The sequence below is a fragment of the Phyllostomus hastatus genome, unplaced genomic scaffold (genome assembly GCF_019186645.2).
Source record: "Phyllostomus hastatus isolate PE091 unplaced genomic scaffold, TTU_PhHast_1.1 phas_scaffold_1066, whole genome shotgun sequence".
NCBI lineage: Eukaryota > Metazoa > Chordata > Mammalia > Chiroptera > Phyllostomidae > Phyllostomus > Phyllostomus hastatus.
Genome location: NW_025334004.1, coordinates 5318234 through 5390322, shown reverse-complemented (window position 1 = coordinate 5390322; position 72089 = coordinate 5318234). Strand labels below are relative to the sequence as shown.

Genomic DNA, 72089 nt, shown 5'->3' with positions numbered 1-72089 from the left:
CACTAGGAAATATCCTTTGTCTACTTGTTGCCATCAGTTTTCTATTCATTTGCTCTCTTGGTTCCCTCACGTTCCTCCTCTGCTTTCATGCTGCTCTCTGCCTCTTTTCTCCTTGCTCTCTCTCCACTTCTGCTTTTTGTGGTGCCGTGCTGTCCCTGCTCTGTCTTCAGTTTAATCCTTTTGGAATTTCTCTTCTATTTTCTCATTCATACAATGAGGCCATTCATTGCACTTGTAAGGAAAGCCTTGCCATTTTGCCCAGGAAAGACTGACAGTGAACTATGCCACAAGACTCGGTCTCCTCCCCAAATCTCCTCTATTCTGGTGCTCAGCAATAACTGAAAGAATCTTTAGTAGAAGCTACAGAGCATGAAATCAAGGAAAGAAGGTTGTGAGGCTGGTCCAATTGCCAGTGGCAAAGGAAGTGGCCAACAGGAATATCCCATAGGTGCTTTCTCTTACATGTGCCCTTTATGTGAAGGTACACTTGCGGGGATGTTACTGTACTTCACTGACTTTCTGCCCCTTTGTGTATGCAGGACCTGTCTGCTCTTGACAGAGTCCTCCCATTATTTTTGAGAACTCCTACGGCATTCTTAGATGTGGTCCTATAAACTTCCTTGTATCTACTGTTCTGGGCTCATCAGTGTTTGTTTCCCAAGAAGCCCCGTGAGGGAGAGACTTCTCTGTGACTACTGCTGCCAATACTTCTGTCCAAGTGGTAATGACAAATTCTCTGGAATACCACCAGTCATCCTTATCACAGGTACACATAGCACTCAGGGCAAAGAGGGCCAGATTTGAGACCAACATTATGCCGTGGTCCTATTTCTGTAGGCTGTTGTCTTAGGCGATTTTACAAAGAACAATTTCTTCAGTCTTCGGTAAAAATAAGCAAGCAGGCATACAAATCATTCTTGTGAAAATCAATCTGGGGAGGCCATCCACCAGAATTCTACTATTAGTTCAGGTTCTACTCCTGAATTGTTTCATAATGGAGTAAATCAAATGCCATAGGTTGACCCAAACTCTTCTGAAAATCAATAAGATTTTGGATTTGAATGATCTGGAATGCATTATCTCAATCTGATTATTTTGAAATGTTATAAGCACTGGTAAACAATTGACAAAAAAACAAAATTATGTGCAATGAAGGTGCTGGTTTTATTTTAGTTGCCTTTCCTCTTGTCATTCTAAACATTTTTTATGCATGAGTATAAACTGGTGGGAAATTCTTAGTTTTTGTTTGCCTAGAAATCTTTTGGTTTCACCCTCATTATTGAAAAAACATATTTTTAGATATGGCATTCTAGTTTACAGTTACATCTTTCAGCACTTTGAAGACATTCTTCTATAGTGATGGGAGCTCTATCGTGGCTGTTGGGAGATAATGTAACTATTGGTCACTTACAGTCAATATTGCTTTTTCTCCTGATGGTTTTGAGACTTTCCTGTTGTCTTTAGAATTCCTGTACTTTGTTCATGTTTTATTGGGGTGTGTCTATCCTGTTATGTGCCATGCTTCTTGAATCTGAGGATGGGTGTATTTTATCTGTTCTGAAAAATTCTTAAACACTGTATTTTTAAAAGATTGTTTCTCTCTTCTTGACTCATATTCATGAATTCCACTTTTCATGTGTTCATTTCTTTGTGCTGCACCATGGCTAATTGTTTCACATGTAACTACTAGTCACATCCCCTCTTCCTGTCATCTGATTTGTTGTTCAACTTGAATTCAGTTATTTTAGGAGTCCTTTTTTTGTATTCAAAACTTCCCTTTTTAAAAAAGATGCTGTTGAGAGAGTTTAAAAAAAAACAGGCCACATTCTGGGAGAAAACACATGCAAAACACATATCTGATAAAGGCCCCTATATCCAAATACACAAATAACTCTTAAAACTCAACAATAAAAAAGACAACCCAATTTAAAAAATGGAAAAATATCTAAACAAGCACCTCACCAAAGAACATGCACGGATGCCAAATAAGCATATGAAAAGATGCTCCACAATATGCGTTATCAGGGAGATGCAAATTAAAATTAATTAATCTTTTCCTTGGTAGTTACTGTTTTGTGTATCTGGTTTAAGAAGACTTTCCTCATCCTTAAGCCATGAAGATATTTTCCTACATTATCTTCCAGAAGCTTTATTTTTGGCCTTTGCATTTAGCTCTACATTTTGCCTCAAAATCATTTTTTCTTTATGGTGTGAAATAGGGGGTCATGTGTCATTTATTGTATTGAACATATGGACATCTAATTGTTCTGTGGACCACGTATTACAAACAATATCCTTCCTCAGCACTCTGAACTGTTGTCTTTGTCATGTTATCAAATTTCTCTAAATGTATGAGTCTGTTTCTGAGCTCTCTATTCTTCTACTGTCCTATATTTTTATTTTTCATCAATATCATAACCTATGTTTTAAGAATAGACTTCACTTTTTAGGGCCATTTTTGGTCCATAGCAAAATCGAGTGGGAGGAACAGAGGTTTCCCATGTTTTGTTCCCATATACCCACTGGGAAAGTTATACATAACCTCCCCTGTCACAACATCTCCCACTTGAATGGTACATTTGTTATGATTGCTGAACCAAAATTCACACATTGGTTTTACTAAAGTCCATAGTTTACATCATGATTCAATCTGTGCGTTGAAGAGTTCTATGAGTTTTGACAAATGCATAACATCTTTCAAAGTGGTGGTACCATTTGTGTTCCCACCAGCAATGAGTAAGAGTCCCTGTTGCTCCACATCCTCACCAGCATTTGGTATTGTCAGTGTTCTTCTTTTTTGGCTATTTTTTAATAGGTGTGCAGTGGCATCTCACTGTTGTTTTAATTTGCATTTCCCTAATGTCATATGATGTGGAGTATTCTTTCATATGCTTGCTGATTTTCCATCTGCATATCTTCTTTGACAAGGTGTTTGTTAAGGTCTTCGGACTATTTTTCAATTGGCTTGTTTTCTTATTGTGCACAATCTAATTTTATCTAGCTTTCTAGCTTCATATATAAAATTCTCCTGCCTTGTTTCTTGTATAAGCCACCCCCTCTTTTAAAATAAATTACTAGGTTTGTTTTGCAGATACTTTGTTTAGGATGTCTTGCATCTATATTCATAAGTGAGGTTTGGTCTGTAACTTTCTTTTCTTGCAATGTCTTTGTCAAGTTTTAATAATAGTTATTATGGCCTCATAAAATGAGTTTGATAGTGTTCACCCTTTGTGTATTCTTTGGTAATATTTTCCTGGGAAGTCAAGTTCCTATGAATGAATATAATTATGTATATGCATATACATATATATATATATTTTGCCTAGGTTTTTAATTATAGACTTAGATTTTCAAATTGTTATAGACTCTTCAGATGTTCTGTTTCTTCTGTACAGTTTTTATAAGTTTTATTTTTCTAGGAAGTTATCTAATTCATCTCTTCTTTCTTTCCTTCACTAATATCTCCAAGAGTTGATAAGTTTTCTCTTTTTTCACAAAACCTTTGGTTGATATTCTATATTGTATGTATCATTTTTAGTTCATTAATTTCTCTTCATTATCTTCCATCTGCTTTGTTTTTAATTTGTGAGGTTTTTAATACTTTCTTGAGATGAATATTTATCTCATTGATTTTCTGTCTGTCTTCTTCTCTAATATGTTTTAAAGTTATAAGTTTGTCTCTAGTGTGTTCTATGAGTTGATATGTTGTTTTAAATATAATTTAAATGACTTCCAATTACCACTTGATTTCTTCTTTGTTGAAAGATTAATTGAATGTGGTATTTCTGAAACTGCAAACACATGGCAATTGTCTTTCATCTTTTTGCTATTGATTTGCTATGTGGAAATAAACATTTGTGGAAATAATATTAGGTGATATTATCTTCCTCCAGTGAAGACCTAAATTTGCTTCTGCTAATACCTAGTGACATAGGAATTCAGGATAATCTTTAAAGATTGATATGATTCAAAGTTGAGCTGCAGTCTCTGTGAGAGTCTGTTGATTTCTGGGAAACTCGTATTCCTTGGGTGTAGCTCCTTAGAATCCTAGAACAAAGCCGGAGGCATTCACTAGTCTTCTCATTTGACATGCCAGAGCTTTCTGTTGAGCTCCGTAAGACCATTTAGCTTCCACCAATCAGTTATCTCCTGCAACTGGCAAATGTGTACATCAGAACAGAAGCCTTAAACACTCCGAGACCTCCAATTATCCCAGGATCTTTGCATCATAATCCTCACTATCCTGTGAGCTCTAGAATGTCCTTAAGCAGATATATGTCACATTTCACCTTGCTCTTCTAACTGCCCCCCGTGGACAGATCTGTCTGGGTCTCTTAGTCTGTAATTATTAAAAGTAGAAGTTTTATTTTGTTCTGTTTCATATCTGCCTAGTCAATTTTGTTAGTAACTTGGCCTTATCTTATTCTTAAGAACCGTCTTTTATTTTTTTAAACATATTCAACATATGTTCTGTAGCTGATAATTTCAATACTTGAAGTTTTATGGATTTAAGTTTTTTTTTTCAGCTGTTGGCATTTTTTCTATGGTGTCTTTTACCTCATGAGTATAGGGGTGTTTCATTGTGTTCTCCTATTCCTAGAAATTTTATCTTGAATTCTTTGAGTCCTGGGCTTAAAATATGTTAATACGGAAAGGATTTTCTTTTGCAGCTGATGGGCTCCTGGGAGCATAACAAGCTTGCAAACACTTTAAACTAAAATTTTAGGTAGATTTTCCTGGTCTACAGAGACCATCTGAGCTTTGGTCCCAAATCTGCATGATCATGAGCTTGTGATTAGGAATTCCAAGGCGTGACTTTTCCCCAACTCCTTCTGCGGCCAAGGCCCAGCGGTCAGGTGCTCCTGCTGTCTCCCTGGGGGAGGAGGGTACTTTCATGGTACTCAGCAGGCATTTGTGGTGGGGTAGGAGTTCCAGGCTTAATTGGGGACTCTGACTCCTCACCTTATTCTCATGGGGTGGTTTCCATTTTTCTTAAACCTGTTAAATCCCAGGCTCTAGACCTCCTGGGACTAGTAGTAGATTTTTGCCTGCTTTTTAAATTTTTATTGAGATATATAACACTTTACATTTAAGGTGTAAAAAGTATTCATTTGATACATTTATATATTGCAATGATTACTATAGTAGGGTTAGCTAACACCTTTGTCATGTTATGTTTATCATTTTTTGTGTGTTGAGAACCGTTAAGATTTAGTCTCTCAGTAACGTTAAAGTTGATAGTGCAGTACTGTTGACTGTAATCACTATGCTGTGCATTGGATTCCAGAACTCAGTCACCTGCTAGTTATAAGTTCGGACCCTTAACATCTCCCCAATCCCCCCGCCCTCCACCCCCAGCCCCTGGTAACTACCATTCTACTCTGTTTTTACAAGTTCAGGTTTTTTATTCCACATATAAGTGATATCATAGAGTATTTGTCCTTCTTGGTCTGACTTAACTTACTTAGCACAATGCCTTCAAGATTCGCTCATGTTGTCACAAATTTGTTCCTTCTTTTGACTCTTTAAAAAAAATTTTTATTGTTGTTCAAGTACAGTTGTCTGCACCGCCCCCCCCCCCCCAACTACTCCCCCTCAACTCTGGCCATCCCCACCTCCCACCCTCCATCCTACCTCCCTTGGCTTTGTCTATGTGTCCTTTATACATACTTTTGACTCTTAAATATTTCTTAATTCCCCACAAACCCAGCTATGAATTAAGAAGGGTTTAACAACTACTTCATCCAGAATTTTAAGTTTAAGGGCTGCTCCAGCAGTTTCTATAAAACCCTAGTCAGCTGTATCACTGCTATAGAAGTATCCTCCTTGTCATTCTATACTTTGTGATGCTAAAGTGACTATTAATGATGGTTATGTTACATTTGTTATACACCACTCCTTCCCTATTTGCATTTTCCTGGGTCTATATGAGTCAAATACATTTTGACTGATAGGAGGGAATCAGTCACTAATCTGAATGTTTTGTATTTTGCAACATGTCAAACAAGAGGTAATTGATCATATTCTTCATCAGTAAAATGTGCAGTGTTGTTTACATGTGTCAAACAACATATCCTGATTTGCTGCTGTTGTTTCAGGTATATGAATAATTCATCTATTTTGGTTTTACTTATCTTGTCATCTCACTGGTGCTCTAGCTTTTGTTTAAAAATGCCAACCATATTTAAAAGATAAGAGGCATTATTTTAGAACTAGGGGTTAGTATAAGAGTACAGTTAAGCTATGGAGGCATGCAATTGTGATTATAGTCAAGTCCTTTCTTGGCATATTCTCATGAGGATGGGATTACACAGAGGATGACGAAAATATCACCAGTTACCCTGATGCATTACATTAAAGAAAACTCAGAAACTAAAGAGTAATTTAGGATTGTTAGGGAGTTTACTAACTGAGTGATTTGTGTCATAATTTATTAATTCCATTTTAGCTACAAGGCATCTCATTCTAGTAATCAGATGACTTACTGACATATTGAGAAGTACCATAAACTAGGAGAAACAGAAGCAAACACATTAGTTCATGTGGCTAAACCAAGCTTCTTCCGAGAATTTTGTTCAGACAGTTTCTAAATAATGAGAGGGCCAAGTTTATAGTAGTGGAGCCCATTGCATTTATTGTTCCACTTGTACAAATTGATATAAAATTGAAACATACCCCGTAATATCCATCCGAGGTCAACAAAGCAAAATGAGCACTAGAACACGAAGTTGTTATTGTTTTAAGCTCTCACTGGTTTCCACATATCTCTGTCATCCTTCTCATATGAAAATGACAGACGATAGTAGTTCACCTTAAGAGGGAGGTGGGGGTTTGGGGACTGATCTGGAATGAAGATAGACTTGATCTAAACTACCTACACTCTGCCAGTTGAGCTAACCCAACACCTCATCTGATGACAATAGAGACATAATAAACAAGCATATGTTACTGTAGTGTTTTATAATGTACAAAGAGGTTTTTATTTACCTTGTTTTGTTGTGATCCTCTCAAGAGCCCCTTCAGGTTGATAAGACAAGAATTATGAATTTTTCCTTTTCTGAATGAGGAAACCAAGGCTGAGATAGATCACATGACACAGCCGGACACTCCGGATACCCGATTCAAAGCTAAGTGAATTGTCTCTACACCAGTGCACTTATTTGGCAGGACTCTTACCGTTGCTGGAAGAGAGTCCAAATAAATGGAGGGAGGATCTTGGCCACATGCCTTTGACCAGACCTGGGACACAATTTTCTGACACTCACATGTTATGACTTGGCAGGAATTCTTATGCTATTGTGGCCTCTATGTGCTTAGCCAATACCATAAGCATCAATTATTTTGGAACAAAACACATCAAACACTTTTACCAGAAAGTATTTGGTGAGTTCAATGAATGGATTGGAAAAGTGAGAGAGGGTTGATGCTTTGGGGATTTACTATTTTGTCCTTCGTTTGGTTCTGTTATTATTACTCCAGTTAATCTCATTTCCTTGCTTCTCAATGGTATCAAGTTCTCTGGAATATTCCTCCCATGTCTTGTCTTCCTTTCTTATCCTGCTATTGGTTGAGAATGGATGGAGGTGGTTAATATACTGGAGGGAGTCATTTCCATCTTTCTTGGTGGCTGTCTGGGCCTAGAGCACAGTGAAATGACAAACGGCATTCCTCGAAGAAACCTGAGCAAGGTGAGTGTTCAGCAGCTCTTCTTTCCCTGGTGCGAAGACCTGGGCAGTCCCGGGAGCCGCTCTCCCATGTCCTCTCCAGGTGCGCCATGCAGATCCACATCCCAGTGGAGATTAGCTTCCTGCGACGTAGATTTAGGAAATGCCCGTTAGAAAGGTGCGGAGTGGCAATAGAAGGTAGTCCCAAGGGATTCGTCAAATTGTTGATTTCGCATGTTTGGACCAAAAGTTTCCTGTTCTCTGTAAATTTTATGGACTTTTTGCCTTTCTAAAAAAATTTTGGGTGCTTCTCTTTTTCAACCACTATATCCAACCTGTCACAAGCCCTGCATGGCCCATGTTTTCAGTAATGTATCTTCATTCCTTCCTCTGTGGTCCTACTGCCACAGCCCTGGTTCCAGCTTCTGTAGTTCTCGTACATCAGTCTATCACATTGCTGACCGGTCTCTGCCCCCATTGTGGCCCCCTCCCACTTACCCTTTGTAGTGCTGTCCCAGGGGGATTGTTACCAAATGCCCCTCTAATTGTGGCACTCCCTGCTTAGACACTTTCATTGTCTCTTCTTGCTTTTCAGAAGTTTAGTGTAGACTTTCCAGATATGGCCTCTTATGTCCTCTACAGCCTCATTTTTCATGTAGGCACTGTTCGTCCAGTGAAAGGAAATCACTGGCAGTTGTCTGAAGGTGCCATGCTGTTTGCTGCTGCCTTTGGCCTTCATGTATTTGCAGTTCCATGTACCTGATGTTCTTACCCACAGTATTCACCTAGATGGCTATTCTCCATCCTCACAACTCAGAGGAAGCATGCCTCCTCTGCCTCTTCTGTCCTCTGTGCTGGCTTCGGTGCCACCATTTCCATTTGCTCGCAGCACATGTCACATAGCACTTTAATTACCTGTGAACTTGTCTTTCCCACCAAACTGTAGGTTCCTGAAGCCTTCCTTCAGGAACTGATGATGTTATTTGACTTGATGTCTCCAGTAACTCTTATGTTTTTTTTCCATACAATGTGCATTTAAATCATACAAGAATGAGAATAAAAAAAAAGATGCAAAAGATATTCCAGACTAGTTCTTTTCATTGCCTCTTGTCAGGGATAACTCTACTGCACACCCAGGTGCTAGACTGATTCTAGAACTTTTGGGCAGTCAAGGATGATTGTCAGGGTGGTCCTGACAGCTGGCTCAGCTCCTGCCTGGCAATGCAGAGTGGCTGCCCATATGGTATGGTTTGTGGCCAAGCGGGTTCCTGTGCCCTCCTGTTACCTCTAAGTGCCCAGAACTGTACTGTGACTCCACTATTGCCCCAAGAGAGTGTGGCATGGGCGAGTCTTAGCTTGCCTCTGGATTTCCTGGTATTTTCTCCACAAGTGCATCACAGCGGGCATGATATCTCGTCACTGACCACAGGATTACCAACTGTACTTCACACTTTCCCGATACTCTCAAAAAATTCTTCCTCTTTCCTCAAACTAGAAGATTTATTTTTTGAAGGAGACTGGACTTCTTTCTTTTAAACACGTAAAACTTTCAAATTAAGTAGAAAAATCTTTCAAAAGTGTTTGTAGCATTGGCTGGTATAGCTCAGTGGATTGAGCACCGGCCTGTAAACCAAGAGTGGCTGGTTCGATTCCTAGTCAGGGTGCATGCCCGGGTTATGGGCTGGGTCCCCAGTGAGGGGTGCATGAGAGGCAACCACACACTGATGTTTCTCTCCCTCTCTTTCTCCCTCCCTTTCCCTCTCTCTAAACATAAATAAATAAAATCTAAAAAAAAAAGTGTTGTTTATAGACGGAGCTCCCCTCCCTAACAACGCAGAGCACAGTTGTAAGTATTTGTGGATTGTTGTTTTTCTTCCAGGGTGACCATTTGGTTCATAACACCAAAGAATGAGTGAATTTTTCTCTCCAAGCTGAAGGCAGCCTTATGAAAAGCTGATCCAACACTTTACAGTGAGGAAATGAAGGCCAAGCATCAGATGGGTGGAGGGGGCTCTGCATTGGAAGAAAGGAGGAAGGGTGAAGTTTCTAAAGGTATCTGCAGTTCGCTGATTAACCAGCCTCACAGGCTTGCCTTCCTTGGGTCTGCAGGCCCATAAGATAAAACACATCACTGGACAGCTTGTTTCTGTGATTCTCCAGGATTTTAAACGCAGGCACTCTCTTGACGGCTGTCTGAGCACTTTCATCTGACTTCCTACCTATTGCATAAGATTGTGATGTAGGGAGGGGCGTGTGCCTGATTTAGAAGGGCAGCTATTCCGGCACAACTATAACTGACTTCTCTTTTTGAAGGGAGGAGGTTGGCATTTTTGATGGTAGTGGAATCATTTCTCCTTGACAGAGGAAAGAACCTTGTTTCAGTTTATCCTGGGTCTCAGTGTTAGTGTTCACACACACACACACACACACACACACACACACACACACATACAATATACGTATATGAAAAACAAAACAGGCCCAAAATGGAGTTCCTTATGCTAAGCCCATGTCTCCAACCAAGACTTATTGAAAGTTTCAGTCCTTCCAGAAATGGAATCCTACATCAGTCAATCAGGAGTCGCCTGGTCAGCACGAGGTAGGTCATCTGTCTGCCAGACCCCTGCCGTCCCCTGAAGGAAAGTAACCTCATAATAACCAACCCACCTTTCTGCCCAGTGTAGCTTCCTTGTTCCTGCTTCCTTCTGCTTAAAAGTTCTTCATTTTGTACAGCTCCTCGGAGCTCCTTTCTCTCTGCTAGACAGGATGCTGCCTGATTCATGAGTTGTTGAATGAAGCAGGTAAGACCTTTAATATTTACCCCATTGAATTCTGTTTTTCCCCCAAAAATAATGTATATACTATACACATATTGCATGTAGATACTAACAGTGTCTGTCCCTGAACTTGTGGATGTTGCCTGATATTTTGACATTAGTGTCTCTTGTCATTTCAGCTGAGGATGCCCGACTCCAGATTTCAATCTAGTGTAAACCAGACTCTCACCCCTCAGTGACTGTGTGGGCAAGGATGGTGGTGGGGGAAGGTGCATCAGACACCAGTGGAGACTTAGATGGGGAGCTCTTAGTAAGTATACTAAAAAGATAATTTTGATATCTCACCCCTAGTTATAAAATATTCTCTATTAAAAGAACAGGAATTTCAATAACATTTCATAAACCATGCTTTTAAAGGGGATAGTAAAAAACTAAATCTAGAATTTAGTTTTTTAATGTAAACTAAATCTAGAATTTAGTTTTTTAATGTAAACTAAATCTAGAATTTTCTATAATACCTTCCTCCATCATTTTCCTCCTTATGTAACACTAATACTTGTCTTAGAGTCCAGGACTCCTCCCAGGGACCAGACCCCAGAGCCGTGTCCCAGCATCCCTGCGCTGCTGTCTCTGTTCCCAAACAGCACTCCCTCAGCTTAACTTTGGTTTGCTCCCTCCTCCCCTTCTGGCCTGTGTTCCAACCTCTTTTTAAAAAGCAAGGTCTTTCTCAGGCTATTATTTTTTTTTAATGAAATAATAATCCCCTTTCTCAGGGAAAGGCACAAGGAGTGCCTTTCTCAGCACTCCTTGTTTTACCCTGCTGACTATTTCTTATCACCACTCTATTCGTTAGCTTGATTATTGTCTAGCTGGCTCCACTAGAAATTAAACTCCTTTAAGCATAGGAATTTTTATGTGTGTCATTTACTGCTGTGTTCTTAGTACCTAGAAGACTATGGTTGTGCGTAGTAGTTGCACAGTAAATGCTGAGTTAATGAAATGTATGCATAAAATGAAATAATTAGAGAAAGAACTGTCAGAAGAAAGAAAAATAAAGCATAAACATAATCTTAACATCTTCTCTCCTCCTGGTTCTAGTAATCTCAGACCCCATCTTCTAAAAGAGGAGAAAAAAAAAGTAAGGCACTCACCAGTGTGGGACCAGAGTCTGTGTTATACAAAGAAGTTAAGGACAAAAAGGCAGGGGGCACTATGCTGTCTCTTGTAACTAAGGGGGATGGGTCTGGGGATACAACACAACTTAAGGACATGACATCTGGGAGTTCTATAATGGTATCATTATAGCTCCCAATCAAGGTAGAAAGAGGTATTTTTCTCAGTCTGGTATAAAATCCTACAAGATAATTCCTATTGGTCTAACTTGGCCAACTTTTCCAACTAGGATCTAAACTCCAAGAGAGCAGGGTGTTTTCACTTTTGCTCACTGCTGAATTCCAAAATTCTAGAAAAATGCATGGCACAAAATAGATGCTCAATAAATAATAACTGAAGGGATGAAGGTAACTGCTCTGAAATCAGACGGAATGGAGCAATGTTCTTATACCTGCCTCCCACCAAAAATCAAAAACAACCAAGAGAGGAAGGGATCCTGGCCAGCTAAAGTATTGGGTGTCAACCTTACGTTCTAAAAGTATATGATTTTTTTGCCATCAAAAGGAATGATTTTTCATTTTAATCTTTTTTTATTTTAATTCTTGTTGCAGTACAATTTTCTATCTTTTACTCCCATCCCAATCCACCCACCTAGCCCTCCCTTTATCCCTCCCATTTCCACCCGCCCCTAGTTTTTATCCATATGTCCTTTATACTTTTTCCTGTAAACCCTTCCCCCTTCCGCCTTGAAATTCCCCTGAAATTCCCTCCCCTCTCCCCTCTGAACAAAAAGCTTCTTCCTAGGAGAGTACAGCCTTTGATTGAAGGGAATACACATCGAGATGGAAATAAACTGTGGTTCTCTTCCAGTATAATCATGACAGTGCAAAATGCCATTTTTCGAATTATGTAGTTTTTACAGAAACAAAAGGATTAAATGTACAAAGGAACTGGAGGAGGGATGCACTACCACACTTAGATTATTTTAGAGGTTGGTTAACAATATCACACCTGACTTTCATAAATGTAAATGTGGGAAGGAATATACACAACACATTTTTGTAGATTAAAAGACTGAAATATCCTTCATGGACAACTCCACATGCGCTAAAAATCTTTCAAATTGTTCATATTTTGTGACTAGCAAAATGTGAATTTTTCCCCAAAAATGTATGGGAAGTCAGAAATACACTTACTTATAATAGAAAAACCCCCCACAAATGTTAAAAACCAGGAATTAAAAAATCTGTGGTTCATTCATATATGATATGACAAAAATCATGTTTTAGGACACAAATAACACAGAAAATTATAGTGTACTATGGATTGAACAAAGCATCGTTGTAGATTATGATATAGAACAATATTCCATTTTATTAAAAAAACTGTCACATTAACAATGTGGTTCTTTGGACATAAAACTCACCAGGAATACATTCATCCTTTATTTCCTTCATTGTACTTTTCTGTGAATTTTGAATTTTTACAGTGAACAAGTGTTATGACGTAACAACATTAAACATAAAAAGACTTTTAACATATTTTGTTTGTAATTTCTCCAACCCTCTTTGCTTATAGAGCTTAAATAGCTAAGTAACCTTATGAAATGTTCAGGGTTCTTATATTCGACATCCCGAGGTGGACACAGAAGCAGTTTTCAAATGCATGTGTCTGTGGACCTCTTATTTTCTGGCTGAAAGAATTTGGTCCTGTAGCTTGTGTTTCTGCAATCCTTGCAAGTTTCTCCACTTTCACCTGCACTACAAGTCCTTGCAAGAAAAGAGTGTCTAGGAGCCACTGCAGGGAGCCCACAGGGAACATCTCTGGGTGTAAAACTTCGAAGATAACAGAAGCGTTGAGTTGCTTTCTCTTATAAAATCTGGGGATGCTAGCAAGCACTGCACAGCTCACCAATGGGATCTGTGGATAGAATTAGAACATTGCGGAAGGAATATAAAAGGTGATTTCAAGAGGATCGATTAATTACAGGAGCAGTAGAATGGTGTTATGCAGGTGGGAAATCAGGAGCATCTTGTTTCCAGGCTTAAGGGGGAAAAAAGAGAAAATAAATAGAAGCAGAAGCAAATCCACTGTATTAGCCAGGAAAATGTGTTCCTACATCTGTCTCAACACATAGAAATGATTCCATAGGACCAAAATATTTCCTTATTTACTTTAACCCAGAGAAAACACTTGGTATTCTACTGATTCATTTTTTATGTTTAGATCTTAAAGACACCACAACTTTTGTTTTAATTAGTTTATCTTATTAATAGTATGGTTCCATGGATATATAACAAAAAGTTGACAGAAAAATATGTTGCTTACCTTGCAGATGAGCCAAGTAGACAGAAAAAATCATTTGTGGAGAAGAACTAGTCACTCAAGGATGGATGTAGATTTTTAAATAACTGAAAATTGCAGCAAAAATCTTCATTAAGATTTTAATCACCTCAATTTTGCAATTGAGATTTACCATAGTTTCAGCAAGAAAGCCCAAATGCAAAAGAAGAATAAGTTTTATTTATTTTAAATAAGATTTCCTTTAGGTAATTACCTAGAGGGAACAACAACATGGAAAGACTATTTTGCTCAAAATAGATGAAATGTTAGAAAACTCAGTATGTCTAGTAATGGGTCAACGGTTATGTAATGTGTTTTCATACCCGCATTGTAACATGATATAAATATTAAAATGATGGCTATAAACACTATGTAGTAGCATATAATTATTTATTGCCTAATGTTAAAAATCAGAATATCTATATCTATATATCTGTATCTATATATCTATATCTATATTCATGGAAGCAAATAATACAGTATATACTTCATTCCATTTTTTTTTATTATGCATGCTAATAATATCAATGAGGATAGTGGAGTTTTATTCTTTTTTCCAAATTTCTATGCTGTGGTTATATAAAAATATCTTTAAGAATTCACTCATATTTATCTCTAAATTTAAAAAAAGTACTCTGAGTCAGCACCCTCTAAGAACCCTTCTAAGGTTAAGCTGACCTCATGTTAATTTTCTCATTTTGTAAAATAGAAAGTATAAAGTTTATTACATTTTCATATCAGCATGGTACCTATTGTTTTCCAAGAAATCTAAATAACTTTTAAGGCACAGACATTTCTTCTACTCAGCTTTAGATCAGGCATTACATTTGGAAATTGTTATAAAAATAAAAACATAAAACTAAAAGCTAGTATGACCATCAATATCTCTATCTTCCATGGTATCAAGCTGTGAATACAATACACACATGTTCAGTAAGTGCTTATTACATGGAGGAGGAAACTCATGGGGACTAGTGGCACCTGAGTCAAAACATGGTTTTCCATGACTGCATAAGCATTGGGCAACTTTGAGTGAGAATCACATTGCAGAATGTTCTGTGGGGGATAGGAGAATCTCCCCAGATCCAAATATGTCTGTCTTCATTGAGTTCAGAGGAATATCAGAGAAGTTTGTATTGAAACAAGGGCTTAGTAAGTAGTCCAAGGGCAGCATGGAAGCCTGGGTGAGGAGGGGTGAGAGGAAAGAAGGAGAGTGTGGAAACTTCAATTTTTAATTATTTTTATTTAGCAACAGCTGGAGGAGTGAAGTCCTTCTCCACAGACCACATCCAGGAGGAATGGCAGAGCTGTCCATCCTGGGAGGCCTCTCCCTGCTCACCAGCCGAGGTGGCAACCAAGGTTTATCTTGGAGTCCTCAGTCTGATGAGAGGAGAGCTGAGGTAACTACCTGGATGAGCTGGATTTACATTTTTGTTGGTTGGTAGGTTGGTTGGTTGGTTGGTTGGTTGGTTGGTTGGTTTAGGATAAAGACTTGCCTTGATAGAATTTACTGGACTATTTGAAAACTGTGTGAGTTTGGTGAGACCTTGAATGAAGCTGCCCTATTTGGAAAACTTAATGTAATGAGTAACATCTCACCGTAAACAATAAAACTAGAATTTACAAAAGTTTAACATTCATTACAGAGATGACCCTTTCTTCCACAGGTGTTTCCTCCACATTTCCCCTTAGTAACCGAATTAGAGTGACTGTAGAAATTCCTGTGTATTCCAGTTTCCCCACCTAAGTATTTTCTTCTGGAACTCCCTGGGAACTGCCCATGTTACAGAAATCGGCCGTGGTGGTTGCTGCCACCTCTGTCTTCTGTCGGTTCATTTCCTGCTAATTCACGCCCAGCCTGCTGCTTTCTCAGCTCTCTTCATCCTGCAGCTGGATGTCTCCTGACTGTTTTCCCCAGTTGGGCACAGTCATTTCCCTTCACACCCCCTTAATTTCCTGTGAAGTGGTCCCAGGCTTTGTGAAGATTTGGAGGTTTCAGAAGGCAAGAACAGTGAAGAGAATGCAAAAGGGATTCCAAGCATGGCAGCATTCAAAGGCCCCCACTGAGGTCATCTACAAGGTGCACAGCCTCTTCATAAGCTTCCCTTTCAGGGTGGCCCCCAGCCTGCTGCTTAACCACTCACAATGCAGCGTCCTGAGCTCATCTTCTCACCTGGAGTCAAGGTTCCCAAGCCCTAGATGACTCCAAGCATCTCTGTTTCCCCACTTCCCTTCTAGGACGACTGGGAATATTTATTCCCTGAAGGAAAAGGGCCATAGGAATAAGGTTTTCTCTGAAGACTCTAGGATAAATCAGAAAAAAGTTTAACAATATCCGTTTTCCTGATTCAGGGTGTTCAGTTGTTCCTGACACCAATGTGGACTAGAGTCCTGGCCAGGATGGGCTTCACCGTCCAGCCTGTTCCTTCTCACACTCTCCCTTGCTCTGTAGGGTGGTTCTGGCTGTCCCATCCCCTCTCTGCCTCTCCTGGAGACAAATGCTGGCAGACACACACATCACTCTGTCACATGTACTCACATATATGAGTAGGACATTATGAATTCACACTTGGGGAAGAAACATTTCTTTATTGGCTGTGTAAACTATAGAAACAGATCTGTTCAAAGATCTGCCCAATTTGCATTTCTAAACAGAGCTCTTGACTTCGATGGAACAGATTGCATCTGGGTTCACATTTAGGTCTTCCCCAGCGTGTGGGTGGGGATTGCATAACCACAGGACCTACTCAAGTGGTTTTTTACAGAACTGAAGAGTCATCCTTCAAAGCAAACCCAAGCCATCACCCTTGAAGGGAGAGTCTGCTTGTAACTTTTCCAGCATAAAAATAAAACATACTAAAAAAGAGTTATGAGGAAGGACTAGCCTTATCAGTTATTAAAATGTGTAATGATGGTAATTAAATCAGTTTATAATCAAGGTAGAAATAGAAAAAATCAATGAGCAATTTACAAAGTCTAGAAATAGACCTGCCCATTTTTGGGAATTTGACATGTAGGGTAGTATTTGAAATCAGTAAGGCAAAATTAGATTAGGTATTAAGTTATGTTTGGACAAATGGAAATTTGGCAACAATGTATAAATAGACTCTTACCTCATGTCTTACACTAAACCAAAAGATTAAAACATTTATATGTAAAGCATTAAGCAATAAAAATGCTAGAAGGAAATACTAATAATTTAAAAAGTAGTTTTGTAGTAAGGAAGCTCTTAGGGCCTGACATAAAACCGAGAAGATTCAAAGCCCAACGCTGATAAATTATTTTTTTAAATGTGAAATTCTCTGTATTATAATAATACTGTAAATAAACTAAAGAAATTCAAAGAACAAAGTGGGAAAAATGTGAATGTTTATGGTAAATATATAGTAATTTCATATATATGTGTATATTCTTTTTTAAGTTTTTAAAATATATTTTATTGATTATGCTATTACAGTTGTCCCATTTCCCCCTTCACTCCCCTCCACCCTGTACACCCTCTCCCACCCACATCCCCGCCTTTAGTCATGTCCATGTGTCATACTTATAAGTTCTTTAGCTTCTACATTTCCCATACTATTCTTGCCCTCCCCCTATCTATTTTCAAACTACAATCTATGCTACTTATTCTCTGTACCTTTTCCCTCTCACTCCTCCTCCCTCTTCCCTGTTGCTAACCCTCCATGTGATCTCCATTTCTGTGGTTCTGTTCCTGTTCTAGTTGTTTGCTTAGTTTCTTTTGGTTTTGTTTTAGGTGTGGTTGTTAATAATTGTGAGCTTGCTGTTCTTATACTATACATGTTTTTTTTTAATCTTCTTTTCTTAGATAAGTCCCTTTAACATTTCATAAAATAAGGGCTTGGTGATGATGAGCTCCTTTAACTTGACCTTATCTGAGAAGCACTTTATCTGTCCTTCCATTCTAAATGAAAGCTTTGCTGGATAGAGTAATCTGGGATATAGGTCCTTATTTTTCATAACTTGGAATACTTCTTTCCAGCCCCTTCTTGCCTGTAAGGTCTCTTTTGAGAAATCAGCTGACAGTCCGATGGGAACTCCTTTGTAGGTGACTGTCCCCTTATCTCTTACTGCTTCTAGGATTCTCTCCTTCATTTTTACCTTGGCTAATGTAATTATGATGTGCCTTGGTGTGTTCCTTCTTGGACCCAACTTCTTTGGGACTCTCTGAGCTTCCTGGATTTCCTGGAAGTCTATTTTTTTGCCAGAATGGGGAAATTCTCCTTTATTATTTGTTCAGATACGTTTTCAATCTGTTGCTTTTCCTCTTCCCCTTCTGGTACCCCTATAATTCGGATGTTGGAACATTTAAAGATGTCCTGGAGGTTCCTAACCTTCTCCTTGTTTTTTTTGAATTCTTATTTCTCCATTCTTTCCTGTTTGGTTGTTTTTTTCTTCCTTCTGGCCCACTCTATTGTTTTGAGTCCCAGTTTCCTTCCCATCACTATTGGTTCTCTATGCATTTTCCTTCATTCCTTTTATGGTAACCTGCATTTTTTCATCTAATTTGTGCCCAAAATCAACCAATTCTGTGAGCTTCTTGATTACCAGTGTTTTGAACTGTGCATCTGATAGATTGGCTATCTCTCGGTCACTTAAAATGATGAGTCCTGGGATGTTGATCTGTTCTTCTGTTTGAGACATGACTCTCTCTCTCTTTTTTTTTTTTTGGTTTGGTCTCGCCTGTTATGGTGAGGGTGGAGCCTTAGGTGTTCACCAGAGCTGGGCACCCCAGTCACTAGATTGTGACGTTGTATGTGGGGGCGGGGGCGGGGCGGGAGGGAACAATAGCGGTAGCTCCATTCTCCGTGGGACGGATCCTGGGTTGCGCACTCTGCCCTGCTCCACAGTCGCCGCCTCACTTGGGTCTGCCAGCTGCCACTTGTGTACTCAGGGTCCACCCGCTGAGATCTTGTGTGCCCCAGATGCCTTACCCGCTCCTGGTTGCCTTATGCACCCAACTCTCTCTGTTCTCCTTGCCACGACCCGAGCTGCGCCCTGTGCCCCGCACCCGGCTGCTCCTCTCCGCCCCTCCTACCAGTCTGGATAAATGGGTCTACTTCAACTTCTTGGCTGTCCGACTTCCATTCAGATAAATTCTCTATCAGTTCTGGGTGTAATTCTGCCTCTAAATTGTTGTTCCAATCTTGGTTGTGCATGGAGGTATGGTGCGTCCACCTATGCCTCCATCTTGGCTGAAAGTCCTGTATGTGTATATTCTTACAAATCAAGAAGAGTACACAAATAATCCAAGAGAACATGAGTAAAGCATATGAATAAGTAGTTCACAGAAAAAAAAAAAACATGTTTCTGTGTGTGTACCTGCATGTGTTTAAGCAGGGCACTATAGATGCACACTTAGGATTTATGAGTGGGTATATTCCCAGTTTTATTCATAATTTAAACATGGAAACTAAAACAATAAAATGCCATTTTTACCTGTTGTTGAACACCGAGTGTTGGCAAGGATGTGGAAGAGCAGACACTTTACTATCAATAGCTATTCTTGAGACCAGTCTGGGGTCATCTGTCCACAGTTACAGTGTGCCCACTTTCCATGCCAAGGATTCTCCTTCTGAGAGACGCTTGCCCAGAATCACCCAGATATGTGTACAAATAATTTAACTGCGGCCTGGCTTGGAGTAAACAGCTGGGAGGCACCTAATGGTCCCTCACAAGGGAACTTACAAATTATGGTCTGCTCAAACTATATTCAGTTCTTAAAAAGAAAAAGAACAAATTCGATCTGAGTATACTAATATAGAAAAAATGTCTAAATACATTAAGTTAAAAAAAACAAGTGGATGCAATCGTATGCTTTTTGTGTGATTCCCAGTTGACTATTTAAAAAAGTGTGTATAGATTCAGTTGCATATGCATAAATCATTTCTTTAAGGATATAAAATAAACTGTGAGGTGCAAACTATGCAATGTAGTGAGGGTACATGGGGTGTCAGGTGACAGGGAGAGGAATTTTGTCTTTTATTATATACCATTCTGCATAATTAAAAACTTTACTCTGAATACGTAATATTTTCACAATGTGTAACAAATTAACCTTTGGGACTAGTCTTGACTAGGGCAGCAAATTCTATGGAGGAGGCCCAGGTACTTGTGTTAGCCTGGAGGTTGGGGAAGCCAGATGTGGTGAGGAGTACGTGCAATCATTCCAGAAGGACTTCGGACCTCATGGCACTCTAGGGAATGTGGTGCCACCAAGTACCTTTGGTCAGCTGGGAGATAAACCAGGAAAGTCACAAATCCCTTCTTGCCTATTCTCTCAGCTGCTGGGGTGCAGTGTGGAGGGTGGCCCCAGGCACAGCTCCCAGGTTCTTTCAGGAGCCGGTGCTGCCCTGGGTTTGTTTACTAGCCTGACACTGTCCTCCTGGTCTCACCTTCCCTGTAGAAGAAAAGATAGAACAAGAGAGCAGCCGTTGTACCTGAGAGACTCCACTAAAGCTTCTTCTATGAGGCTCCAATATGAAGGTTCTGGAATGGTTAGAAGCATCTCATGTCTAATTTCTACAAAGGTGCTTTTGCATTAGAGAACAGAGTTCGTTTAATAGCAAGAGATTGAGAATTGCTCAGGGAGTGTTAAGAAAAACGGGAACTCTTTGACAGGGCCTACATTTGTTGTCTCTGTGGAAAGGTGGAACTTACTGAAGGGACTCTAGAAGTGAACAATTCTTGAATATTTTTGTCTTTCCTCTCTCTTCTTTCTTTTCTGAGAAGCCAGACATAATCCTTTCAGCTGAGTTTCCATAACTGCCTGAGGAGGTGGCTGCTAAATATTCTGTCAGCTTTATTTTTCTCTTCTATATCCAAAGCAGCATGTCGGCCCCAGTCAATGGTGTGGAAATGATAGGATTCTCATGAAAGGATTGGAGGCTAAGGACCTGCGAAGTTTCAGCTTTGATAAGTCGCTAGCCTCAAGGAAAACCCGGAAAGGAGTTTGGTTCAACTTTGTTGGTGAAGAGGGCACTCTGCACTCGGTGGGGCAGGGAGGGCAGCAGCAGCCTCTTGCCTGCACGAGTCTGGGGATGTGTCCTTCTGTCCTTGAGAATTCACTCTCTGTCATTGCGGTAACTTGTTGGAGATACACTGCTCTCAGTGGGTGGGAAAATTCTAGAGTGTGTAAATCAGATGCTCTGTGTTGGGGGTTTGTGGGGAGAGTGTGTATGTGGCCAGTGGACAGGAAAAACTGGGACCAGTTATAATACTTCTTTGGGATTTGCAGGAGGCTCCCTAGTTCAGATGGCCTGTCTTGAAAGGAGTAGACTCAGTCTTTCTCAGTGTGATGCAGCGATGTGCCTGCACCATCACTGGTGTGTGTATGTGTGTGTGTATGAGAGAGAGAGAGACAGACAGAGAGAGAGGGAGAGACAGGCAGAGAGAGAGACAGAGACAGAGAACAAAAGATACTCTGGGAAAGAGGGAGATTTGGGCTTCATGTGAACTCATTCAAACAAATGAATTTTTGCCAGTAAGGATATAAGCTAACTTCTGATCAAATTGTTGTTTATATTTGTTTTTGAAATCAAATAGTCTCCAAACCATCTCATTGGTTATGGTATCATTGGTAACAATAGAGTGTTAGAGCCAAGGACTTCAGAACCTCTGCCTCCCACCTAGGCCCCTCCCGTATCCCCCCTAGAACAATTATTTGGGAAGGTGCACCCATGTGGAATACACAGAAAGTAAATTGGCAGAGCTATGTTTGACATTTGGGTTTGTTTTTAATCTATGGAACTCTGGTAAAGCCGACTGGACTATATGAGCATAATTTTTCTTCCTCTAGCTAGTTATACCCAATCCTTCACTTCTGCCAGCACAGAGGAATGGAACTACAGAGAGAGAGAGAGAAGGACAGAGAAACTGTAAGAAAGAATGCAATTGTTCCCAATCCAGTGCCCAAGATGGCTGGGTTTGCACCGTGAGCCATGGGCTCAGGCTTGGCTATGGACAGAGAAGAGAGGGCAGAACAGTGCAGAAAACAAGCCTGGGGCCCACTTCCCACTTCAGCTGTACGGATGAGCGCAGGGAAACAGAGCCACTTCCACATGCATTCCATTCTCAGGTGTGCCGTCTACCACATGGCAACCCCATCTCCTAGTGAAAGTGGCCCCATCAATGCCCTAGAGTCTTGCAATCTGACCAGTATGAATAGTCACCCCTGGTTTCAGTGGTGTTTGCAAGGGGAAGAATGAAGACGCCCATGTGTGCATGGGGTGGAGGGAGTAGAAGAAGGAGCCCATAGAGCTTGAAGCTTCTGGAGGACCTTAGAAACCTTTAGTCTAATCCATACCACTGGGAGATGAGGAAATTTATTTAAACGATGTGAATTTCACTAGCAGGACCAAGATTAGAGCCTGGAAACTCTTACACTCAACCACGGCAAATCTCAGGATACCCAAGAGCTCTGTTGGGAAACCGTAGGCTGCACCAGTGCACCTCCCACTCTGAGCATCATAAAACAAATATCCCACCAACTGATGTATCTATCCAGTGGAGTGACTGACGATCATGATTGCTTTTATGGTGTGAATTTATGTTTATAGGTTTTTTGAACATGTCATATAAGTCTGGACATGATAGAGAAAAATTGTTATTAAATTAGAGCTACTGATGGATATATACTTTGTCAAGTTTGGCCTTCGAGGCAATGCCTGTTGAAATATGTAAGGCACCAAGTACTGTAAAGTGTGGTGGTTTTAAAAGGTTACAACTGCTTTCTCCCAAACCACTGTCCTCATTTAGCAGACCCATGGAGATGGATCAGGTAGAATTTTCCCAACATAATGACTGTTCTTCAGAATAATTTCATAAAAATAGAACTAGTGCAGCCCAATTATTTCCACTCTTGTCTGAAAAGCAAGTGAAGGGTCTGAAGCATGCCTTCAGGAGCCAGTCTCGGGGGTGGAGTTGGCATTGCTATGATTCTCTTTATATTCAGGATTATGAAATCCATTTATGAAAATACCCAGGAAAGGTTTTGGGAGGAAAGCCACGAGCTAGGAGAAGTTGGTGAGTGAAGGAGGAAAACTTACTCCATGTAAGCAGTTGGTGTGACTTTGCATCATGATACACAACTGTTAAGTGGAGATGTCAGGATTTCAGAATTGGGTTAGAAGCAGTTGCTCTCTAAGGAGATCATGATCTAGCTCATTCTTCATTTAACAGAGAATTTGGGACGCATCCTCACCTCGGTATAGAGAGGCCATGAAGTCATCCTTCTGTGTGATAGAATCCGTTGTTGTATATGAGTCAGAAAATTAGATCCTACACCTCTACTTGCTCCAGTGGTAAAGGGCAAGATTTTACCACCTGCCTGTCAGCTGTAGGGAACACCCAACGGTAATGTGAGGAATATTAGACTTTGAAGACAGACTGTAGAGTTTAAATTCTGAACTCATCACTTCTGAAATAAGAGACCTTGAGCAAGTTACCCTTTTGTGCTGCAGTTTGCCTGGTTGGAGAGCAGGGCTCTGTCTTGCCAATGTCAGCAGCACGTGTGATGATTCAGTGCGAGAGCACGGGCTTAAAAGTGCTTAGCCCAGGGCTTGACCCATGATACATGCGCTCAGTAACTTCTGGGTAGTTAGACATCCAAGCTGCTGGTACATTATATGAATTTAAAAATGTTAACTTCATTTCCCTTCCTTTCCACCTTGAATCTAACAGTCTCCTTCTCTTAAGATCGCCTTGCTTGCTATAGCAATAGTAATTTAAAGCTAATTAAATGTTATGATAGGCAATACATGTATATTATATTTTATAGCTCGTGTCACCAAATAAGCGTAAATATTTTCTGGGACTAGGTCAAATTCAGTACAGGAAACAAAATTTGTCATTGGAACCAGGAGAGTTTTAAGAGGCTTCTCCATGTGTCAATATTAAAATAACACGTTAGGTTGGAATCATCGGGGTTTGGGATAGGCAAGGGCTTTTTGCATGAAAGTTATTGGGAAAGGCAGCCTGAGAGTAACATAGATGAGGCTACTGGCCTAGAAGCAAGCTAAGTATCTCTGGAAACCACATCAATTCTTTCATTTAGTGGAATGTATTCTCATTAATAGCATATCACTACCAGCAATGCCACAGTGATGAGCCGCGCTCTTTTGGAAGTTCCCTGAGCACATTGCCAGAAGATATCAGAATTCTTCTCTGAGAGGTTCAGTGACCTTGGTAGTGGTAGCGGGGTGAGGGGGAGGGACACAAACAGACTGAAAGAAAAATTAGTAATTGTATACCTCATGTACACTTAGTGATCAGAGTGAAGATTTGAAAAAATTACATAGAGAATGAGCCTCAGAATGAAAGAGTAAATATTCAGCATGTTCCCACTTCACTCTTTCCAACCATTTGTTAGGCATTTCCTGTACCCCAGGTACTCTGCTAGCCTTTTTGATGTATTATCTAATGCAGTTCTTACAACCTTTCTGGTATGCATTATTACCTTGATTTTAAAGATGAGGAAACAGAGGTTAAGAAAGCTTCAAAATGTGGCTTATGAATAGTGGACTTCAGATTTGAATTTAGGTCTTACCCCAAAGACCAAATCCTTAGCCATTACACTAGATTACTTTGTGAGTTTGACGTTCATACTTCAGGTGTGTGAAGGCCTTTATTTTAAACCAGTGGTTAAATGCTGGTGTTATAATCAACACACCCTCGGGCTACTAAAATAATCTTATGGGAGGTGTAGGTTTGCTCAGGTTGCACATTTTGCAGAAGAAATTGTAGAATACATTTGAATAAGGGCCTTACCTGGTTCCCTCGGAGCAGGAATGGAAGCAGACTGGTAGAGAACTCTGTTGTCCCAACTCATTCATTCACCAGTTTTCATTCAGTGTATTCAGTGCCTACTACTCTCTGTTGGGCACCCTTCCAGGCACCTGCAACACCTGAGTGAGCAAGATAAAACAATTCAGGCTCTCTTTGCATTCTGGTTTCTGTTCCAGGCTCTGGAAGCTCCAGAATCATCCTCGATTTTCGAAGAGGAGTGGTGCTTGCTGTTTTGAAACTCTGCAGTGGAGATGGTCCAATGACATGTTTGCTCTTACAGACGGCGGTGAACTTTCCTCTTTGTTCCTCCAGTCTAAGTAAATATCAGGAATATTGAAAAGCTTGAAACTGGAATGTTTCTATCAACAAATTCATGCTGAGTGGATATAATGGGATAAAATGGTCTTAGAAATCACTCACTCTCTAGCTGTGCTGCTCTGCAGGCATCATTTGAGACCTGGGTTGGTACTTTTGGTATTCGCTGGATTCTTGACATTTAAAAAATTTTTCAATTAGAGTTGACTTTCAATATTATATTAGTTTCAGGTACAACATGGTTGGTTGTTTATAACTTACGAAGTGATCTCCCCGATAAGCCATTCTTAAAGTGTCCTAGCTGCTGTTTCCTTTCCTCTGGAAACTGATGAGTATGTCCAAAGACTAGACAAACATTATGGTAATTTGTAAGGAGTTTTTTTTTTCAGTATCAGAAACAATGACTCCCTCCAAAAAACCAAACCAAACCAAACTCAAGGCAGGCTTTTATAAAATCCACCCTCTCTACGAGCCCCTAGGTAATTTGCCGAGTGTTTCTTTATCCCCGAGGCCAGGAAGAGGAGGGCAGGCAGCCAGCATGAAAATTCCCTCAGCATGAACACAGGGTTAAGCCCAGGGATCCTGAAGCTGGAGTACCTGGGTCCGAATGTTTGGCTCTTCCTCTAACTAGTTGTGTGACCCTGGCAAGTCTGTTAACTTTGTGCTTCAATTTTCTCGTCTGTGAACTGTGAATGGTAAGAATAGTATCTATCTCATTGTTTCCCAATGAAAGATAAATGAGTGAAAACATGTAAGGCATTTAGAAAGGTGCTTAGCACTCTGTGGGTATCCAGAGTTGGCTGTCATTGATTATGGGGTTCATTATGTTGTGAAACTTCTGATCATCCTGACTTTTCTACTTAATGTGTCCTTCTAGACAAATTCCTGTGGGTCTCTCTGAAAAGCTGGGTACTTAAGATTAGTCTGGGAATTCTCTGTCCTGCTCTATTCCTTAACCACCACCCCGCATGCCCCGCCCCCCGCCCAGCCCAGGGCATTGTCTGTGAGGTGTTCCCATCCCTGGGGTAAAGGGGCAGATGGAAATAGGGGAGGGGACAAAAATGGTGTGTGTTGTTTCATCTTCCCAACACTAAATGGGCCATTGCTTTAAAAGCTTGGGAGTCTAGATCCTTTAATTAAATTAGCCTCATCATTTGTGGAGGAAAGTGGGAACTAAAACACAGCTAAGGAGCTATAAATTTTTCTTACTGTACAAAGTCAAACCTGAGGCCATTTGTTATCTTGCATTTGCCTGGGATTTAAAATGAGGCAAACTTTACTTTGGAGACTGTGGCCTGTATAACTGGTTTAGATAAAAGATTCACTTCAAGTTCACAAGACATTTGCACTTAGTGTGGGAAGCAGTATGTGTCTGTATTTTTACAAGTAGCTGTTCTTTCTGTATAGTGCTTTTACACGTTCCAGGAACGAGGTCTGGGTAAGGAATTGTCTTTGCTAAGCATAGGTTAGCCAGAGATAGTCAAGTTCTATCACAAGAAACACCTTGGGAAAGGATAGATGGTCGAATTAATCAGTAGCTTGGTTCCTCAGTATGTTTTTGAGTTGGGAGATGATAGTGGCTGGGATGACCATTTGGGGGAAACTCTTGGGTACTTCAGAAGTCTCAGTTTTTCTGTTTCTGATGCAGAAAGAATATAGTCACCACTGACAACACAATGCCCATGAACAGACAGCAATTCTCTTTACCCATAGCATGGATATTTAGTGAGAACTGGCCTCAGTTTAACTTTGTCAGCAGGAGAGCTCACCATGTGTTACATAGGACAGAGACTGCAAATAGTGAGGAGGGGAGGCCTGGCCTAAGGCAAGACGTTTTTTTTCCTTTTTTGAGAAAATAAAAATTTTCCTGACCCAAGGTTTAATTAAGTGGTGATGGAAACAAAATTGAATGACAAGAGATATTGTTCTTTACCTGACTATCTTCAATGCTGTTTCATCGTACTTACTGTGGGACCATAGGCAAGTCACTTATCTGTCTAGTTCCCTCATAAGCAAGATGAGATGAACAGTAGCATCTATTGTTTGGAGTTTTTGTCAGGATGAAATCAACTGATATATGTAAATGCTTAGAATAGTACCTGCTTGCTTATAGTAAGTAGTCTAGAAGTATTTGCTTTTATTGCTATTACATATCTATGTTTGGTAAACAATGTGTTCAGTTAACCAAACACATTGTTCTAATGGTTTTCCTGAAGATAAAAATCAGCAGGAGCATGGGGCAGTATATTTTACTTCATTGTCCTTAGTCACTCACTCTAAATGGGGCCCTATTGATCTGGTCAACACAGCCACAATGGACTTAGGCCTTTGAAGAAGGGAGAAGTCTGTGTAGGGTTGATCTTTTATTTTTAAACCTATTAAGCAACAGTAACCATATCTTACCCATACATACATACAAAAAACCTCTAACGGAATAATTTGCTTTATTCATCAGGATGGCCTATCCCCACAAGTATTTGGCATGGCATTAGAAAACTGTTCCAGGCTGTTAACATATTGCTGGGGATTTTGGACGAGGAGCTGCATTTTAGAAATTCTGAAGCATAAGAATTTCTGAAGAGACATAAAAAGTGGGCCTCTCCCATGTCTATATTGATTCTCTACTTATTGTTCCTGAAGCGACACGCAGGTGGAAGGAACTGTTGTTGTCACCTGTCTGGAAAGAGTGCTTGGAAGGCTAACATGGTAAAATAGCTAAGCTGTATTCTGGGTTTTTTTTTTACTTTTTTTTAGTCTTTTTAAAACTGTTGTTCAAGTATAGTTATCTCCATTCCCTCCCACCATTCCCCCTACCCCAGGCATCCCCACCTCCTACCCTCCATCCTACCCCTCTTTGGTTTTGTCTATGTGTCTTTTGTGCGTGTTCCTGAAAACCCTTCCCCCTTTTTCCCGTTATCCCCTCCCACTTCCCCTCTGGTTACTGTCCGTTTGTTCTTAATTAGGCACACTGTGGGGCCATACTTTGTTTAATGGAAACGGAAGCGAACTCTCTTCTCTTCCTATTCAGGCTTTATAGAACATAATCAAACACTGTTGTTTTCACCTTCTTGTCCCAGCCACATTGAGGTTTGGGCTCCTAAGAAGAGCAGCATAACAGAGGGAGAGGGAATCCTATTTTCCTCAGGAGAACGGTGAACCGGAAATAAGATGGGGAGTCAGCCAGGTGTCTGCTGCCTGGGAAACGCACACACTGCTCACCTTCCCCTGGTCATCTGGTTGTCCTGAAATTGCTCCTGTTTTTTTTGCATGCCTTACAATAGACTTGATAGAGGGGTTCTAGGTTCACCCCCAACTCCCTAATCTCCTGAAATTCTTGGCCTTGGCTGCCCTCGACAACTAACTCAGAAATATCAGAAACTGCATAAGGAACATTGCTACTCTAAGAAGGGACTGGAAGCATGGAACTCCCCTGCCTGGGGACCCCTGGTGATGCTGTAGAAAAGTTGACAAGGAAGCCTTTGACTTGAGGAGGGAAGAAGTGTTACTTAAGAGTGATGCATTAAAATAATAGAGTTAAATGTAAGTTCCAGTACAGAATTAAACTGGCTAGAATTAAACAGCATAGAGGGAAATGGAGCTGGGGCGTAACTACAGACGGTCCCCAAATTACGATAGTTTGACTTAGGATTTTTTGACATTACAATGGTGCAAAAGTGCTAAGCATTCAGAGAAACTCTGAAGTAGAGTAGAACTCTACTTCATGTTTTGAAGTTTGAAGTTTGATCTTTTCCCTGGTGAGTCTTGTGATGCTGGGCAGTGTAGGAGCTACTGTGCTCAGTCAGCCATGTGATCACACCGGTAAACAACCATTACTCTGCAGTCACCATGTTGCCAGCATGTTTTTGATATTGTGTTTTCTCATACCATTATATCTACAAAATCTTTATAGATATAATGTCTCCCGCTTCTCAAAAAAAAGAACAGGAAGGCAACCCCTCTTAAGATGAAATTCAAGACAATTTTCCAATTACAGCTAATGTAAATGTTTTGAGCATGTTTAAGGTAGGCGAGGCTAAACTTTGATGTTTGATAGGTTATGTGTAATAAATGCATTTTCAACTTAGGATATTTTCAAATTATGATGGGTTTATTGGGACATAACCCTACTGTAGGTTGAGGACCATTTGTATCTATAGATACTTCATGTAATTGCTTTTATACAGTATGAAAGGCTTGCCACTGGGCTACAGAGGAAACCTCCACTCAGCCTTTTTAACTGACCAAGAAAATAATTTGGGTAATTATTTTCTCAGGATAATACAGAATATTCTAGATGCATAAGAAATAAGTTAATTGTGCAGGCTGCGAACCAAAGTGTCGCAGGTCCGATTCTCAGTCAGGGTACACGCATGGGTTGCAGGCCATGAGCCCCAGCAACTGCACATTGATGTTTCTCTCTCTCTCTCTCTATTTCCCTCCCTTCCCTCTCTATAAATAAATTTTTAAAAATCTTTTAAAAAAGAAATAAGTTAATTTATGGCATTAAATTATCTTAGGACAGTACAGTTTAAGCCTCTTAGATGAAGAAAGGGCTCCCGTTGTTCTTGACACTACATATTTTGAAGATGGAGATAGTAATGGAGATAGTATGTGGTTGGCAGTGCCTATTTGGTGGGGGAGTAGGATGTGGTTTCCTAATTTCCCTGGCCCAGGAGAGGTTTTGGAGTTCATATAATTATGAATTTCTATTTATTTGTTCATTCATTTACACAAAAAGTAACTATTAATCCCTTGCCCTATTCTAGGCTCTGTGCAAAGGTCAAGATATACAGAAGTGAACAAGAAACAATGAAAATAAATAAGTGATCATTTGTGCAATGTTGAGGGAAAATTCCCAGAGGCCAGGAGAGAAAGAAAACTGATGGCTTTTGAGGGTGGGTGGTGTGTTGGGTGGTAGTTATGCCTCAGAGGGGGAAGTCACTAAGCTTATGCAAACTTGGTCTCAGTTTGGCCAACGTATCTGTCTGGCAGGGGGCAGTAGATGGTCAGGCCATGTTTATGCATTTATGCACAGACAAAAATGTTATCTATTTGCCTCACAGTTATTTTATAAACACAAGCAATTTCTTCTGAGAGTCACTGCCTTGGTGCTGGGAGTCACTGTATTGCCGGTACACGACAGAGCTGGAATATAGCAGGCATAAGATAATCTTGAATAACATTAATGGATAAATGAAAGAAACTTTTAGAACAATAAGATGTTGAATCTGTGGTGTCATAAAATAAGCCAGTTCCACACTCATTTTTTCCCTGGTATTATATACTGGAATCAAAGCAACTACAGAGAATGTAAACTCCTGAAATAAGTTGCATTTCTTTTTCCTGTGAAAGGAAAAATACCCTCAGGATTCTACTGTAGCATGGACTGTTGTGTGTTGATTTTGGCTGTTTTTTCAATGCCTGTCATACACTTCTGTGGTGGTACAGCATCAAACATCTGATCTTACAGTGCTTTCAAATTTCAGTGTATTCCTGTATTTATAGAAAAGGAACCTTCAATATTTTAGAGCTTTTCTTTCATCTTTAACAACTCTAAAAGCTATTTGTCACATAAAGTTCTCATTTACTTTGAAAGGGTCTATGTTCTGTGTATAAAGTAGTCATTTTCACATTTCTTGAATTTAGTTTAGAGCAATAAAACTGTATATTTATTAATCTGGTAGAATGAAATGTAAAGAATTTCTGGGAGAGCAACAATTTGAGGCATCAGTAGGACTGTGTGATGGTTAAATTTTCTGTGTAAACTTGGCTAAACTAAGGTGTCCAGTTGTTTGGTCAAACACTAGTTTAGTTATTGTTATGAAGGTATTTTATAGATATGATGAACATTTATAGTTATGCTTGACTTTAGGTAAAAGAGATTACTCTTGATAATGTAGTCTTTAAAAAGGGAAAACTGTCATCTCTTCTTCTCCTGAAATGGAATAATGCTAAGCAGGTCCTTTGGTTGCTGGGTCATGTGGGCTTGGCCACATGGGACACATGTGCAGTGACTCATGGGCCTGCCCTGCAGGGACCAGCAGCACCTGACAAGGTGTCTGTGCAAACACTTCTCTACAAGGTGCGGGTGAGGGAGCCCCGTCACTGGCAACATTCCCCCTGCGACACCATTTTTATTGTCTTCACACATGACATAAAATGATGTGAAGGGGGAAACTAAGAAAGATATATAGTAGGTATAGTTCAAGGTTCATGGATTCAAATTATTTTTTTTACCTGAGATTGACTTTTGATATTTTTCTTGGTATCGAGGGGATTTTTTTGGTATTGGAGTATTGGTACTTGACATGACTCACTTTATTCTAACACCCCAGCCCATATCTATAATAGAACCAATCAAACTTCTGGAGATCAATGATATTTCCATTCCCCTCTTCCCAAGACCAACTTAACTCCACATTTCCAATAACGTATTGGAAAAGTCTCACCTACTTTCCATGCACTTATATTTTCTTGGACTCATTGAAAGGCTGGGTTGGGGAAGGATAGTGTAATTCAGACCATGGAATTTGATTTCAGCTTTTGAATTGGAGAAGATAAATGCAGAATTACAGAAGATAAATGGGGTCAAATGTCCATAGGACACACAACTCTTGGTACTTAAACTTGTACTTACTCACTAGTTTCTTATTCAATTGCTGACATTAACATGAAGAATGTTGACATTAGTATGAAGAATACTGACATTTTATTATTCTAGAGCATGGAAGATTGCTTTAGTTGTCTCTCTTAAATCCTTGGGGTAAAATGATTTGTAGGTAAGAACAAATAATAGAACTGAAATAGATCTCAAGACATCAAATTGGTCTAACTACTTTCAGGTAGTCTCTAGTTCAGCAAAGGCAAAACAAGTTTTATCTCACATAAACAGTCTAATTAACTGCATGTGACTGCCTGGAAGCCTAAGTTGATGTGAATTATCAAATCCATGCTCTGGATTTGCCATAATTGATTTGTGACGTTGGGCATGGGTGAGGCATTGAAAGTGCTGACACTCGTGATACAGTTTCTATTCTCAGATGAAATTGGCAGAGATAAATGACTTCTTCAGTTTAAAATGATTTCAAACAGTGAGGAAGGGTTCCAGGTGAGAAAGAGCAGAAGAGGGGAAAACTCATTTTGCTGCAGAGGAAAGAGGATGTTGACAAGTAGCCATATTTTTTTGAGCATGATAACTTTTCTAAAAATGTGCTAAAGTGTAATAGTACTCTTTCAATGAGCATGTTGACTGTAATAGAAACTTTAAAGGCTAAAAGAGTATCATTGCTTGTTTTTCTAGCTCAGAACAAATACTGAGAGTGAAAGTATAAAGTAGGTGAAAATTGGCCTTCTGTACAACTGAGTGAAGATGCTCTTTCTGTGGACAGAAAACATTCTTGAATTGGACCTTCGGTACTCTAAAGTTAAACATAAATATTTTAAGAACACTGTTTTGCTGAACTCTGTGAAACAACGAATTTGCCACTTGATGAAAAATCCATTTCCTCATAAAAACAGAACTTGCTGTTCTTGTTTCTGATATTTTCAGAGAAACTCTTTTTTGTTGTTTTAGTTTTAAAATGTGGGTGCCCTGTACTTAGCTTAGAAATAAAACAGAAACAACAATTTCTTTCAGAGTTGTTGCCTTGAAAGTATGATTAATATGTGGCTAAGGCCCGACAAAAGGGCTAATGAGGTCTTCGTAAATGCAAGCAAATGGACTTATAACCTCTCTTCATAAAATGTAATGACAAATAATAATCATGACCACTTATTGAACAATAAGCTATCATTTTTATTACATGCCTTTTCGCTTCCTGACTTCCTACTTCCCTTCCTTCCTCTGCCCTCCCTGCCTGACTCCTTCTCTCTTTGTTTCCACGGATATCGAGTTCCTGCTATGTTGCCGGAATTACGCATGGTTCGGAGTACAGTGGCGCTGGGGATCCAGATAGAGAAGGATTCTGACTTCACAGAATCACTCTTATGGGGAAAGTTGGGTATTCATCAAGTATTAAAAATAATGTGTTGTGTCAGAATGGGCTGACATGTCTATCTGTATACCTTCTAGTGGGCAAAGGGGAAATTTGGAGACTAGAAAAGAGGGATTTCAGTGTGGAACTATTTACTTTTTACTAATATGAGGAAGGAGGAGGACAAATACATCTTTCCTAGGAAATGACCTGAATATTACTTTGCAATGAGTTGGGTCATCTTCATATTAATAGGAGAAATTGAACTTTTAAAAATGCATAAACTAGAATTCTTGATCCTCAGAAAGAAAGAAAGTTAGTTTATAGTGTTAGGTTCTGTATTGTCACCTGGGTTTGACCCAGTGGGAACATCATTTCTGGCAGCAAATGGCTCCAACCCCCTCAGTTTCTCATTAATCACTAGGTGCAAGTGTCTCAGTCTCAAGGAGGGTGGTTAAGTGTGGCAAATGTTATTGTGCTATTTAATGTTAATTATTAGTCAGATACTTTTACTAAACAAACTAGTCTGTCAGTAACCTAGCGATAGCTTAAAGAGTTATAATCAAAACAGTATATTTGTGGTTTGCAGAGCTGTGTCTTCATTTAGAAAACATAAAGAAGGACTGTTACATTGAAGGTGAACTGTCAAAACCTTTAGTTTCTTCAGAATGAAATAGGTAGTTGTCTATGATGAAACAAGTAATATTTCTGGATTATTTCAATTTAAGAATATCCAAATATCTCAAGACATAAAATCCCATGAACTTGGGTCAACTAGGATTTTATGTAATGCCACAGTGGACACAATCACAGGAATAATCTTGGTATTGCAGTAGAATCAGAAATATACCTAATATTCTGGGGATATATGGTCAAGAATTCACTTCCTGTATTAAAATATTTTATATCTAAAATATGTACTAAAAATATAAGATTAATTATATTCTTTTGATTTTAAGACATTAAGATATTTTAAGTCTAATATTTTTGTTACCTTATACGGTAAAATATGCTGAGCATTCCTAAAATTTAACTTATCAGAGTGACTTTTTTCTTCTTCTTTTTCTGACTACATTCATACAATTGTGGATTATATTTATGAGCGCCATCTGAGTGTGTTCGATGAGCTACCCTTTTGTAAATACCATGGCCACATGGGGTGGGGGCATCTGCCTTAGGATGAAGGCTCTTTATGATCATCTCACTGACTCCTAGTTTTGTAAGATTGCAGCAGTGGGGTTAGAAAAAGCTTAGAGAAAATAAGCAATTAGAAAAGTTAACCATGCCATTATTTGAGCAGCAACAGAAAAAGTGGAACCAGCATGTGCTGGGGCCCATTGGTGGAGAAATCCGATCAGGCAGCACAAACCTGTGTGTGGTTGGCTTGCTAACTCCCTCAGATGGCTAATTTATCATGGGTCAGTGGGACGGCATTCCCTATGGAAAGTTGAAGAGATTGTGAATTAGGCCAGAGATACTCCAGGCACTGCCGTGGGGTGAGATGGTGGTGGAGTTCATGCTTTTTATATTCTGACCTGCCTCTCACCACCTTGAGTTGGCGCTGAGGAGGATGACCACTTAATTGTTTCATTCTACATCTTCCTTTGGAACAATGCAATCTTTGGAAAACAAATAATCAATCTTTTTAAACTATTTTATCAATAAAATAACATTTTAACTGAAATTATATATATTTTTTGCATTTGAATTTTGTCTGGCTTTTCCTTTCTGTTCTTCCTGGACTCAGTTCCCTGCCTGTGATATCCAAAATGATAACCTTGTATATATCTTTCCATGCTTAAGTATTGCTCTGTCTATCTTACATTTTTTTGGTCATTATTTTAGATAATGAGATATTATCATGCTCACTTTAGTGCATTTTGATTTTATCACTCAATGAATGATTCCCTATGAAAATTTCTCCAAGATAACTGGGTTTTCTAAGGATAGAATTATCTATCAGCAGTAACTTGTTATTTTTTCAAGCTTATCTTCATTATTTTACTTGTTTTTTTACCTACTGAACTTTCTAGACCCTTCATAATAATAATAAAGTGTTGGTATGATAGATCATTCCTTCTTAATAGTGATTTTAATTAAAATACTTTATGACATTAGGAGATCAAATGTCTTTTCAGCATCTGTTGATATGACAAATATTTTGATGTGTTACCAGATTCTATTTGCTAAAGTTTATTTTTAGTTTCGGCATCTATATTCATGAGCAGAATTGGTCTATTCCTTATTCAAAATACATATATTGAGCACATGTTTTATGTCATGTATTAGTCTGGGTACTGAGATGATAGTGTTTATTTCTGAATGATACCTTTATTAGACTTGATGTTAAAATAATTTTATCTTCCAAAGGTTAACTGGAGAAATTTTCACCTGTTTTCTTTTTTTAAGGAATGGCATAAATTGAATAAATACTTGTTGGTTCTTTAAAAGACAGCTATGGGTCTATTGATGTTGGTGCCATTCTGAATAGTGGACTTTTAATTTCCTTTATAATTTTGTGGTGACTAGAATATTTGAGTTTTCCATTTTTCTTAGATTAGTTTAAAGAATTTGTGGTTTTCAGGAAAAACATTTTTAGATGTGCTTTGAATGTGTTTTAAACCAGTAGTTTCATGAAGTATTTTCTTATAATTCTTTTAATTGCTTCTACATCTGTGGTTTCTTTTCTCACAGCTAATATTGCTCTATTTTTACTCTTGCTTTTTCTTATTCATGATCCTGATGAAAAATGTATCTATTTTTCCCTCCAAAGAACCAATTCATAGTTTTCTTTATCTTTTTTTGTCCTTTCTCTTCTTTACTTTCTGTTTTGTTAGCTTCAGTTTTTGTCATTGTTAGTTCTCTCTTCATTGCCTCTTGGTTCACTTTGTGCCTCTCCCCCAGCCCTGCCCCCCAGTTTCTTAAGATTAGTACTTGGGCCCTTTGTATTATTCTCCCTTACTCTTTCTTTTTCAATAATGAAGGCATTTAAGGCATTAAATTCCTTTGGAGTACAGCTTTTCCTTTATTCCATAGACTCTGAAGACTGGTTCTTTCTTTCATTGCTTTCAAGATGATTCTGATTCACCCTTTATTGTGCTCTTTGCTTCTAAATTTCTCAGTACTAATTCTCGTCACCTTCATATTATTTCTTTCAGGTTTCATTGGTGTGTGATCAGAAAGACAGAGCTTGTACAAAAAAAATCTCTATTTTTGGAATCTAGTAAAGTTTGGAATCAAGTATATGATAAATTTTCCAAAATGTTCCACAGGTAAATGAGAAAAACTATATTCTCTACCTGAATGTGAACTTTCATGCATAGGTTCAGTGGTGTGCCGATAAATGTTTAATAACCAGCCCTCCAGTTGTGACAGTTTGTGGCATCTGCACGCTTTGTCCTTCCCTGTGGTGAATGCACTTCCACCGCAGCCTGTTCTCACCACCGGTGTTAACGTCGCTGAATATAGGGATGGGAAGAGATACTCAAAATTGGCTCCCAACAGCTGGTACAAACCAGTTTATGTACCCTACTGCATGTATCTATTAAGTCAGATTTATTCACTATATTATTAAATTCTTCTATATCCTTTTTTTGGTGACTAGATTCTGAGAGAATTGCATTAAAGTCTCCTATTACAACTGCATATTTTTCAAGTTTTCCCTGTATGTCTAGTAGTGTTTGCTCCACATATTTAGCTGCCATGTTTTTCAGTACATGTAGTTTCTTTTTACTTTTTTTATTTTTAAAAAATTTTTATTGTATTTTTTATTACCATTTGGTCCCCTTTGACCCCCTCTCCCTCCCCGCAATCACTACACTGTTATCCATCTGTACTTTTAAATGGTTTAGCTAAATCCCTAAGTGTGCTTTTATTGTTACATAATGATTCTTTCAATCCTATGATATGTTTTAACTTTAAATTCCACTTTATATTAATGTTGCCATTTCTGTTTTCCTTTTGTTTGCATTTGTTTGGTTTCTCATTGCTGACCCTTTTATTTTTCATCTTCTTTCTATTCTTTTTTTTCAATTTTTTTTTATTTATAGAGAGGGAAGGGAGAGAGAGAGAGAGAGAGAGAGAGAGAGAGAGAGAGAGGGAGAGAGAGAGAGAAACATCAATGTGTGGTTGCTGGGGGTCATGGCCTGCAACACATGCATGTACCCTGGCTGGGAATCGAACCTGCATCACTTTGGTTCGAAGCCCGCGCTCATTCCACTGAGCTACACCAGCCAGGGCTTTATTTTTCATCTTCTTTATCACTTCTACTTAAGTGTGTTTTCTGCGAATAGCAAAATATATGAAATCTAGTGTGACAGTCTTTGTATTTCATAGGAGAATTCAGTCTATTCACATTCAATATAATGACCTGCCTTTATTTCTTCAGTCTTGGCATTTAGTTACTCATTTTTTGTTTCCCCTCTTTCCTTTTCCTTAAACTGTGTAATTTAAGTTGATATTTATTCTATTTATTTCCCCTTGTTAATTTGGAAGTTTCAGTGTATATTTCCCTTTTATTAATGATTTCCACCAGATGAATGATCTGAACTATTTCCCCAAGTTGAGATGCTCTTGCTGTTCCATGCTCTATTTCTCCAGTTCTCTCTACCCTACAGAGTGAGCCTATTAATATACTTTAACTTTTTGCACCTTTTTCCCCTTTTCCCTCTTTCTACTAGTAAACTTTTGGAATGCTGTAATTTTTCCCTGCTCCTGATTCCTAGATTTTGCATCATAATTTAGTGTCTATTAGAGTTTTCCTTATAGGTTGGCCCTGCTATTTCAAGAGTCCTTCTTTAAGCCTCATGTTAAGCAATATCAGGTAGTTTATCCTCATTTTTTTATGTCTGTATCTCATCTCTAGCTCTGTCTATATCTGTATCCACATTATGTACAAATCAGTTATGCTGAGTTGTTCACAACTCTTTTATCTTTCCCTTTTTCCATCTTGAGTTCTCTTTTTGGTTTCATTTATTATTTGGTTAATATTCCCTAGTGTTGTCCTTAGATGAACTATATGCATGATTCACTATCTAAAGTCTTGCACATCCTCTGTAAAAGGGCAATCATATCTCAAGGAACAGAATTAAATTGCAGTCTTTGTGCTTAGCTGTAGATTTGATTCTACTGCTTTTTAACTTCCAATGTTGCAAATTCCAGTTAGGTATTTTTCTCTTTATGTAGGTAGCTTTTTAACTTATTTTTTTCTCTTTATCCTTAAAAGATCAGAATTTTTAAAAATATATTATTTATTTATTTTTAGAGAAGGGAAGGGAGGGAGAGAGAGAAGGAGAGAAACATCAATGTATGGTTGCCCCTTGCACACCACCCACTGGGGACCTAGCTGGTAACCTAGGCATGTGCCCCTAATAGGAATTGAACCAGTAACCCTTTGGTTCACAGGCTGGCATTCAATCCTCTGAGCCACACCAGCCAGGACAGAGATCAGAAATTTTATTAAGCTTCATCTAAGGACCTGTCTTTTTCCCCCCAGCCTTGAAATTTCTCAGACTTAAGTCTCATTATTTCAGGAACATTTTCTCCTTTTATTTGTCTAATTACTGCCTGCTCTCATCTATGTCCTTTTGTTCTAAAATTTCTGTTATTCATGTGTGAGGTCTCCTGGATATAGACTCTAAGTCTCTAAAACTCTAAGTCCTTTTCCTTTATAATTTCTATCTCTACACTTTTTCTTAGGTCTTTGAGATATTTCTTGCAGGTCATTTTCTAGGCTACTAATTTGGGTTTCGATAATGATCCCCCTTAAAAAAGTAAAGTGCTACTTTAGTTTGATAAAATTTCTTCTTTAAATTAATCCAAATTTCTGGAGACATGAATGGGTTTTGAAGTAATAGAAATCAGTTGTTGCAATCTTCACTCACCCTTACTTGACCTTGGAAAAGGCATTTACTCTCTTAAAGCTCAGGATCTCAACTATATGGAAGAGGTTGAAATCACCCATATAACTGAACCATGATAAGATATTACATGCTATGGTATTAATAGATATTTTTGCCATGTACTCAGTACCTAAAGAATGTCCATAAATATTTAGTGTACCATTTGATTAAACATCAAGTTGAAGTCTGTGTGGGAGGAATTGTAAAGCCTTTTTATTAAAAAATGAATTTCTCAGGGCAACATTGGTTAATAAGATTATATAGGTTTCAAGTGTATATTTCTATGATACATCATCTGTATACTGCATTGTGTGTGTACCACCCAAAGTCAAATCATGTAAAGCTTTTTTGTTTTTTTTTAATTTTTTTATTGTGGTTCAATTATAGTTGTCCCCATTTTTCCCCTATTGCTCTCCCTTGCCCTACCCTCCCTGCTTCCCACACTCAGTCCTCCCCCTGTTGTCTTTGTCCATGGGCCCTTTATATGTATTTCTTGACTTGACCCTTCCCGTTCTTTTCCCCACTCCCCTCCTCCCCACTCCCCTCCTCTCCACTCCCCCTTGGTCACTGTCGGCCTATTCTTTATTTTTATGTCTCTGTTTCTATTTTGCTTGCTTGTTTTGTTTGTTTTGTTGACTAGGTTCCCCTTATAGGTGAGATCATATGGTATTTGTCTTTCACTTGTCTTTCAATTTGTCTTTCCTGGCTTATTTCACTTAGCATAATGCTCTCCAGATCCATCCATGCTGTTGCAAAGTGTAGTATCTGTTCTTATCAGTTTAAGCTTTTTTCAATATTATGTATTCTTATGTATTTTTGTGGCTTTGGCATAAAAAGCTTTTAAACTTTGCTAACAAAATCACAAAGCCTTACATTAAATAACACTCAATGCTTTATCTGTAGCCCTGTGATTGAAAACAGGTATTATTATAATGCTGCCACGGAGTTAGATGTTTCTAACATTTACATGGCTAACAGATGGTATAGACTGTACTCAAATGCTCCAATATAAAAACATTTCTCCTGTTGAGAGTCAATACCACAAATATCAATAACTAAATCTTCAAAAGCTTCATCATCAAATAGTTTCTGGATTGATTTTATTCATTCAGTTATGCATTCAATGACTGTGAATGAGAATATATATGGAAGCATCTTACTATGCACTGTTCTGAGTGCCAAGGATAACATGGTGAGCTCAGACCGATCTGGTTCCTGCTCTCTTGAAGCTTATAATCCAGTGAAAGAGATTGCACAATAGACGAAAAATCATATATGTGCATGTAAGCTTATAATTGAGAATACGTACATGTTGACAGGGAGATTTTACATTATTAGGAATTTTACAAAAATCTCCCCAAGGAAGTGATGATACAGTGAGGTCAGAAGGGAGATTTCTGTTAGCCAGGGAAAGGAGTGTTCGAGGGGACAGGCACCTTCCAGATAGAGAGAATAGCACGGACACAGGTCCTGTGTCAGAAGGAAGCCTGTCATATTGAGGGACTGAAATCAGACCAGTCACTGGAACTCAGAGAGTCATGAGGAGTGTGCAAGGGGAGGCTGTGGGGGCAAGTGGGGACCAGATGACCTAGGATTCTGAGAGCCATGTTACATATTTTGGTCTTTACTTTGGAGCACTGGGAGACCAGTTAGAGTTTTAAGAGGTTTGTGTGTGTGTGCACAGGCACATGCGAGCTGATGCTTAGCAAATATCACTTCAGCTGAAGTGGGAAAAACGGATTAGAAGAAAGCCAGAGTGGGTACAGGTACACCAGTCAAAAGGCACTTGCATCCAAATGAGAGACAATGGTGGCTTGGACTGGGAGGTGGCAGCAAAGACAGAGAGAGGGAGCAGGTTTGTGAGGTATTCTGGAGGTCAGGACATTAGGACCTGTTGATGGAAAATATAAAGGCTGAGGGAGAGGGGCTTTTAAGGATGAACTGTACATTTCTAGCTTTAGTAGCTGGTAGTTGCACTTAATGTTTTAAGGAGCACTAATAGTCATATTTGAGCATATTGAGATAAATTTAGTTGAGCATATTCAATTTGGGGTGCCTTTTGGACACCATAATGGAAATGTGAAATAGTAGTTGGATACCTATGTCAGATGCTCAAAGAATAGTCTGTACTGGAGATAAAACATGCTGCGTCATCTACTATAGATGGTTATTGATGTCATGGGAGTAGTTGGAAATTGTCTGTCTTGCACTCCACCAGACATTTATTTCATGAACTCTTTTGATCACTGACTTTAGGAGATTGAAGAGCATGAACCTGCAGGACGTGCTAAATCACCAGGATTAGCTGCATCTCCACAGACACCAGTAGAGAGTGCTTAGGTGCCTGTGTGCACCAGCAACACTTCCTGTAGAACAGTGAAGAGAGAAGAGCAGGTAGATCAGATGGTCCAGCTCTACCAAGGAGAAGAGTCATTGTAAACTCCCCTCCTACTCAGCACTATCCTGTGAAAAAGGAGGGAGTACAAGAATGTTACAATTGAGTAAAGAGCAAACTGGTCTGAGAGGGAGTTTGAAATTAATTGTTCAAAAGAAATTGCTATAACACTGAAGGAGACTTTTTAAAATTTGAAACTAAATTACTTTGAAAAGTCCAACTTAAGTATTTTTTTTTGCCATCATGGGTGGGAATGAGAGCCCCACAAAGATGAGATCAGATAGCAGAAGAAAAGGACTTTGTTTGTTTTGTTATTGTACATCCGAATATTTTGTTATATTGTGCAAATCAATGCCTCTCTATACCATAATTTAAGTTGTCTGACCCATAAGTTTCTTACAGACCTCACTGTGTCTTAAGGAGTTCACAGAGCTAGTTAGTGGCAAAACTGGAGAAGAACCAAGTTATTATCACGTTTCCTTTCAAGAACTCTGATTCGATAAAATTTGTATTCCTTTAACTTAATTTTCCTGGGTGTTTTATATTCATTGTATTAATTCAGTCATAGGATACAGAATATTCAGTCTGATATATAACTAGGTTTAACTTTTGTGTACAAGCAGCCAGTAATCAGGCTAATATATATAGTATCATAGATAGTATAATATTATAGATTATATATGTATTATATAATATATCTCTATTTTTTTCTTTGGATTTGCTTAGGCTGCTTGCTCAGCAGTTTCCAGTACTTAATAGCAGTGAAATCCAGAAGGGTTAGGTAATCACAGCTGTGCTAGGATAGCAATAATTACAAACATTCAAGACAGCAAAAACTGCCTGGATGGGGCAGCTGCCCTGACTCCTCACCCTGCGCAAAGGTCCTGACTGGGAAATGCACAGCATCTAGAGCACTGGCCTTGCAAATGTAAATCCATAAATCAGTTGCCACCATCATTCTTCAAGCGCGCATCCAGCTCTCCCAGTTAGGGTGCACCTGGGACTATCCACTCTGTAAGCTTTCAGTGACTCCCAGGGCTGGTTTAGAGACCACACAAGCTGGCCCAGCCTCAGCCAGCCCTCTGCACCTATTCCTCCTTTCCTCTGACCAACCAATTCAGATAGCTCATGGCCTCTTGGAGAAAAGAAGCTCAGCTCTGAGATTCTTATTCCAGATTGCACAGCCAGTGACTTGGGACATGTTTTGTGCTGGGGTTCCTACTCTATCCATGGTCCACGTTGCCTCTCGTGGGGCAGTGGTGAAGACCATGGCACTCGTATTAAACAGTCCTGCATTCCAATCTTTGTCTTCTGAGCTGTTTGAAAAAGCTAATTAGCACCCTGGAACTTCAGTTCACTTGTCTGGAAATTGGGCAGCATGAGACTTCTGTCATGGAGTTATTGTGAGGAGCAAATGAGCTGGCATAGGCCACATGTCCTCAGCACTGAACCTGAAGTATATTTAGGACCAATACATTGCATTGTGTTGGTGGTGGAGTTTTTGTTATTTTTGCTGTCATGTATAATAACTTCAAAGAAAAATTCTCCCTTAAGGTTTTTCAAAGTCTTAAAGAGATCAACACCTGACCTACAGCTCTTTCTGCAAATGGCTTTCGGAGCCCTGTGCTTGCTGTGAAAAACACTTCAAATGGAAAATTCCCACTGTTTGGGTACAATATGGGTTTCCTCTGCTAGTTTAAGTATTGAACTCTGAATATTTTCAGTAACAGAAAAGAAGAGAATAATATTTTAAAAATGTAATTTTCATTTTCTCGGGAAATAACACAATTTGAATCAGACAAACATTAAGAAGGAGAAATCTAGCCCTGGCTGGCATAGCTCAGTGGATTGAGCGCGGGCTGCGAACCAAAGTGTCGCCGGTTCGATTCCCAGTCAGGTACATGCCTGGGTTGCAGGCCATGACCCCCAGCAACCGCACATTGATGTTTCTCTCTCTCTCTTTCTCCCTCCATTCCCTCTCTAAAAATAAATAAATTTAAAAAAAAGGAGGAGAAATCTTATTGCTGAAAAATTAGTAAAATCAAAAGTACCCTTAGAAATTATATTTGGGGCTCTGATCCTCATCCAGTGTTCACATCCAGAATCTTCTGAAATAGGCATTGCACATGAGGAACCTTTCCTGCGACTCTGATGGAGCATTGTGATAGACATTAACTGATTTAGATGTCTGTTCAGGTCCTCTTTTCTGAGAACAGTGCCCCCTACTGGGAAGTAAGAATCAAAAACCTTAGTGAGGTTCTGTTGATCAAGAGCAATATGAGGTATGCAAAGGAGGAGCCTGGCTGCGTCAGAACTGGTCCCCTGGCTACGCTGGTTAAAAAGGCTGTTTCCCTGTTGCTTAGTGAGGAAGCGCTGGAGTCTGACATTAGAACCAACAGGATCTTTCTAGTCCACTGTGCACCAACCTGCATCATAGCCAGCATATTTGTCTTTACTGATGTCATCATCTCCACCAAAACTTCATAAAGGTGGAAAAAAAAACCCTTATCACATCAAAGGAAATCTACTTAATGATTCTAGCTAAGTCACTGATGTCCAGTGTAGCAAAATCAGGTAAGCAGCCACCCTGCCCTTTCACAGAAAATAATTCAAGTAGGCTTTCTCTTGTCTCTGTGTGTGAGGTATTATTCGAAAAAGAACCCATTGCTGGCCGGGCCTCAGAATTTTAGGGAGAGAAGACTTCCCTGACATTTCTGAAGCAAGTTTGGAGTTTAGTGTCATTGCATTTAATTGGGCCCGAGAGTAGCACCAAATGTCCAAGACACTCCCGGAGTTCACTTGGGCTTCTGCCTTGAGGAATTTTCTCAAGCAGAGTCACTTGCAGTTTCAGTCCAGAAGCTCCCTGGAACAACGGAACTCCCAGTGCCATTCATTCCCCCTTGGAGATGGTGAAAGGGCAGGCAGCCAAGAGGGCCTCTCCTCCCCCTTTCTCAGCCACCTTGTACCTGATACCGCAATTCCAATAGGTGTCAGCCCTAACACCTAATTAGAGGAAACATTTTCTAGCATCCTCTTTACTATCCTAAAATGAAGTACTTATTACACAATAAAAACATTAATATAACATCTTAGTGATCATAAAGGAGAAATAAAAAGAGTAATTTCTGCTAAAATGACATATGCATTTGAATATGTACTCATAAATGTTCAAAATGTGAGCACAGTGGAAGACCTAATGAAGGTACCAGATGCTTGCTCCTCTGCAGGACCTCTGGGAAGGCCTGGACTGCAAGTGCAGGGCCACATGGTCAGGGACCCAAAACCACTCTTGGTGCTGCTGTGAGGTGAGCCAGGGTACTGTCCAAAATGGGGCACGAGTCTTGGAAATCTCAAACACTGCAAACTCTTTCTTTGACTTACGTGGTGATTAAGTTTCTGCAAAATTAATATCTGATGAAAGATATCTTATGTTTATATGTAACAGAGTTATGCTCTAGGCTCTGGTCATTATACATAGGTATTGTTCCTCCTGGCTCTCGGGAGAGATATACAAAAAAAGCACGAGGCATGGAGGGACTGTTTCATATGTTTTAAGACATCTAGCATTCCTGCTTCTCCCCATCATTGTGACAATCAAGTGCTGCTTGAACAAATTCCGTTCTTCCTGGATTTCACAAGTAGAAATTTAAGTATGTACAATTGAATCCATAGCCCACTCGGCTGTTCTTAATAATGTGACAGTCAGCTGGTACCTCTGCAAAAGTGATAGAGAATTGTCTTCTTATTTTAATAGCCTTTTAAAGCTGCTGGCCTGTGTTCAGTTTGGAGCTCCATACTCAGGGCATTTCCCTCAGTTCTAGCCCATTACAAAAGTGTGTTTGCACCCTCAACTCCAGCCCAGTGCCTGCCACCTCCCGCCTTTACTGACTTGGTGCTGGTTCACGTGGGCTGCACACGGGCTGAGATGGTGAAGACTTGTCATCTATGCCAAGCCTTAAGAACTGAGACCCTTTGATATTTGCTCTGTCCGTTCCAGGAAAAGCCTCTTAACTAACAATGTTAAATTCTTTTTATCTAGTCAGGAATCTTTCTCTAGAAAGAGCCTATCACACCAGTAAATCAAGTCCAATGACACTAGCAGACAAATGGAATTAAAAGTGGGTCAGGTCTAGTCTGTTCCGGCTTTCCTTTCAGACAGTGGAGGATGATGGGTGTTTTAATTTAGAGGGAAGCTACCTGGTAGCTGCTTTGCTCTGCCAGTCATCCCTTCTGGAAATGGCTTTGAGGAGCCAGGCCTCCCTCTGGCTCATTGAGGGAGCTCTTGTCCTGTACTTCGTCCTGATCTTAGTCCTGCTGCCAGGACCTTTCCAATCAGGCTCCTCTCTGTCTGTTCATGGTTTGGCCACTCCTTCTCTTCATGCTTAATGCCTGAACAGCCCCAAGTGGCTCAATAATGCCCAAGTCTTTACCCAGACATCCCTTCTGTGTGGGATGCCCACCCTCCCCACCTCCTGATTCATTTTTGACATTGCAGCTCAGACAAGGCCCCCTCCTGATGCCTTGCTTTACCACCCTCAGCTTTTTAATTAATCCCATGGGGTTTTGTTCAGGTTCTGCATATTTTACATGCTTCTGTTGTTGTATATAATTTATCGTTTAATTACTTGTCTTCCCCATTACTCTAGTACTGCCTTGCAAGCCAAACCCATGTCTTTTTCTATATAAACTTCAGTCTTTAGAACAGCTTTAGATTTATAAAAAAATTGCAAAGACTGTACAGAACTCTCCTATACCACCACCGCCAGTGTTCCCTGTTATTAATTTCTTAGTTTAGTGTGTTTGTTACAATGAACAAGCCACTGTGATGTATTATTTTTAACTAGATCCATACTTCATCCAGATTTCTCTAGTCTTTACCTGAGAGCCATTTGTTGTTATTGTTCTAGAATCCACCACATTCCATTTAGTTTCCGTGTCTGCTTACACTTCTCTTGGCTGTGCATTTCTCAGACATCCCGGGTTTTTGATACCTTAAATTTTGAGGAGTAGTGGTCAAGTATTTTTGTTGAATGTCCTTCATTCTGATGTGTCTGATGTTTTCCTCATGAGTTGACTAGAGTTTGGGTTTCAGTGAACTTGGTCTTTTGGGTGAGTTAGTGTCTGTCAGGCTTCTCCCCCATAAAGTTGTAGCCCCCTCACCCCTTTCCATACTGTGCTCTTTGGAAGAGAGTCACGGTGTGCAGGCCACAGTAAGGGAGTGGAGAGCTATGCTTTAGTATTTGCCGAGTTCTCTGGAATTCTTCTGCATGGCAGATTTTTCTCTTCTCCCTCATTTACACACATGTTTTTATATCATCGATACTGAGTGCTTAGCACAGGACTGAGTGAATAGTAAGCACATAATACAGTCTAATGGTTCTTGTCTTCTGAGCATCCATTGTAAATCCCTCTCAATATGAACACAACCATGCTAACAGCAGCCTCAACAATAGAAATGCTAAAATAGGAAATGCTATTTTAGAAGCACTATTCTAGGTGTTTTAGTTCATTTAATCCTTACAACAATTCTATCAGGATGATACTATTATCATCAAAGACGATTTTTTTTTCTTAAACTAGGGTCACATAGCTAGTAAGTGGGAGACAAGATTGAAATCCAGGCTGTCTGATTCCTGAGTCCACACTCTTGAAGCTATAGAGGCTGGAGTTCCTCTTTGGTCTTTGTTCCAGTTACTTTGGCCCTGCTGCAGTGAGCCAATCCTGTAAAGGGTGTCCAACCTGCGGCCCATGGGCTGCATTAGGCCTAGGGTGGCTATGAATGCAGCCCAGCTCAAAATCGTGAATTTACTTAAAACCTTTTTTTGTTCATCAGTTTTTGTTAGTGTTTGTGTATTTAATGTGTGACCCAAGACAACCCTTCTTCTTCCAGTGTGGCCCAGAGATGCCAAAAGGTTGGACACCCCCATAGGGTCCAATATGCAAACAGTCCCTAGCTGAAAGTCCTCCATTCCATTTATCTGCTAATGTCAGAGTCTTCTGGTTTACACCAAATTTCCTTCTCAATCTGTGGGGCTTCCAAATCACGCTGGAGCAGAAATTCTTAAGGAATCATCAGAGGCTTCTAACCTGAAGTTTTCTTTAAGACACTGATTGAATTCTCCAAGACACTGAGTCCAGTCCCCAGTGCTGTGCCCTGGAAATGGGCGGACTGTACTCAGCAGCTGTGAACAAGCGGAGCTGCCTTGGCTCATGGTCCTAATATTTTTCACACCTTAAAATAGGACACTTGGCTTTTCATGGGTTATAAGAAAGGCACAATAAGAAAGCTCAGTTATTGGAATTTCCCAGATAATTTGATAGTTCATGTTAAGAATGGTCCAGAATATTTAACATTGGAACTGTAACAGCAAATCAGTATATATGGTGAACCTACTTATTGGGTATGAGTTGAGGACATATGTATCAGCCCAGACATCTTCTCTATTTATTTTCTATGGCGCACAAACCTGAACATTAGAGAGTAATTCCCTTGGGTTTTGAATATCCCACTGTGATGATGATTAAAATGGGTGGGTTAATGCTTTTATTGTCTGCCATATATCTGGATTCCAGGCTGAAATCAGCCATTATAAATGAGGAAAGGAGAAACAAAAATGTAGAGAAGAAGCTGACATTTTTGCAGTAACCAGCTGCTATTCTTTAGTAGCAAGGAATGATGGAATATTGCACAACTTATTTTGGTACAATCTGTTTATGTACTGAGTAATAATATCCCAAAATAGAATCTACTCTAAGCCCAGAGTATAACAGAGACTTTAACAGTTTATTTTTAGCTCCATTTAAAAATACAACCACTAATATCTCCCCAACATGATCTTATATTTTGACTTACAGCCATGGGAATATAAGAATAAACTGCTTTAGTCATGTAATTCCTTTTAGGCCTCTTTTGAATTGCAAAGATTTCAAAACACTCATTGAGTCATTGTTATTATTATTATTATTCCGCACCCAGGAATATGTTTCTTATTGCTTTTAGAAAGAGAGAGAAACATCAATGTGAGGGAGAAACATTGATCAGTTGCCTACCATAAATGCCCCGGTGACAGGCCATCGAATCAGCATCTAAGCATATTCGCCGATGAGGGCCAACCCCCGCACCCTTTCGGTGGACAGGACAAAGCTCCAACCAACTGGGCCACACAGCCAGGGTTCGATGAGCCTTTTAGATGCCCCCATGGGACAGTCCAATTTGTTTGCCATCAAATAAATGTGCTAAGCTCCCACAGGTGCAGGCAGCTAGGAGCAGCTCAGATAAAAAAAAATTCTGTATGCCAAATCACTTGTTTTACACATCCTCTATTTTATTTTATTTTATTTAGTTTTGTTTTGCTCATCCTATAGAGATGATTTATTGGGAAGGCACTGTTCAGGAGGCTGCAGATAGAGGTGGCACATAACCAATGGCTCTATTACAACACTCCTGGCAGCTAACATTGATATATAAGGAGCGAGGGAGCTGTCTTCCCTTTATTCCTCACCACTTCCCACTGAGCTTCATGATCACTTTCTTGTCTTCCTGCTTTCACGATGAATTTAGGCCATCAAGAAGGGGGCTTCACGTAGCTTTTCTATTTGGTTTAAGTCCTGGAGTGCATCAGGTACATTAACTCATTTCATCCTCATAACATCCCTGTGATACTGTTATTGCCCCCTATTTAGAGAGGAAGCAGCTGAAGCACAGAGAGGTTAATTAATGTGCCCAAGTTTGCACAGCTAATAAATATAAGAGCTGGAATTTGAACTCAGGTAATTTAACTTCAGAGTCCATGTTTTTAACCAAGATACCGTGCTGCCCTGGTGAACTTGTTGGTGTAAAGCCATAAACAGGGTTTCTGCTCATCACCTGCCTTGGAGACTTGCACTCTCTATTTTGTGTGGTGCCAAAACAAATATGGTAAAAACCTCAGCTACTCTAGTTATTTCAGTTCTGTGTCAAAGCTACTTTTTACAGAAGCTGGTGCAGTTTATCCTGTCAGGAAAAAGGAGTGTGTCTGCATAGGAACATCAAAACATCTTTCAGAGGACTTCTGTGTCCTAAAAATAGTCAGAGATGTGGAATAGCCTAAAGCACAAGGATGTTTGTCGTAGTGTAATTTATGAGGGCAGAAATGAGGGAAAATTGATTGTTCCCCTGCCCCTAAGTGGGAAATCAATTTAATTATTTTATTATGTGGAAAACATATATTTCGTATTTACCATTTGCCAGGCACTGTTGTAAGTAAATATTAACTTATTTAAAGCTCAGCAAAATCTTGTGAAGTGATATTATTATCTCCAGTTCACAGATACAGTACCTGAGGCCCAGGGAAACTGGGGAATTTGCCCCGTGTGATGCAGCCAGGAATTTAAACCTGGAGGCTGGTTCCAGAGTATCGTCTTTGACCATTTTGACCCTGGAGGCGTGGGGGCTACTCTAGTTGTGTGTTTTTGTTTTGTTTTGTTTTTAGAAATTCTGTCTTCTGTTTGTTCTCTTTTATTATTTGCTTTCTTTTTTTCCTTGCCTTCCTGTAGGTTACTGTAATTCAATTTTGATTTATTTATAGTGTCTTTGACTATTTCTTTTGGTTTACATATATTTTTATTGCTCTAGGTGTTATGCTAATCACAGTCTGCGGGTGTTGACATTTGCCACTTTGAGTGAAGTGTAGACGTCTCCTTACTCTTCCTTTACTCTTTCCCACTCTAATTGTCCTAAATGTTTCCTCTGCACACAGTGGAAACCACAGCAGGCATTGTTATACTTTCTGTTTCAACCATCAGACATATTTAAGAAACTTATGAGTAGACAAAAATATTACTGTATTGACCCATACTTTTGACTTTTTTCTGTGTTCTTTCATTCTGGTTTTCCAAGATTTTTTTTTATCATTTTCCTTCTGTTTAAAAAATTTCCTTTAGCTGATCTTTTATAGTACGTCTGCTGGTGATAATTTTTTGTTACTTTTCCTCTGAAAATACTTTGATTTCTCCTTTATTTGTGAATGATATTTTTGCTATTTATTGAACTTTATGTTGATCATTCTTGTCATTTAGTACTAGAAAAATGTGGTGCCACTTCCTTCTGGTCTTCACTGCTTCTGATGAGAAGTCTGATTCATTCAAATTGTTTTTCCCCTATAGGTAGTGCGTTTCTGTCAGGCTGCTTTCAAGCTTTTTTTTTGGTCTTTAGTTTTCAGAAGTTTAACAATCATATAGCTCAATGTAGATTTCTTTAGGTTTATCCTATATGGGTTTCTTTCAGCTTCTTGTATTGGTAAGTTTATGTCTTGCCAAATATAAGAAAATTTTAGCTCTGCTTTTTTCGATTCCTTTTTCAGCCCACTCTCTTTCTTCAGTTTTCCTGGACTTCAGTGACACGAATGTCCATCTTTTGTTATAGTCCCACATACCTGTGGCTGTTTATTTATTTTTTTCTGTGTTTTCTTTCTGTTGTTTAGGTTGGGTAATTTCTATTGTTTAATTTTTTAACAATAGATTTTTACTGATTCTTTTTTTCTGCCTCCTTCATTCTGCTGTTGAGCCCATCCACTGAGTTTAATTTCATTTGTGGTATGTTTTAGTTCTAAAATTTCCATCTGGTTCTTCTTTGTCTTTTGTTTTTTTCTGTGACTTTCTATATTTTCACTTGGTTCAAGCATATTCATATGCTCATTGAAACATTTTTATGATGGCTGCTTTAAAATCCTGGTCCGATAATTCCCACGTTTGTGTCACCTTTGCATTGGCACCTGGTGATTTTCTTTTCTCATTTGGTTGAGATCTTCTCTGTTCTTTATATGAGTGATTTTTAATTGAAACTTGCACATATGTCCTGTTATAAAACACTGGATCTTATCTAAATAGTTTATTTGAGAAGACTTTTTAAAAAAGTATGGAGACTCGGGGCTCCAAGCAGGAAAAAACAAAAGCTATAGGTCCTCTTAAAGCCCTGCATCATTATGTGCACAGTGTCACTTCTGCCACATTCTATTGGCAAAGCAACCTGCAGTGTCAGCCCAGATTCCAGGGCTGGGAAAATCAAACTCCATCTCTAGATGAAGGGAGTGGCAGGCAGAGTCACGTTGCAAAGGGCATGCGGGAGGGGAGGGATGGTTGTGGACATCTTTGAAAATAAGTTGCCACATTAGTAGTTATTTTATGGAATAGGTAGCCTTATGGAATTACAGATTACTCTTATCTCATCTATTATTATTTCTGTGTTTTTCTAGTTTCCTATATTAAGACAATGTTCCCTTTAACAGTAGAAAATATGTCAAAAAACCAAAAAGGTTATGCAAGTGTCAAGTTGTTCTATATCAAGTTCTCTGCACATGGAATTCAATAATTGTGAGCTTTACTCTTTGAAAATGTAGGATGTTTAAAGGTAATGACTGGGATGACTTCAAACACTTGGAAATGATATTCTGCGTGTGTATCTTTGAGTCTGATTATCCAGTTTAAAGCGTGGGAAGATACTCGCTCCGCACCTGTCATCCTTGTCTTTACACAGGCTCGGGCAAGCGAGAACGCTCACAGCCTTCTCACCTGCAGGCAAGCTGGGTGATGGCAGATGCCAGGCATCACTGAGAATCTCCCCACCCACCCACCCCAAATCCCTCCACATAAACTATTGGCACAGATAGGAAACATGCCTGTATCTCTGCACTATGTAACTACCATGTCCATGCACATAGCAGCAACTCTGTTTTTCTGGATATGCTATTAGGGAGGACAAGGCAATAGAAAGAGATTCTTCAGCTTCTCCTTAGGGGCAAATTCAGTCCCTGTAAGTGGATCACAAGCTTCTTATGGCTGGAGGCTGACTGCACACAACAGCAGGTGTTGTAAAATGCACCTGGAATTGGATTTTAGATATCGTGGTGAAAATTTACTACATGAACCTATGGGAAGACTTGGGAAATATTTTTTTCTTTATTTTGGATTATTGTTGCTTGTGCAGCACTGTGCACTTTTCAGGATGGTTTCATCCTGCTTTTACTTTTCGTATGACCTTCAGGGTCTTACCCAGAAAATGGAGCTACTGGCATCTGCATGGTCCAGTATTTGAGCTAGATAACATCTACCACATTAGGTAGACTCTAAGGTTTGTTTTTTTTTGTTGTTTTTTTTTAGCATTAAATTTGATGATGCATGTGAAAGGAGCATTTCATATTTTATAATAATGTTCCAGTGTTAACTGTTACTATTGCTATTCCTTTTAGACACAGCATGTACAACTTTTTAAAATTTGACAATGAACATACTGAGATTTGCAGAGGTTAAGCAACTTGCCATTTGTTAAATAGTGGAATTTGGCTTCAACCTATATCTTGTGGCCCATACTTCAGCAACCTTTATGTTACTATTATTATCCCTAATTATTTTATGGCTTTGGAACATTCCCAGACTCACTCGGTAAACTCTGTCAGGCCTTGCATCTCTGTTAAGTGTGTGTGAGGAGAAGGTTGCATGTTTCTTAATGCATCATTTACATCAGGAGTCAGCAGACTGCAGCCCATGGGTCAGGTCCACACCACTTATTTTTGTAATGGGACACATCCACATTTATTCGTTTAAGTATCATCTGTGTCTGCTTTCATGCCACAGAGGCAGAGTTGAGAAACCATGACAGGGGCTGTGTAGCCTAAAATGTGTATCACTTGACTTATTACAGAAAAAGTTTGGTAACCTCTGGCTTTTATTGTCACCTCAAATATTGTAGAACCAGTGTCCATTAAGAATATTACAGAGTTCATAATAACATTAACAGGTGCCCTTTTTAGCTCTCCACCCCCAGCTACGTAAAGGTGAGCAAATGGAGTCTTTTAATTTTGCATGTTTCCTGCCCAGGAGAAGCTTGGGCATCGTATCCCTGGAAGCATTCATTCCTCGGAATCCCTTTTGCCCGAGCTTCACTGCACATCAAAAGAGGAAGGAAGGGACCTTGAAACATGCTGTTCAGCATCCTCACATAAAAGATGAGAAAACTGAGACCAGGAAGCGGAAGTGCTCTCCTCAAGGTAGGTGGCAGTGGGTTGTTAGATTAGAACCCAGTTATCTAGATTTGTAGTGGTTCTGTTATGCCAAAAACTGAATTAGATCAAGTTCCATTTCCCTGCTTGTTCGGCTGCAAGTGTGTGTTTGCATCCAGGTGTTCTGTGCTGGGTAAGAAAAGGCCATAGAAAGATTAAAGATATCACCCAGAAAGTTCACGTTAGGATTTGCAGCCCTTGAGCCTAAATATATAGATGAAGCATCTCCTTCATTTGCTAAGAAAAATTACAAACAAAGAACAGACTGCACTATTCATCCTGGTCTGTTTTGCCCCCGACTTCCCTGATCTCTAATTCCCTCATGGCTAAATATGGTGTTGGCGTTACTGTCTGACCTGATGTCAGAGGGCTCAGAAGACAAGACCAGGCCTGTGACAGCTGCTCAAACAGCTTAAGCGAGTTCATGGAGGGAAGGAGTTCAGGAAGGGAGAGGCTAGGTTCCTGCTGTGGTTTCTGAGTTTCTTTGCATTGTTTCTGGGTGAGGATAAGCTTTTTAATTTATTGATTCATCAATTATGCAGAATTTGTGTGGTTGTATTATTGAGAAAACCCAAGCATTGTGTGTTTGAGGCACCTGGGCCTGCCCACTGGATTGATGACATTTTATGGCCCAGTTCACCTGCACAAAGAGCCTTGCACCTAAAGGCAATTGGACTCAGCAACACTCCAATGGGGAACTCTAGCCAGAACCAGAAAAGGCCCACCAGGCAGGCCAGTAAGGTAGCAGGAAAGGTCCTGACAAAGACATGACTAAGGGAATGATATCATTGGGTAGGCTGTTAAAAAAAAAAACAGCCAATAATGACTTTTTTAAAGTATGTAACCTTTATGTGACATTAGTGATCACTCTCAGGACTGGGCATGGAATCTGGTGTCTCTCTGCCCAGCATCCCTTCCCTTGTTCTAGTAATAGCACCTTCTTCCTTTAGGGTGCTCACCGCTCTTCACTGCACGTGGCCTGCATGGGGTTTTCCCTCACAGGGCTCTTTTCCTCTGATTGTGGATGTAGTCATGTGATCCAGGCTAAGCCAATTAGATTTCTCTCCCAGCAATTTATATCTTGACACGGAAGGCAGGTGGGGGCAAAGACCCACGCAGGAATGTTCACCCTGCTCTGGAGATGCCCAAATCAGCCCTCGGTGCAGTCCTCCCAAGGCCTGGTTGCTCTCTCTTCAGTATTTTGAGCTCATTCAGTATTATTTTAATTAATTAATTAATTTATTTTTTGCTTAAGTTAGTAGTTTTCTGTTTTTGTTTGCTTATAGAATGTTTAAGTAATACCCAAGGGCACAACATATCTGGGCTTAATATATATGTTTATATCTACTATGTAGTATGTGTGTATGCACATAGGTATGTATTATTCGTTCTGTTGCATGCATGAGGAAATGAAAATTAGAGAAAATTTAGATGAGAGATTTACGCTGCCAAGATTTACCCTAGTAATGAGGGAAAGAACTAAGGTCGGAGCTCAAGATTGTGGTATCCTGGGTCCCTGACATCACAGAGCCCGTGAGTGCAGCAGGCAGCTGAGGGCGGGTGCGGGAAGCCCGGGTCTCAGCAAGCATCCAGGAGAGCTCCCGGGAATAAGTTGCTCTCTAGGGAACTGGAGCCTGGCATCTACCCTGCCCCTCGTCCACCCTTTTTGATTTTCTGGAAGCAGTTACATTTTACTTGGTAGGTTTTATGTCTTTTTTATTGTTTATTCCATTACAGTTGTCCCCATTTTTTTCCCTCTGGCCCCCTTCCACCCAACGCCCCCCCCAACTCTCACAGTCAATCCCCTCTCTGTTGTCCATGTCCACGCATCATTCATGCATGTTCTCTGACTAGTCCCTCCCCCTTCTTTCAACTTTCCTCCCCCTTCCTCCTCCCTCCTACAGCTGTCTGTCTGTTCCGTGTTTCCATATGTCTGGCTCTATTTTTCTTGTTAGTTTTGTTCATTAGATTCCAGTTATAAGTGAGGTCATATGGTCTTGGTATAAAAAGGTTAAGGCATATTTCCCAGAACCAAAAATCATTTTACAGGTGAAGAAACTTAGCTCCAGAGATCTCAAATGGATTTTGACCCACAGCAAGGTCACGTAGCCTCGGTTACATGCCATGTTAGCATTGGATCAAGAACCAAGACCAGAGGTCCCTGCCTCCTAGTCTAACATCCTTTTCAGTACTGCACACAACTCCCGCTTCCCTGATTACTCTGGAAGTGATGGCACATTGTGCTTCCCCAAACCAGTGTTAGTGGAGTTGCATTAGATACATATTTAACTTTTGTGAATTTAAGTGTTTAAACACTTGGCAATGAAAGAAAGGCAGAGATAGAAAAAGAGAGAATTTTAATATTGCAAGTGATTCCATCTGTCAGTCTGGCTTATGGGCCAAAGGGGAAATGAGATGGAAGAGGTGAGTCTGATGATTACTCGGTGGATTCAGATCTCGTGTATCTCTCATAACGTGGGTATCCAACCGTGTAGAAAATACACGGCTGTGAATGTAGTTGTTTAAATGTAACATGAACTCTGAAACACAGTCTACCTATTTACACTGACCTATCTCTCTCCTCAACTCTGGCTGCACGTTCAGTATTGTAGGGAAAAAAAAAAAACATCTTGGGTGGACTTCCTGACAGCTGGTGTTGTAATTTATGGACAAATATATTTTCAAGGATGATTTGGACTGTAGTTATTATTGGCATAGTGTTCTGACTTTAGAATTCCAGCCCCGTGTAAGTTATGGCTCTGTGCTTCGCCATCGTAGGAAGCAGAATATCATGAGATGTAGGACATGGACTCTTATGTCAGAAGGATTAACATTCATGTACCAGTTCCTGGGCGACTCTGAACAACTGTCACTTCCTCCGATTAGAAAAATATGTAAAGTGTTTAGCATAATTATCTGTCTATAGTAAGTACACGAATACTAGCATTTAATATGCTTATTGTAATGAAACTGTTTAAAGAAATTTTTGATGTGGTATTAGCAAATGTAGTAAAGAAAATAGCTGGTACTTTTGAATCTTTGTTTATATTTTTATCTTTACTTTTATCCATAAAATTGGCATCCAGGTGTTCTGAGTTGGGTAAGAAAGAGCCATAGAAAGATTAAAGGCATTATCCAGAAAGTTCTTGTTAGGATCTGCAGCTCTTGAGCCTAAATATATAGACCAACTCTCTTCCCAATATCTGTTTCTGATAACGGCAATATGCAAACCCTCATCTACTTCTGTTTCACTTATGTACTGCTTAATGGTACAACAAACCATCTCAAATCTTGTGGCTAATTTATTTAGTTCCTCAGTCTGTGGGTCAGCTAGGCAGTTCTGGTCTCCTATGGGCTCATTCTGTATCTCTGGTCAGCTGTGGGTTGGATAAGCTGCCCTACTTATCTCAACCAGGCTCACTCACATGTATGTGGGTCAGCTGGCTGTAGGCTGGCCCAGGACAGGGCTGGCCTTCAACTGAACTTTCACCCAGAGGGCCATCTTAGCTTTGCTCATAAGGTGGTGGCAGTGTTTCAAGAAAGAGGAGGAAGCACACATGCTTCTTGAGACTTAGCCTCAGAATTGACACAATATCACTTTCTCCATAGTTTTTTTGCCAAAGGAAAATAACAAGACTGGCCTGGATTCAAGGGATGAAAAAAGACTCATTATTTTGATGGGATAGCTACTAAGTCATATTTTCAAGGAGCAATGATACAATAAAGATATAATTGGGGCTATTTTTTAATTAATTTTTTGTAACTACACATGCCTTAGCATTTGTCAGTAGGATCTGACGTGTTCTTCAGGTAAGTTTTGTCTTCCATAGGGGAGAGTTCAGGCTCCCCAGCAGCTCACTAGTGACCGACACGTGTAGCCCACCGGGTTTTCCCTCAGTGTATTTTCCCAGTAGGATTCCTGGGATTGAGAAAAGGATTTCAACAGAGAAGGCTCTAGCCTGTGAGAACTTGACCTGGAGAGGCAAACATTTGTTTTATATTTGGGGTAAAGTGGAACATTTGGGGTAAAATGTTCCACTTTACCCCAGAATCGTGACCATCTGGGCATGGCCTGGATTCACAAATGCATTTGTCAATTAGGATAGTTCAAAAAGGCAATTGTTGCCCCAAGTTATGTCAGAACAAGCATCATTCTCCATAATAGTCATAGGAGGGAACATAGACAAACACATGGCAAAGAATACTACTTTTGGTAGCTACAATCTACTTTCTTTTCTTTTCCTTGGTAGAGTTGGGGGTGGTGGTAGTGGTGGTGGTGGGTGTGTGAATAAATAAGCTTAGAATACCCAGAAAATGTTCTCTGAATAGAGCAGTGGCTCGCTATCATTAGATGTCAGTCAAGGGGTTTATAGCATTCCTGTGGCTGTCAGTGGTGGTGGTACAGGTGCTGGTATTTGCCACTGATGGGGATGAGTAGCGTTCAAGAACAGAGAGTGCGACTGTCTGATGTGATGGTACAGGGTCCCCGAGCACAGGGCAAATAAAATATGAATAGTTCTACTATTAATTGCTCAGAGAATAGAAAATGCAACATCTATAGCCATGTTTTTTTAATTTTTATATTTGAAAATTTATATTGAAATATATAAATGGAAATGTAATTTCTGTTGAAAAATGTTCTTTGTATGAACAGAACTATGTAACCAGCACCCACTTCAGAAAATAAAATTCATTATAAGGACCACACGAGCCTCTCTCTTTCCCTTCCCAGTTCCTACCACTCTTTAAGAGTAACCACTATATTGTTTTGTAATAGCGTGATTGGTTTTTCCAGTTTTCTGCTTTAAGTAGATGGAATCACACAGAATGTACCCTTTTTTGCTTGATTTCTTTCACTCAACAGTGGTAAATTGTGCTTTACAAGAAGTTGTTCATTTCATCTTAGTTGTTAAATTTGTTGTTACAAAGTTGTATGTAATTTTATTTTATCCTTTTAATATTTTTAGTAGAGCCCTCCTTTGTGTTCTTATTATGGGTGATTTTTGTTCCCTCTTTTTTATTTCTGATCAGTCTAGACAGAGATTTCTCAAAATTATTGACAGCCTCAAAAAAAGCAAAGCATCTTTAAAATGTTAATTTTCTCTATTGTCTGTCCATTTTTATCTCATTAAATTCTGCTTTTATTATTTCCTTCCTTCTGCTTACTTTGGGGTTACTTTGCTCTTTTTAAAAGCTTATTTTTAAGGTAGAACATTATTAGATTTTGATCTTTCTTCCTTGCATGTGTAGGCAGTTAGAGCCACAATTCCTCTGTGAGCACTACTTTCGCATCATCTTTCACAATTTGATGTGTTATACATGATAGTTAATTTTCTCAACTTGGCTTGGTGATGGTGCCCAGTTGTTTGGTCAAACACTGGGCTAGATGTTGTAAAGGTATTTGTGGATGTAATGATCATTTACACTCAGTTGACTTTAAGTAAAGAAGAATACCTTCTAAAATGCATTTATGTTCATCCAAATAGTTGAAAGCCTTAGGAGCAAAAACTGAGGTGTTTCAAAGAAGGAATTCTGCCTGAAAATGGCAACCTAAAATCTTGGTTGAGTTTCCAGCAAGTTGCCCTGCTTTGCAGATTTCAGGTTCAAGACTGCAACGTCCACTCTCACCTTATGCAGAGAGCTTCTAAGATAGATGAAACTGCAAGCTTAGAGCCATAAGATCTTTCTTGGCATGTCAAAGAGTATTCTTGGAAAAGGAAAGTATTTTATTTAATTTATTCAAAATCTTATTTGATCACTTAGTATTTTATGTAATAATTTCTGATTAAAGTTAGGAGATTGGCAAAAGGGGCTTGAAAAGTACAGGTATGGCCTAAGAAGGGACAAGTACAATTGAAGGGAGACTTTTTATTTTATTTTATTTTTTATATATTTTAATTGTCGTTCAAGTACAGTTATCTCCATTCCCCCCCCTCCCCTGCACCCCGCCCATCCCTGCCTCCCACCCTCGATCCTACCCCCTTTGGCTTTGTCCATGAATCCTTTATACATGTTCCTTGATGACCCTTTCCCTGTTTTCTCCCATTCTCCCTCTCCCCCTTCCTGTCTGGTTACTGTCAGTTTGTTCTTTATTTCAGTGTCTCTGGTTATATTTTGCTTGCTTGTTTGTTTTGTTGATTAGGTTCTGCTTATAGGTGAGATCATACGGTATTTGTCTTTCACCACTTATTTCACTTAGCACAATGCTCTCCAGATCCATCCATGCTGTGGCCAAGGGTAGGAGCTTCTTCCTTCTCTCTGCTGCAGAGAATTCTATTGTGTAAATGTACCAGTTTTTTGATCCATTCATTTACTGATGGGCACTTAGGTTGCTTCCAGCACTTGGCTATTGTAAATTGTGCTGCTATGAACATTGGGATGCATACATTCTTTTGAATTGGTGTTTCATGATTCTTAGGGTATAATCCCAGCAGTGGAATTGCCAGGTCAAAAGGCAGATCCATTATTAGTTTTCTGAGGCATTTTTGTACACCAACAACGAAATGTCAGAAACAGAAATCAGGAAAAAAAAGTCCCACTTGATATAGCAACAAGATAAATAAAGTACCTAGGAATAAACCTAACCAAGGAGGTAAAGGACCTGTACTCAGAAAACTACACAATATTGAAGAAAGAAATTAAGGAAGACACAATAAATGGAAACATGTATCATGTTCATGGATTGGAAGAATTAACATCATCAAAATGTCTATACCACCCAAAGCAATTTATAGATTCAAGGAAATCCCTACTAAAATACCAATGACATATTCCACAAATATAGAATAAACATTTCAAAAATTTACATGGAACCATGAATACCCCGAATAGCTGCAGGAATTTTGAGAAAGAAGAACAAAGTTGGAGGGATCACAATACCTAGTATAAAACCATATTACAAGGCCACAGTAATCAAAACAGTCTGGTACTGGTAGAAGAGAGGCTTTTTAGCAGCTTACCGGTAATCAGGGAGCAAGCCCAGACAGGATGGAAAAAAGAGACAGGCACTGCAGCTTGAAGTCAGGCTCAGAGGCCAGTACCATAGAGGGCACCTGGGAAGGGGGTGTTTGGGAAGATAGGGAGAAGAGCCCTCTGCCAGGTGCTGTGGATAGTTTTAGGGATCGATTCTGAGACTGGCCTAGAGGAGTCAAAATGATACCAAGGTAAGATTTAAAACCAGTATGTATTCCATCAGTGAAACAGATGGTATTCACAAGACATAGTACCTGGACTGTGGATTCTTAGCCTGAGGTTCATGAACTCTTCAGGAATCCATGGATGGACTATGAAATCCACAATTTCCTGAAGTTGTTTATGAAACATGTGCATGTGTGTTTGTAGATTTTTCTGGGGGTAGAAGCCCCATAATTTACATCAAATTCTCACAGTACTCGTGGCCTCCGTAATGTTAAGACTGCTGACTCTAGGCTCAGAGATTATATAAACTGGTGGCCTGTGACCAGATTTGTTTGCTGTTATGTTGTGGCTGCAAAGCATGTTAAAAGGCACGTGATTAAGGCTGGTCTGAAACTTAGTTCTAGGCCAAACAACTTAGTACCCACTTTAAAGTAAATCCAATTCAAGCATTTATGTAACCACATGCCCCTAGCAGGCATTTAAATTGTAACCATTATGCCAACTCAGTTCATTGAATCAATGTAGTTCTGGTGGGATAGACAAAATCAGAGGAGGCTTTTAAACATTGCACATCTTTGGGAAGGTTTCTTGGGTGGTACCTGGTAATGTGTAATTTTATAAATTTCTCGGTGACATCACTACTGAAGAGGGGAAGACTAGCAACTTTGACATCACTTAAGGGCTTGTAAGAAATCTATGAGTCTTCCTCCCCAGATTCACAAATCAGAGTTTGCATTTAACAGGATCCTTGGGTACTTTGTATGTGTGCTGAAGTTTGATAAGCATTGCAACCAGCTTTAGGGACTTCTAGCCTAAGTTATGTTCTCTCTCTCCTTACTGATATAAAGGAACTCTAATGAGGTAATAAGAATATTTTATTAGGTATGACTAGTTGTTTCAAAGCATTTTACACATATTTGCACATTTGATTACTTTTTAAAATAAGCTATATTATAGCTTTTTAATAAAGTAGCATTATGTATTAGTTAATGCCCTCCTAGGAGATGCATTGAAATGTTATTAGAAATAAGCCTGACAAAAGAAACACTCAGGTAAACATGACTTTCTAGAATTGTATTACTTTCCCTACAAATGCACTGTCAATTTCACTTGATTCTCAACTTGGACTTTCAAAAGGCATAGTTATCAACAGCTGTGGGGTTCTTTTCTTATCAGATGAAGATAGAAGACTACTTCTCTCCTCTGGGCATTACTGTGAGTCAATGTTCTCCAATTGCCAGTTCAAGCCAGAAACAAAACAAACACAAATTGGTCTCTGCATGTGCTTGCCTTACTCAGATTTTACTAAGGTTTTCCCTTCTAACCAAGAAGAAAGAAAGGAGAGAACCCAAGCACTAAGATGCCTTTTATTTATTTATTTTATTTTGATGTCCAGCTCCATTCAAAGGGGGATCTTAGTACTTTGCTTTTCTTATTTTCCATGGTTAGAAGACTCATGGGAATATGGAGACGTATTTTCTTGCCATGTACATTTCTAATCAGCGTGTGATTAACTGATTCAACAATCAGTCAAGAGGCTGCAGGTTTTCCTTTCTCTCCCCCTTTAATGCTTTTGCTTCTTTGTTCATTAGTAAAGTTAACATTAAATGAATTAATTGAACCATCCCCTGCATTTTATAATCTCTCTCTCTGTTTTTCTGCACTAGACTTAAGGCCACTTTTTACTGGAGACCTGGCCTTGTTCTGAACATTTGGAAGGAATGATTTTTAAGTATAACTTCACACAATGGTTTCTGCACAGATGCTCATCCAAGCTGCTTGGCGACCCAGAGCAATGCCACTGTCCCTGTACCCACATGCCCCAGGAAGCTTCCAACTGAAAGAACAAGTTATTACTTAACCATGAAAGTAAGCTCTGGAAAAATCACAAGTTAATTGGAAATTGGATACAGGTGATTACAGTAAAGGTTAGCTTCCTTTCCAATTAATCTTAAAATTTTGTCTTAACTTAAAAAAAATAAATGTTGCTAATCATGGTAGACAGAATAATAGCTCCAAAGATGTTGATGGTCTGATCCCTAGAACTGGTGAATATTGTTATCTTATGTAGCAAAAGGGACTTTACTGATGTGATTAAGTTAAGGGTCTTGAGACGGGAAGGTTGGATTCCTCAGGTGGACCCAAAATAATCACAAGGATCCTGCAAAGTCAGGCAAGAGGCCCAAAGTCCACAGTCAATGTGATGATGGACGTGGAGATGATGCAAGGAAGGGGTCACAGGCCAAGGGAAGCTGAAGAGGCAAGGAGACAAGTTCTCCCTGAGAGCTTCCGGAAGGAACCAGCCCTGACAACATCGTGACCTTACCCCAACGAGACTGCTTTTGGATTTCTGACCTCCAGAGCTCTAAGAAAACAAGTCTGTTTTGTTTTAAGTTGCTAAGTTTGTGGTATTTTTTAAACAGCAGTAATAAGAAAACTATTGCAGTTAAATAGGTATTTTACTTGTTATTTATTCTACAACTTATATATAACTGTATTTTTATTAAAAATGGTTGCATCAGGGAATATTACTGTCAAAATTATCACTTTTCCTTCTTTTAAAATATTGACTTAAAAAATCTTTTATTACCTCAACTGCTGCCGTTATCAACCTGGTGACTGTTCAGAAGGAAATAGGCCGCCTGCAGGAGCTGGGAGTAAATTTTGATTCACTCTGAGCTGACTGTGTCTCGCCCCCATCGGCATAGAGGGTTGCACCGGCATGTCAATTTCTCAGTAGGGTCTACGGTCAACCTTTTGCTTTTAAGAGTCAGAAAGATGGATATTCAAATCCTGTTTCAGCCACTTACTAATTTTGAGCTGTTGAGCAGGAACTTAACTTTTCTAAGCTTCCTTATATGTAAAGTAGGGATCATGGGGGTGTTAAGAAGATTAAGTGAAATAATGCATGCAAAGTGTTTAGCCCAGTTTTGGCTACACAGTAACTACCACCTGCTCAATAAATCATATCCATTATTGGTTGGTTAAAACTGAAAGTTAGACAAGGTACATCAATGTTTTGTTCATTGTGATCCTATCTGGCCCCCCTGTGACTGGTAATCAGTCAATCAAAAGATCTCTGGTGATCAATCAATCAACCAGCTGGGAAGAATAATCTCAAAGGGAGAAGAAAAATGGTATCTTATGAGCATTTATTCTCATTTGAAAACACAGTATTCTCCCAGGAGTGAAATATGTATCGGCTCTGTTCCACATGTGACAAAAACCACTGCATGATGTGCCTAGTGAGTGGGAGGTAATTCTTTCTTATGATTGTATTAATCTCCTAGCAGAAGATAGCATTCTGCCTTAGTTCTTATTAGAGAATTAAATGGCTAGGAAGTTGTCAATGCCCCCCCGCCAAAAAGTACTGTTATAATGTTTGATGTAATTGTGCTTCATGCTACCTGGAGATCGCTGCTTAATTTCAAAAGCATTTTTTATATTTTCTTATAGGTGAACTATTGAAGCAAAATATTCAGTTGCTCACCATAAATTCACTTTGTGATCTCCTTATTTCTGAAATGTAGGCGTAAATGTTCACATGTAACTTAGAAGATGTACAAAGAAGGAAGACACTTTAAAATGCTATAGCAGTCACTCCACGTGTCCAGTAGGTGTGGCAGTTCTGGTTAGGGTGTCTGAGCACACTGAGACTCAGTGTGTCCCTTTTTTATGTTACTGTAATTCTAGGGGAATGATGGAGCAGCATTGAACCAGGATTCAAAATTTTTTTGATTGTTATTATATTATGGTTGTCTCAATTTTCCCCACTTTGCCCTCCTTTGCCCATCCTACCCCTGCTCCCACAGTCCATCGACACACCGTGGTCCATGTCCATGAGTCACTCATACATGTTCTTCGACTAATCCCTTTCCCTTCTTTCTACCATTCTTCCCTTTCCCCTTCCCCTCTCCCATCTGGCCGCTGTCAGTCTGTTCCATGTTTCCATGCCTCTGGGTCTATTTTGCTCATTAGTTTATTTTGTTCATTAGATTCCTCTTAAAGATGAGATCATATGGTATTTGTCTTTCGCCAACTGGCTTATTTCACTTAGCATAATATTGTCTATTTCTATCCATACTGTTGCAAAAGGTAGGAAAGGGTTCCTTCTTTCTTTCTGCTGCCTAGTATTTCATTGTGGAAATATACCACAGTTTTTTGATCACTCACTGATGGGCACTTAGGTTGTTTCTAGCACTTGGCTATTGGCTATTGAAAATAGCGCTGCTATGAACACAGGGGTGCTTATATTCTTTTGAATTGGTGATTTGGGATTCTTAGGGTATAATCTCAGCTGTGGAATCACTGGGTCAAAAAGAAGTTTCATTTTTTTAACTTTTTGAGGAAATTCCATACTGTTTTCCAGCCACCACTGAGCTAGAATTAACAGCTCTGGGTTCTTCTCCCAGATTCACAACCAAACACGTGGCTGTGGGCATCAGTTTCCTTATCAAGTCCCAGGAATCAATTTCTTCACATCAGTAAAATCAGGAGCCAAACCTCACTAATTTGTGTATCACCTTCACAAATTTTGCAATGTGAATATATCCATATTCTAACTTATTCAATATTTTTATTTAAATTAACTCACATTTAAAAATGTATTTTAAAAGGAAATTTCTATCATGGTTGCAAATAAGAAATTGCTGTCACATCATGAATGGCAGGTGACCATACAATCAATGAATAAAAATAAAGCCTTGTTATTTACCTGATGATAGAGGGGATGGTCTGAAGAGCCTGAGACAGAGGCTTCTCTGCGTACGTAGAAGGCAGATGAGGAAGTGCCAGAGAGGTAGAGACACAGCAGCCTCAAACTGAGATTTTCTCCTAAGCCAAGCAGAAGATTGGAAGAGAACTGAAAAAAGAATACTCTCCCACTGTATGACTCACTGTTATTTAACGCTGGGCCTGTGTCCTCCCTACAAGCACCTTGTCACCCCGAGTGAAATGCATCCTGTGCTTTGGGACTCACTCAATTAAGTTATTTCAACAGTCCTTTCTAAAGGCAAACATTCTATAACTTTGTGTCCCGCTGGGAAACATTTTGACCAACAAATATGTCCCAGTCACACACAAAAGACACACATGCTCAGACAGAAAGGAAGTAGTTTTTAGGGAAATTCATGAGGCAGGTGATGGCAGTTTCTCTGCTGGGAAATGCGGCCGAGGACCCCGGCTCCTCTCGTCTCGTTGCAATGCGGTCAGGAAGCGCTGCTGTGAACAGTGGTGATGACTGGACTCCTCCCTGGGATTTCAAAAGCCAGAAGCCCATTGTTTGAACAAATGAAAGAAACAGAGAGATATGGAGTAAACGAAAAATAAAATTTTCAGATCCTCATTGTTGACTTAGGTTACTTCTATTATGATATTACTTAAACATGCCAAAGCTTACAGTTCTTATATAATGTAAAAGCCAAAGGAAGTTTATGAAATATTTATAAACCATAGAAAATGGATTGAACTTGAAATAATGCACTGAATGCTGTTTCTGCTGAAACCTCTGCTGGCCCATGGGGTTGTGTACTCACTTTTATATTTAACATACTTCAACTAAATGATCCTTAATTAGACTGAAACATCAAAAGATATATGGAGGAGGGCAGGTGGGAGCAAGAGGAGAAACCCAGTATGGGCTAAAAGGATTAGGCCAAGGTTGCATCAGCAGGCAGGTGAGGGACAGAGTGTTTTGTAAGCAAATGTGAGTGGGATCCATGGTGAAGCTTGACTATATGATGCACTCAGACCTCTTAGTGGAGAGGAGCAACTGCTGGACCGTGTTTAAACTGGATCCCCCTCCTCATGAGGGGAATGGGCACATGTATTAGGGCACCAGAACAACAGGTGGCCTGGCAACTCAATAGCAAGTTTGAGAGATGACAAGTCCTATGGGGACGGGGGATATGGTGACTTGGGAAGAAGTCAGATTTGAGGGAATGCTGTGAGTTGTGGCTTGGAGGCTTGAAGAAGGATGCTACCGATCATAAACTTGATCTCCAGGGAAAGGGGTTTGCATGGAGCAGATGAAAGGTTCAAGCCCTCCAAGGCACTGGCTGCAATATGGGGCCCATCTTTAGTCTTTGAGATGAGCTAGAGAGAGTAGCTGGAATTGGAGATGGGTAGAGACGGTGACACAGGCATAACAGGCAGAAAGGTCAGCCCACCACATGACACAGGGCCCCCCTGCTGCCAGTGGTGTGGGGGTGATGAGGGCATGATATAGTTCCTGATGGGCCACCAGATCGACTCCTTCCTGGCCCAGGGTGTGGTGCGACTAAGCTAATGTGAGGAACTCATGATAGGCACCCCAGACTCTGATGGGACATGGGAACTCCTGAGAGCCACTGGTACAATCTGAAATGGAGGGGCTTCTGGGAGGTACATTTACATTAAGAATAACGTATCTTTGCTTGAGCATTACCATGTGCTGGGTGCTGTGCTAACCTCTTCATATGCTATATGTCATATAATCATAACGAGTTTAACAGGCGAACACTCTCATCTCTTTTCTTCATTGTGAGGGAAAAAAATCAAAGAGGTTAAATAACTTGCCCACAGTCACACAAGTAATAAGTGGCAGTGATGGAATTCAAACCCAGGTTGTTTCACTCTAAGGTCCCTGGTTCTTAAAGCATTCAGGTAGGTACATTACCGCCACAAGTCCTGAGACTCAGAACTGACCTCATTGTGGTAGTTGTGGGAGTCAGGAAGGGGGAAGGGTGGGGAGTGAGGAGGAAGGCTTTGGGCTCAGCTGCCCCCCAAGGTAAAATGCCCCTTTTTGACCCCAGCAGTGGCATCCGTACAGGTTTCCTCTCCGCAGAGTCCAGGAAAGATGTTTGCATTCCTTCCTGCACCTGTTCCATAACCCATTTGGCCTAAACCAGGCTGCGTCCCCTTTTGTACCTGCGCTGTCTTGACCATAAGCAGAGGATCCATACTTCTTACCCTGAGGAGTCTGCAGTGTTATCCCACGACAATAAGCTAGCTGCAGGATGTTACCTATCACTTTGACAAATTGGCGATAAACTCAGGTGTGAGAGGACCAAACAATTGGATCAAATGTTGGCTCTGGGCTCTGTCATTGAAATAAAAGCAGCCCTCCAACCAAACAAAAACAGATCAAGGGGGAATAATTCTAGTAAGAGGCAAGCACAAAAGCACAAGCCACTGAATCTCCAACCACAGTGAGTTGTTCATCGCGGCACTGGGCTGATTTTTCACTGACCAATTGGACATCTTAATAGAACCGAGTGTTCACTGTCAGAATGTGTTTCTCATCCTTGCCATATATCTGCCCCAGCCAGAGCCTAGCCATGTTTGAGAACCTTTGTGTGGATCATTGCAAGTGAGCCTGTCATTGATTTCTCTGGAAAGAAAGAGTTTCTGCCTAGCAGTATTGCCTAAAGATGAAAATCTGTGTGGAGGGTCCTGCTAGGGGGTGTGGCTGGGACATCTCCTGGTCATTTCCACGTGATGCCTGTGCAGCCCCGGCTCGCTTGTCCCTACTGCCACACAGCTGTCACCTGGGAGCAATGTTAGACCCGGTGAGAGAAGAGAGATGGAAGCAGGAGAATCCCATCATGCCTGGGACATAGTAGGTGCTTATCATGTGTTTGTCGCATGAACGTAAGAGGTGGGAGAATATTCTATTTGGACTGTATGGGCTTCATGTGATGATTAATTTATATGTCAGCTTGACCGGGCCTAGATATTTAGTTAAACATTATTCTGGGTATTTCTGAGAGGGTGTCCTTGGATGAGTTTAACATTTAAATCCGCAGTCTGAGTGAAGCAGGTTGGTTAAGGGCCACTCACACAGGGAGCACAACCATTTGAAGGTCTGAATGGAACAAAGAGGCTCACTCCCTCTGGACGAGAGGGCGTTCTCCCTGCCAGGCGGCCTTTGAATTGGAGCATCAGCCTTTTCATGCCTTTGGACTCAAACTGAAACAGCCTTAATAATTGCTTAGGGCAATTCCTTTTAATAAATCTCTCTCGCACACATATATACATGCAAAAACGTCTGGTTCTTTCTCTAGAGAACCGCCTGAGTACAGTTAATTCTTCCTTCTTGTCTGTGAAAAATCAAAACTATCATTCTTTTTATGTCAGTGTTACCTTCTGTAATAATTAATGCCTATTACAATTTTCTCTCAACCTTTTCTAGAATGAACTTCACAATGTAAACATATTCAACAGATTTTTAGAGGACCTACTATGTGTCAGACACTGAGGTAAACACTTAGGATAGATAGATGAATAAGACAAATTATCTGTGCTCCCTCCTCAAAGTTTCACGGTCTTCTACAGGGGAAAACGATAATATTTATAGCAATTTATAGCAAAAAGGTTATGCATATTATACCAGACGTGTATGTGGGTTTCAGTCAGGATGAAAGGAAGAAGGGAGCCTTTGTTGTAGAGGGTAAAACCTCAATGCCAGTGTCTTTATTTCCCTCATATCCCTGTCTGACTCAAGGCAGCAGCCACCTCAGAAGCCACCATATCACTCAGCAGAGTATTTGGAACCGCAGTGCTAGAGAGCTGTCCTTGCTGAGGTGAGGAAAGCAGGACTCACATTGCTGTTTTCTCAGTGAGTGCTGAAAACATACTCTTATTCCAGCCTGGAAAGGGGCTGAGCATAAGGTGACCAGCATGGAGTGCTTTGGTAGCCTTCAGTCCAGAGGGCACTTGATGGCAGAGGAGAGAAAAGAGAAGCTTCTAATATAAGCACATGAAATCAGAGAATCCGAGGGCCATTTTGCTCAGCAAATAAGTCTGGGAATGGAAGCTGCTCCAGGACTAGACACTGCAGGAACCTCTCTCCTGTATTTTCTCCTTCATCAGACAGAACCACCATATGATAAGTGACACTCCACTGGCTGGTAAATGTTGATACGCAGGTAGCAACTATGTAATTGCTTGTATTTGTCTGATCTGATTTGCTACAAGCACCAAGATACTTATAAAGCTCATTGAGGCATTTGAGGCAACAGACATTAAATGAATACAAGGTGGAATGGGAAGATCTTAATGGGAGGCTGACTTCTCCCACCTCTCCTAGCACCCTCACCCACCAGCCATCATACAACGAGGGGTTCATAAGTCGAAAGGGGGCAAAACAAAGAGAATAGCAAAAGCTTGTGCTAGGGGAAGGAACTCTTAGGATTCTTTTCTTTCAGTCTGACAACAGACATTTTTGGAGGTAGGCTGGGGATGCACATGATCACCCTTCCATCATTTCTTGGCAGGAAAGTCATCAAGTTTAGAAAATGTCCCGAGATTCTGTCATCCCAAAGTTTCTGTCTTCTCTTGGTAATCAAGTCTCTGAAGTCACACATGGCTCATTACTGAGCACACAGAGACTCAGTTAATGTCAATTCTTTTTTATTTCACTGACCTGCCTCTGCACCAGGCAAAAATCCTCAGGGCCCTGCTATCTTCTTTCCACCACTTTCTAGTCTCTGTCATTGTGTCATCACTGCCATCGGCATCATTTTCACCATTACAGCAATAGTTAACACTAAGGTAGCTTATTAGGGACCAGGTACATTCTAAGAACTTCATATATATTCACTCATTTACTTATCCAGCATTCAAAGAGGTAGGGATTATTTTTATCTTTATTTCACAGATGATGAACCAGGTGGCAGAGAGGTTTGGTTACTTGCCAAAGGCAAAGCTACATAGCTATTAAATTGCAGAGTCTAAACTTGAAATCAGGGAGATTCACTTGCAAGTCCATATACCTAACCATTATCCTATTTTGACTTTATTCACATTAGAATGGGTATGATAAATTCAGTCCCATTGGTGTTTGTAACTTAATTTCTTATCCCTGCCAGTGGTCTATTCATTGTAGTAAAAACACTAGCATCGCCTGATGAAATACATTTCCAATGGTGGAACATGAAGCTGGAGACTTTATTTACATACACAGATACTTTTTTTTTTTTGAGAGGAACCACTTAGCTGGTGTCTTTGTGTAAAATAAGCTCCGATCATTCAAGTCATTTTGTTCTTAGAACAAAGTGGCCATAATTTCATGTAAGAGCTGTCTCCTCAGTTATAAGCAAACCATTTCCTTGGTAACAGTATTTGGAAAGGACAAAGGCTGGGCAACTTTTGTCAAGGCCCATTACACTGTGTGAAGAGGCTATGCCTCAGCTGGAGTAACACACAGAATGCCATGTTTCTGACAATCCAATCCATCAGATATTTGGGGACAGGAGACATGTGCCTTCTGAGGCTTCTCTCTTTCTTCTCTGTTCCCTTAAGGACCCCTCAGCACCTTTACTGCCCCACTCCAGATTTTTCAGTTTTAGTGTCTCCCTTAAAACATGGTTTCCAGGAGAGGCTGATGCATGACTATGTGGTCTGACCAGTGCAGAGTGTAGTATAATCACCATCGCACTAGACTGGGATATTATCTTACATGTTGTCCAAAAATTAATTATTTTTTTCATAGGCTTATTATACAACTTATTCTACCAGGAGAGAAAAATGTATTTAACTATTTCACTCAATTATAACCAGAATCATATTTTCTGCATCATTAAAAAGAGGTAGACAAATTATTTTGTGTAAGTCATAATTAAAATGACATTGTGGCTCTCGTTTCTCAATGCAGTTCATATGGAATACTTTGACATACATGGCAAAACGTATGCCTGATGTTTAAAAAAATCTTAGCCTTGTTTCCTGATAAAAATAGGTGTTCCATTGTTGACCACAGGCACTTGTCAGTTTTGTGACTTATTGACAACATGCCATTAAACTGTCAATGAGAGAAACAATGGGACAGAAGATAAGGCCAGGTAGTACTTGACTTCTTATTTCAGGCTCCCTAGGGCTCCATTTTCTGGGGCCGCAGAGAAGAGCCACAGAGGGGAAATCAGCAGTGAGGTGAGGTAAGGTTCCCTTTCCACACCCAAGCTGGAGAGCAGGGTGAAGAAATGCAGCTGCCCTTCTCTTCTCCTTGAGTTGAACCCTAAAAATTTAGGAAACAGTGTAATATGGCAAAAGAACATTCACATAGGAGTCTGAATTCTGACTCCAGTACATATGGACTGTTAGCTCTCTGAAAAAGTGAATTCCATGGACCTCAGTGTCTGTCCCTACATGTATAATAGGGATGATCAGCTCATATATTTTATTTGACAGGAGACAATGCATGGAAAAGACCTAGTTTAGTGACTGGCCTGAGAACCCAGTCAATAAATGCTACCTTCCCTTCCTTTAAGGATTTCTCTGAGATAAATCAAGCACCAATTTCCCACTCAAGATTATGTGTTCAGACATTTACATGTGTTGTGTTACTGACTCCTCACAACTACTGTTTGCTGAGCACTTCCTGTGTCCCAGACACACAGGACTCCACTGAAGCATTTACCTGTGGTCTCACCTAATCCTCAGGCAGCCCTGTGAGGTAGGTACTATCACCCATTTCACAGATGAAAAAGTCAATACTTAAGAGGTCAAGCAATTGGTGAAAGATAAAGAGGTAGTAGAAGAAGGTGGAGTTTGAATCCAGGCAGCCTGACTTCCAGCCCTGTGTGTTCCTTAGCTATAGAAGCTAAGGAACAAGGCTACATATTTACAGCTAATAAGAGGTAGAACCATCAGTTTTTG

General features: G+C 39.8%; 1 long non-coding RNA gene across 1 annotated transcript; it reads right to left on the bottom strand.

Moving 5' to 3' along the window:
• Window positions 1-13348: 13348 nt before the first annotated feature.
• LOC123829151 lies at window positions 13349-24884 on the bottom strand. Its single transcript, XR_006787547.1, has 3 exons — window positions 24683-24884; window positions 13883-13965; window positions 13349-13474 (listed from the first exon to the last, which is right to left on the bottom strand). It is a non-coding gene; the product is annotated as an uncharacterized LOC123829151 (long non-coding RNA).
• Between the last annotated feature and the right edge of the window lie 47205 nt (window positions 24885-72089).